This window comes from Juglans regia, chromosome 2 (assembly GCF_001411555.2).
Source record: "Juglans regia cultivar Chandler chromosome 2, Walnut 2.0, whole genome shotgun sequence".
NCBI classification, from domain to species: domain Eukaryota; kingdom Viridiplantae; phylum Streptophyta; class Magnoliopsida; order Fagales; family Juglandaceae; genus Juglans; species Juglans regia.
The window spans coordinates 10,341,119-10,413,207 of NC_049902.1; the positions used below are offsets into that span (position 1 = coordinate 10,341,119).

The 72,089-nt window shown below is 34.4% G+C and overlaps 3 protein-coding genes across 3 annotated transcripts; 1 reads left to right on the forward strand and 2 right to left on the reverse strand.

Annotated features, from left to right (window-relative positions):
- The first annotated feature begins 5,701 nt into the window (after nucleotides 1-5,701).
- On the forward strand, nucleotides 5,702-7,283 carry LOC109019270 (transcription factor FER-LIKE IRON DEFICIENCY-INDUCED TRANSCRIPTION FACTOR). Its single transcript, XM_019001541.2, has 4 exons — nucleotides 5,702-6,226; nucleotides 6,565-6,768; nucleotides 6,849-7,022; nucleotides 7,141-7,283. Exons 1-4 carry the CDS (start codon nucleotides 5,747-5,749, stop codon nucleotides 7,243-7,245), a joined length of 963 nt encoding a protein of 320 aa, XP_018857086.1. The 5' UTR covers nucleotides 5,702-5,746; the 3' UTR covers nucleotides 7,246-7,283.
- Nucleotides 7,284-20,333: 13,050 nt separating this feature from the next.
- Nucleotides 20,334-28,820, reverse strand: LOC109019266 (metal tolerance protein 10-like). The gene is made up of 6 exons (XM_035685734.1): nucleotides 28,369-28,820; nucleotides 24,045-24,157; nucleotides 22,879-23,124; nucleotides 21,822-21,902; nucleotides 21,299-21,529; nucleotides 20,334-20,995 (listed from the first exon to the last, which is right to left on the reverse strand). Exons 1-6 carry the CDS (start codon nucleotides 28,568-28,570, stop codon nucleotides 20,651-20,653), a joined length of 1,218 nt encoding a protein of 405 aa, XP_035541627.1. The 5' UTR covers nucleotides 28,571-28,820; the 3' UTR covers nucleotides 20,334-20,650.
- Nucleotides 28,821-56,250: 27,430 nt separating this feature from the next.
- LOC109019987 (metal tolerance protein 10-like) lies at nucleotides 56,251-62,807 on the reverse strand. Its single transcript, XM_019002369.2, has 6 exons — nucleotides 62,430-62,807; nucleotides 60,002-60,114; nucleotides 58,870-59,115; nucleotides 57,820-57,900; nucleotides 57,343-57,573; nucleotides 56,251-57,040 (listed from the first exon to the last, which is right to left on the reverse strand). Exons 1-6 carry the CDS (start codon nucleotides 62,629-62,631, stop codon nucleotides 56,696-56,698), a joined length of 1,218 nt encoding a protein of 405 aa, XP_018857914.2. The 5' UTR covers nucleotides 62,632-62,807; the 3' UTR covers nucleotides 56,251-56,695.
- Nucleotides 62,808-72,089: the final 9,282 nt, after the last annotated feature.

The window sequence follows — 72,089 nt, forward strand, 5'->3', positions numbered from 1 at the left end:
CAAACTCATGTCCCTCGATCATAACCCACCCCTGATTTTTGCTTGTCCTTCAATTTGTGCTTGTGTATTCCTTGTGTATTACTTATCAAAAATATGTTTTTCCCTCTGGTATTTTACATCCATCTAGAATGTGTTTTAACCTTGATGTTTCCTTGCCTGACCAGCAAACCCATTTTGCTCTTGCATTTGAACTTCCTAGTGGCTGGCATAAGGAGAAGGAAGCTATAATTTTGACTGTGCTTGAGGTCTGGATATTGAGTTTTTCTGGTAAATCCATGTGCTTATAAACTGAAATCTTCTATTGGTTTTTCTATTCATATTGTTCCTCAATATTTATTCACATTATTTTGCTCTATTCCATCTTGGCTTCAATGTTGGAAGCAATAATTAAATCTTTTACTGTAGGTGCTGTTAAGAGGTGGACCCTTTTCAGTTGGTGGACCTAGAAAGGGGATGTATTCACGCCTATGTAGCTTCTCAAATACTTGTGTGACTAAAACCTATAATACATTTAAGTTATTGGTTTTGAAACTTGTTCATAGATTAGCTTTTTTATTTTATTATGGTGTTGTTAATAGATTACAAAACATATGGTTTTTAGGTTTTCTCTATTTTATGTTTGTAACAAAACTGTTTTATGCGTCTAGATCCTTGACAAGAGGCTCCTTATAAATAATCCATACTATTTATCAGGATTTCCTTTACTTGTGTGGTATTTCCCTGCCTTCTTCTTGCTTACAAGGGCCAAGCTGCTTATCTGATGAAATACCCAAATTCTGTAGAAAGAATATTCTATGACTCTGTGCCAGGTAACACCTTTTATTCATGTGGCTGCTTACATGTGTCAAACAGATCCAATATTTCATGTTATACTCAGGAAAAATGTGTTTAGATTAAGCACTCATATTGACACTTGTTCCTGGATCTTGTGAACAAACATATGCTTTATTCTGGCTGGTTTTCGTGATAGCAACCCTTGCTGCCATGATTGCCAGCCAAGCAATGACATTTGCTACCTTTTCATGTGTGAAACAGTCTATGGCTCTTGGATGCTTCCTGAGGCTAAAGATAATTCACACCTCGAGGCACAAAATGGGTCGAATTTACGTCCCTGTAATGAATTGGTTTTTAATGATCATGTGTATAGCTGTAGTTGCCACCTTTTAGAGCACTACAGATATTGCCAATGTATATGGTTAAGTATCTTCGTCCTGTTCTTCTTCTTGGAATTGTCTTTTAGGAAAATACTATCTTAATGTTTTTCGGTTGATTATGATGTAAAAATAAGTCGTGTATTGTGTTCAGAATTCTGCTAATCAAATTAAGTTTGTTCTTGCAGGCATAGCTGAAGTTGGTGTCATGATTGTGGGCACCACCTTGGTGACACTTGAAATGCTTCTAATCTGGCAGACCAACTTGTTATTGGTTTTGTGCTTCCCAGTTGTGCAATTGCTTTTTTGAGCAAGATCTTGGATGTGTATTATATATATATATATATATATATATATATATATATTTATGTATTCTGTTTTTGTGCTTTTTTTTTTCTTAATTTTTTGAAAAACCTTTTTCGACGGGTAAAATTCGATGGAAATAGGCTTTTTTTTTTTCGTTGAGTAAACTTATTTACAGCGATCACAAATCGCCGCAAAGGCTCTCTTTCGGTGACAATTATCCATTGGAAATATATAATGGTGACGATAATTCAAAATTGTTGAAAAAAACATTTGACGATTTATTAACCTTTTGCAAAGATATATATCGCCGTAATTGACTTTTATCAACGATTTGATGGTAAACAGAAATGCCATTTTTGTTGATTTTTGGGACAGTTGCGATAGACAAAAATCGTAGGGAATAGTATCCTTTTGCGTCAATTTTTGTCTATCACTGAAATTGATTTGAAGTGAAGGCTTAATTTGGTCGAAAATACAGTAAATTAAAAATCGTCGAAATTGATCAAATGCAACGATTATGGGGGGGGGGGGGGGGGGGTATTTGCAACGATTTTGAACACTGAAAATGCCTGATTTCTTGTAGTAGATCAAAATTCAATAGAAATATTTGGAAAAAAAAAAAAAAAAAGGAGAATGTGAGAAATTGTATTTTGAAGACTACTTTATTATTCTCATAGAATTGAATGCATAGTTTAGATTTATATATATATATATATATATATATATATATATATAAGAAATTACATTAAGATGAGAAGTTTGAATTTATGTCTAACAAAGCATGTTAGTGGCAACTACGTGGATGTTTAATAAATCCAGCCACAAATATATTAAAAAAAAAGCTCTAATCTTCCAAATATGCAGGAAAAAAAAGTATAATAAAAATGTTGTAGTCAACGATATAATTGGAGGATTTCTACCGATTTTCTTTTATTATTATTTACTTATGATTAGGTAAAAGTCGATTTGAATTGAGAGATGAGTTGAAATCTCATTAATATTCACTAATTTCAACTCACAAATTTTATTATTATTTACAAATCAATTCAACTCATTTCATATCATCTCTCAATCCAAACGGGGCCTCAGTAATTTTTAATAATTTTTTAATTTTTTATTTTTTTAAAATGTTTGAGGGGTTTAAAAAAGAAAGAAAATTTACCTTCTCGTTAAGCATTGTGAGAATGTCGATGGCTGTAGCATTACTGTATTAACATGCATTCTAATGGCTAGAGTGCCTAGTCGCCATGAACTGCCTAATTTGGGCCACCACATTGCGGCCAGAGGCCTGGCCGTTCACGGGCAGCCCAATTTAATTCCTTCTTGGCAGCCAGACGGTCGCAGCTATGGTTTCCAGCTTCTAGATTTGGACATTTATTTTGTAAATATATAAATGATTTTTAGTAATTTAAAATTGTTTATTATTTTCAAGATTTTTTTTATTTGGGAAACATTCGAAAACCCATTCCTACAACTTTTCACAAGCATTTCTCATACATTTTCATCTCATACACATAAAATACTAACCAAAATATGCAGATCAAAGAAACTCCAACCGGATCTAAAAATATCAGTTTTAGCAGTGTGAAATCTCCACTTGCTCTAAAAGTTTAACTTGATAAGAAAATATAAATTTAATTATTTGTATTATATTCTTAATACTCTCCTTAACGTGCAGACCAAACTCTTTTTCAATGAACGGATCCAACACGTAGAATATTTAATTAAATGAATTAGAAGAGTGTAAAGTTAGAGTTCGAATTTAGGATCTCGATACCATTTAAAATCTCCACTTGTCTCAAAAACTTAAACTGATAAGAAAGAATATGTAGATTTAATTATTTTTATTATATTCTTAACAAGCTGACAAAACTTCTATTTCAGAAATTCAATTTCACTTCTGAATATATATTTTTCTGAATATAATACTTTTAATTAATGCAACGTCTCAACTCAATTAATCGAGTAGATAGAAAATTGTCTATAAGACACATGCAATAGCCGTGGAAGGCTGTGGCCACACACCCTTGAAATAAAATAATGTGGAGGGTGGAAGCCGTGGAGGTCGCGTCGTCGCCTGTCCCGCATGCGTGTAGCATTGCTTGTCACGCTTCCATTTTAAAAAAGCAACAACAGTACGGTACCATTCACATAATCGCATTAACCTTGCCTCCATGTCTCTATCTATGCAAGTATTTAATTTTTAAGAGAGAACTTATGCCAATTGGAGTTTTTTAAGTGTCGTCACCCATCAAGGATACCCACATAACCAAGACTGAAGCAAATCTTGTTTAGAGTATTCAGAATTCTAGTTGAATCCAGAAGAAGAAGAAGAAGAAGAAGAAGGGAAATTAAAAAAACAGAGGATTTGATGAACTGATCATGACATCATTTTATGTCATGATGTGTTCAAGATACAAAATATGATAAACCATATGATTAGGTATCTGTTTATGTCAAGATGCAAAAAATTTGGATACATTAATCCGACCAATATTTGTGTTCAATATATACAAAGGGAATAAAAAGAAAAAGAAAATAGGAAGTAGACCCTACAGTTGATCAAAAACTGCTAGATAGTTAACAGTTAGGTATCTCTTTAAGTCTCGTTTGTTGAGATTAAAGTTAAAAGTTAAATAAAATATTATTAGAATATATTTTTTAATATTATTTTTGTTTTGAGATATGAAAAAGTTGAATTGTTTATTTTATTTTGTGTGAAAATTTAAGAAAATTATAATAATTAGATGAGATGAAATGAAATGAGTTGTGAAAATAAATGAGTTGAGAGGAGTTGTAATCTAATTATCATAATTATTTAGTTTGAATTCTAATTGTTAGGTCTACTGTAAACGTCTAACACTTGAATACACTAGGTTTTTCTCTCTAAAATGTTATTTTAAGTTTCAAGTTTTTTAATATATATATATATATATATATATATATATATATATATAAGTAATGCTAGATAGAGTTTTAGTATGCACAAATCCCGTACGCTATCTTTAGAAAAAAAAATGAGATCCATTGTTAAAAGTAGATTTTTTCATATTGATTTTATATTTGTCTATTTTTTCAAATGGAGTGCACGATATTTATACACCTTTAAACTGTACAAATAATTTCTATATATAATGATAGTGATTTCCCCTAGTACTACTCTAAGTTCCTATCCGTGAGTCCTGTGAGGTTGAACCTAAATAAATTGTTAAAAAGTAGAAAGAGAAGAGAGAACACATAATTTCTCTTATTTCTTTAATTAGATTGTTGAAATCAAACTGATGAGGACTCTCAACAAGTATTAACAATTGGAGCGTTGAAATTTACGCCTGCTATTTTATAATTAGGTGATGAATTGATCAAATGGTACTACTAATTTGCTAGCTTTATCCATTCAACTTGAACAATTATATATTAATTGTTGTTCTATATATAGATATATAGATGAAAAGCTTGAGTTAATTTGCTTAGAAGCAACTTATCATACGTATAGATGTTCCTTGGTGCTCAAATTTTAGAGTTTAGACGCATAATTAAGTATATTTATTTCTTGTATTGTAACCTCTAGTATTGAGAACCATGTTTGGATATAGAGATGATCTCATCTCATCTTATAATCATCACAAATTTTTTAAATTTTTATATAAAATATAATAAATAATTTAATTTTTTCAAATTTTAAAACAATAATAATATTAAAAACTAATATTTTAATAATATTTTATTAAACTTATTTAAAATTATTTTATTTCATCCCATTTTAATATCCACACCAACCCTCGAGAATAAATTAAGAGTCTAAACGGAATCAATTAGTAATTAATTAGTAAAACAAACGCATGCGCAATATCGTAAATTGTCACATCATGACTTTCTGATCTCCATGTATTCTTCTATTTTCTGAACACTGCACAAAGAATCTAGACAACAGAAAGCAATTATCGGGTCCAAAAGAAAACAAAAAAATTTAATTTTCTGTACAGTTTCTTCTTGGTCGGAAGCATCATTATAAACAACGCTAATTAAATACTAGTACGAGAAACATGATTACACCGAGTGATTCCCTTAATCCCAGTATTAAAATCCTAAGATTTGTCAACCCCCTATATTTTAATGGTATTAAACCGTAGAATAGAAAACGTCCGATTTGATTCCGTTCACACCAAAAATTATATATATATATATATATATATATATATATATAAACCATTTCAAGATTAATGTACGTTCTCGTAACAAATTAGTAGTAATAAACCCTTCTTCCCCCCGAGAAATTTGACAGGGATATCATGGATGCCTCTGCAGAAAACTCATTGATGCATCTCAATGACTTTGATCATGCGTTGCATGATTTCATCGAAGAGGCTAACTTCAATCACTGCATCGATTTGATTCGAGGAGAATGTCATGAAGACCCAGTTGTCGATTTTGATACTCATGACCTTATCAATGGTTGTTTTATGGATAACCAGTTTGGAGTATCGACCCCGCCGGGGGACATGTATGATTACAATGCAACAATGGTGTCCGACGTCCCAGATCATTCGATTTTTCATAAGTTGCCATGTTTTGAAGGGGATGCGATGGACCATGAAGAGGATATTGATGACGAGGATTCTTCTGCTACCACCACCACGACAACTACAACGCCGACAAAGAGATCAGGAAAGGTTGATAGGTCAAGAACTTTGATCTCAGAGCGTAGGAGAAGGGGAAGGATGAAGGAGAAGCTTTATGCATTGCGTTCCTTGGTCCCTAACATAACCAAAGTATGTCTGGCCCTTTTAGGTGAACATATATAATTTGTTTGTATCTCTGATTATGATGATTATCCAATTCATTATTAGGTTGCATATATAGTAATTAACCCATGTTGCGAAGAGCACTAAACTAGTAGCTAGATGATCAAGAAGTTTGGCTGAAATCAAAAGGGAAATAGAAAGTCCAGTTTTTTTATTTTATATATATATATATAATGGAAGTACTCCAGTTTACCTAGACATGAAGTTATTTCCATGTATAAAATGGCTGCATGCAAGGCACATTTCGTTGCAAATCTTGAGCATGACTATATAAACGATATTGGTTGGACATGCATGTACTGCAGATGGACAAGGCCTCCATTGTTGGAGATGCTGTGCTTTATGTGCAAGAACTGCAAATGAAGGCTAAGAAGCTGAAAGCTGAGATCGCGGGTCTTGAAGCATCTTTAGCAGGATCAAAAAGACATGATCAAGGACCAACTCATGAAAGCCCTAAGAAGACTCAAGTGCAACAAGGCAACCATCTGATTTGCAAGAAGATCATACAGGTTTATTTGGTAGAAATCATTCAGTCATTTCATATACTGCTGTGGGAAAGTACTTACGAAATGTTCATGTGTCAATGTAGATGGATGTGTTTCAAGTGGAGGAAAGAGAGTTTTATGTGAGATTGGCGAGCAGCAAGGGAAGAGGGGTGTCTTTATCACTTTACAAAGCTCTTGAATCCCTTACCGGCTTCATTGTTCAGAGTTCCAACTTGGCCACAGTTTCTGACAGATTTGTACTCACATTCACATTAAATGTATGGTTTTTTCTATTTCTATAATGCCATATATATTTCCTCTTCCTAAATCTTCTTTTTCCTGGTTCCTTCAAGTTTTCATAAGTCTAACTCGTTGGTTGCCATTTGATCAAAATAGGTGAGAGATTATGAAAAGGAGATGAACTTGCCAAATTTGAAGTTATGGGTTGCCGGGGCTCTCTTGAACCAAGGGTTTGAATTTATAATACCTTTATCTGCCTAATCTCTCGCCCTCCCTCTCTCTCTCTCTCTCTCTCTCTCTCTCTCTCTCTCTCTCTCTGCCAGGGCTCTCTTGAACCAAGGGTTTAAAGAATCATATATTTATGCAAGTTGCTTGTTAAAGATTAGTTGGTATGCTCTTTGACGTGGGACACCTCATTTTATAAGGTTTTGCCGATGTGACGATCTATCTACCTTATAGGCGCATGCAATTATCCTCTTTTTTCATGATTTATTGAAGTAACAGCAATTGGCGTCCCTAGCTACTGCTTCTATTTTCCATCAATTTGGAAGTACTTGAGTTGTTTTTTGAGTTATGTAAAATCATGATGATGATGATGATCAATTGAAGCATGCGCGCTGCTAAACTAGATACTGTACTCGATGACTTGTTTGGTGGGGGGGGGGTTGAGAAGTTATAAACTAAACTAAACAAATAAATGCTTAACCGACGTGCATCGACATATAAATCGTTGGGAATAGTTTTTAGAAACCAATTGCGGCGAAATTAAACGCTGGAAAAAAGTGATTTTCTTATAGTGACAGTACTAAGGAACAAACAAAATGCTATAGAACCCCAAGCAAAATATATATTAAGAGGTCATCAACTGGTTTAATTTATAGTTTAGTGCTTAATATTCTTCTAATTAATTCCCTCACTTAGCTGCTACTTTAATCCTGGATTAATTAATCTTGTACTAGTGTCAGCAGCCACGCGAGGTACAGATCACCCTCATATCGTACATTTCTTTTTATTTTTTTTTTCAACGATGTTATATCAATCATTGATGCTCCACCACCACACGGCAACATTAATAATTCATACTGTTCATCCGGGTATCTGGATGTACCCGTATGGTGCGGGTCACGGATGTGTAAAATTGGATTCGCACACAAGTTGTAACTGGATACCGAGATTTCAGTCAAAAGCTTGTTAAAGACCCGTCCATTAATCTAAAAGTCCTAAGACTTGTATTCTAATTTAGTTAAATCTTTAATCCTCAAGATCATAACATTCCATCAAATTTCTAAATCCGACATCCACTACGGCCCACTTTATCAATATTGATCCGGTGGTAGCCTTTTCTCTTTTAATGGCTTCACTCATCTATCAGTATTCAATGACTTAACATCATACCTATACATAATACCAAGATATTTTAATCCAGCATATAGGTCGTTCCCTTCGTGACTTGAACTTGTGACATGGTCCTTACGAATCTATTAGTACCAATTATTAAAGACCTAACTATTGATCCAAAAGTCTTATACTGTTGTATACTAATTTGTTTAAACTTTTAACTCTCATGATCATAACAAAGCTTTTGTTTTGAGAAACCTGCAATGATAATTTTTCATCCGGGTTGGAAATCTCCTTGCTAAAATGTTCTCTTTGTTTGTCAGATTACGATCATGTATAACTTGAACTGAACAATACTCACGTAGATATTCCAGTCCGTGGGCAAAATCTATAGCTATTAGCTATATAAATTCCCAGCGCGTGGTGCTTTTGAAAAAAGAAAAGCAACAAGCCAAATTACTACAATATCATTAAAAAAAAAAAAAAAAAAAAGAAGCAAAGCAGTAAACCTGCAAAGATACATATACAATTAACTAGACACCAGATTACAGCATCAAAACAGTGTATACAAATTACTCCCAATTATTTCCCACAACTACAGCCTAAATTATTCACAATAGTTGAAAATTACTTGATAATAGCTTAAGGAAGATTACAAATCGACTCCAAAGTTCCATGAGAAGGTAAGGTACAATCAAAGGGACACTAGTACTCCATGTATCCCAATATTAAAAGGTAGTGCCAAAGGCAAAGGCAAGGCTCTCTTTTCATCACATGAAACATTAAAAAAAAAAAACATTTTAGATGTTGGTGCTTTTGACAAGTTTTGTATCAGTACTATTAACTTCGACACTCAATTCCTCTTCAGCAATAATGAGACCGATCGAACAAGTTTTTCATTTTTCGATTGGTTCAAAAAACCAAATCGAACTAGCTAGTCATGATTTGTGACTCACTGATCTAGAGAGTTTACAAAAGAGAGAAAAAAAAAATCAAATTTAAATTTTCTATTTTCTGCCAAGTATAAGAAGTAGCAGTGCTTCATAGATATACTGCTAAATTAAATGAATTTGGTGCTATGCAATTAACAGTTTAAGTTACTGCTAAAGATTATATTTATGTTTACACCTCCAAGACCAAGACCAACTCTGCCAACATCATATTACTATTCCTGCAACTCTCTTCAGAGACTTTTATATATATATATATATATATATATATATATATATATATATATTGGGATGAACCAAAAGATTTTCAATTTTGAAAATAGGATTTGAAGTAAAAATAGGTTTTTCAACATTTTCTTCAATCATATCTAACTGTTGTCCGATTGTATGAAGAGCAAGGTTTACAAAATTATTCTCATTAATAATCTTTTTTGTTTCTTTTATAACATATATATATATATAAGAAAACAAACTTTCATTAATAAAAGAAGATTACAGGCATTAATTATCAAGCCAAAAGACTTGAGAAAGAAAGTCTGAAATACAATCCCACCACATATCAATGTTATCCACATTTTTTGCATTGCCAACAAGCCTATGTGCTGCCATATACCTTCTTTATGAATATAAACAAAACTACATTCAACAAAACATGAAGAGAGAGATTTACTCTCTATATAACAGTCCTAACATCGATCACTCCATACTATTTTGCTATAAAGCCTCCACAACCAACAAGTAGTCAGATTCTACTAGAAGTTTTGTAATGCCCATGCTAACACACAACTGAAGACTTCGGAAAATTGCAGTTAATTCAATTGCTTCATCTTCCTCAACCTCGTTCTCAATCTTACTAGCAGCCATAATCACATTTCCTTCTTCATCTCTAAGTATTGCACCAATACTTGATTTACATAGCTCTCCAAAAATGGCCCCATCAACATTGAGCTTTAGCATACCTACTGGAGGAGGCTTCCATTGAAAATGACGCTTCAACTGAATGCTTAATTTAAATCTAGCCTCTTTAAAACTTTTGAATAAGATAATAGCATTTTCAGCAACCTTTTTTGGATTCAACATCACCTGATCATGCACCATCTTGTTTCTTCTATACCAAAAGCTCCAAGCCAAACTAAAGAAAAGTGGCATCTTATCTTTTAATAATCCTTCACATACATTCAAAGCAACTTCATAAATTTTCATTCTAGCATCAATGGACATTTCTAGTATCAACTATTTCCACACACTGTTAATACTATCACAACTGACCAAAGCATGGTGAAGATCTTCACACTGGAAACCACAAAACAGCATGGCCCCTCAGTTAGTACATGTCTTTTCATTAAATTTTCTTTTGTAGGAAGCCCTTCTTTACAAGCACGCCAAGCAAAGATTTTAATTTTACTTGGCACTAGCATCTTCCAAATCTGCTTTCATAGAATTTGATGAGAACCAGTTGTTGAGGCTTCTACACTATGTGAGCCCAATCTTGCTTTGATAAACCTATAGCAACTTTTCACACTAAATGATCCACTTATCTCATGTGCCCAAATTCTTATATCAATAGTGTAACGCCCCAATAGAAAGCCCAAACCACATGGCCTATACTCCAAAAGGACTAGTCAATGATACAGTTAGAGCCCCATTGGAACCTTATAAAGAGCAAGAACTTCTCCTTCCCAAGCAATGTGGGATTCCATACACCACCCACCCTTATCCATATCATATGGGGTATCACAATCTACCCCCCTTAAATTCCCGACGTCCTCGTCGGGCTTGTCCATTATAGGTGGCACGGGTCAAGTCCCACATTTCTGGTTGAGATAGGCTCTGATACCATTTGTAACGCCCCAATGGAAGGCCCAAACGACATGGCCTATACTCCAAAAGGACTAGTCAATGATACAATTGGAGCCCCATTAGAACCTTATAAAGAGCAATAACTTCTCCTTCCCAAGCAATGTGGGATCCCATACACCACCCACCCTTATCCATATCATATGGGGTATCACATGAGACGTGCCACCTATAATGGACAGGCCCGATGAGGACGTCGGGAATTTAAGGGGGGTAGATTGTGATACCCCATATGATATGGATAAGGGTGGGTGGTGTATGGAATCCCACATTGCTTGGGAAGGAGAAGTTCTTGCTCTTTATAAGGTTCTAATGGGGCTCCAATTGTATCATTGACTAGTCCTTTTGGAGTATAGGCCATGTGGTTTGGGCCTTCCATTGGGGTGTTACAAATGGTATCAGAACCTATCTCAACCAGAAATGTGGGATTTGACCCGTGCCACCTATAATGGACAGGCCCGACGAGGACGTCGGGAATTTAAGGGGGGTAGATTGTGATACCCCATATGATATGGATAAGGGTGGGTGGTGTATGGGATCCCACATTGCTTGGGAAGGAGAAGTTCTTGCTCTTTATAAGGTTCCAATGGGGCTCTAATTATATCATTGACTAGTCCTTTTGGAGTATAGGCCATGTGGTTTGGGCCTTCCATTGGGGCGTTACAAATGGTATCAGAGCCTATCCCAACCAGAAATGTGGGATTTGAGCCGTGCCACCTACAATGCACAGGCCCGACGAGGACGTCAGAAATTTAAGGGGGGTAGATTGTGATACCCCATATGATATGGATAAGGGTAGGTGGTGTATGAGATCTCACATTGCTTGGGAAGGAAAAGTTCTTGCTCTTTATAAAGTTCCAATGGGGCTCTAATTGTATCATTGACTAGTCCTTTTGGAGTATAGGCCATGTGGTTTGGGCCTTCTATTGGGACGTTACAAATAGTAACCTCTGGACAGATAACTACCTTTAGGATATCAGCCACCACACTTGGATTGAAGAGAGATCTAAGTTTCTTAACACTTCACATTCTTGTATCATCATCAATAATAGTAGCCACTGAGTCTTCTTGTGTACCTTCTATTCTGAGAATTCCTTCTGAAGCTAAAGCAGCATGCCTGATATCCATTGATCAGACCAAATTCTGGCAATTCTTCCATCTCCAATTCTCCATCTACAACCATTAAGTAGCCATTTCTTTGCTTCCCATATGCCCCGCTAAGTGTATGCTGGACAATTTCCCAAACCAGCTTGCTCAAAACTCAAGTGAGAGAAATATCCTGCTTTAAACAATCTGAATATTAGAGAGTTTTCATCTTGCATCAGCCTCCATCCTTGTTTAGCCAAGAGAGTTAGATTAAAGACCCTAAGATCTTTAAACCCCATCCCTCCACATGACTTTGCCTCACACATTCTAGACCAACTTAGCCAATGAATCTTTCTCTCATCTCCTTTTTGTCCCCACTATAATTTTGACATTAAACCCTTCAAATCAGAACACAAACTTGATGGTAAAAGAAAATAACTTATAGAATAAGTTGGAATAGAAAGTGCCACTGCTTTTAATAGCACTTCCTTCCCCTTTGTGAAAATAGATTTTCTTTCCAACATTGATGCTTTTGCCAAAATTTTTGTTTAATAGAATGAAAAAGCTCGATGTCTTGACCTACCCACAATTGGAGGGAGACCTAAATATCTTTCATACTATTGAATCTCACTGTTTCCCCCACAACAGTTTTATCTATTCTCTAACCTCCCTACTAACATTGCCACTAAAAACCATAGTAGTATTTTCCTTATTAATCCTTTGACTAGAAACAACTTCTTATGTTTTCAAAATAGCCTGCACTCTTCTATTTTCCCCCACCCCAGCATTACAAAAAATAACACTATCATCTGCAACTAGCAGATGAGTAATGTTTGGAGCACCCCTACAAATCTTAAGACTAGAAATCTCCCTCCTCAGCCATGCTTCCTTTAGTAAAGTAGTCAAGCCTTTAGTATAGATAAGAAAGAGATAAGGGGACAATGGCTCCCCTTGTCTCAACCCTCTACTTGGTAAAACATGCACTTTGGGATCACCATTTACCAGCACAGAAAATGAAATTCAAATGACACAATACATGATCATGTGGATAAATTTTGATTGAAACCCATGATCTCCATCATTGATTTTATAAAACTACATTCAACTCTGTCATATGCCCTACTCATGTATAATTTTAGAGACATAACCCCATTTTTGCTCTCTTCTTTTGTTTAAGATAATGAACTAACTCATAGGCAATTAGAACATTATCTGTGATTAACTGACCAGGGAAAAAAGCACTTTGACTCTTCCCAATGACAAAAGACAAGACAGTTTTCAATCTATTGGATATCACCTTAGCAATCAATTTATAGACCACATTACAAAGACTAATGAGCTTATAATCATAAACTTTTGAAGGTGACTTCTTTTTTGGAATAAGAGTAATATATGTATGATTTAAGGAAGCTGGAAAATAACCTGAATTCAAAGCATCCAAGATTGTAGAAGTCACTGACTCTCCCACCACAAGCCAATATTTTTGGAAAAAAAATTGGAGACATGCCATTTAGACTAGGAGCTTTTGTAGGGTTCATTTGTTGAAATGCAACCTTTACCTCATCTTCAGAATAGGCCTTGCTAAAATCCTCATTCATTTGACTAGTCACTCTACTAGCTAAAGGCTCCAAAAATTCCAAAGAGCCCTTCAGGTTTGAAGAAGTAAACAAATTTATGAAGTAATCAATAATCACCCTATCCCTTCCTTCAGATTCATGCCAAAACCCATTATCATCTTGTAGCTTTACAAGCTTATTCTTCCAACTTCTCTGAGAAGCCTTCATATGAAAATACTTTGAGTTTTGATTACCTTCTTTGAGCCACAGAGCCTTTGATCTTTATCTCCACATAATTTCATCCCTTTCAAGCCATTTTTGAACCTCATCTCTTGTCAATTCATGTTCATCTCTATTAGCACCCAAATAACCCCTTTCATGAAGCATTACCATATGTTGTTTTCCTTAATGAAGCTGTTTTTGCACATGTCCAAAAGAGTGCCTATTCCAAACATCCAACTGATATCCATAAGTTTTAATTAAATCCACCAACTCACTCATGAGAAGCACACATACCCCAAGTTTCTTTAATAATATCCTCACAAGCTTGCTCACCCACCCACATTGCCTTAAACTTAATTAGTTTCCTTGTTTTTGAAGACTCAACTACCCCCTCCAGATCCACCCATAAAGGAACATGATCCGAATATGTCATCAAACCATGAGTGATAGTAGCATTAGGAAATATATGCCACCAAGAAGTGTTAGCCAAACACCTATCTAGCCTCTCAATTATACATTGTGCCCCTTCTCTACTATTACAACATGTAAAAGGATACCCTTTAAAACCCAAATCCCTCAAATCACACTTTCCTACCACATCCCTAAAAGATGCAATTTGCCTCTTAGGACGAGGCCTCTCACCCCTCTTCTCATGATGGTGCAATACTTCATTAAAGTCCCCCAAAACCAACCAAGGATTCTCATTATTATGGCACAGACCTAATCAAATCCCAAGTCCTCTATCCTAGATTCGCATCTGGGTTTCCATATATTCTAGTTAAAAACAAATAACCTTTCCTCAAATTATCACACTTGACAACAACATCAATATGGGAATTAGAAAAATTAATAATAGAAAAATCCACCTCCTTCCCTCATAACATTGTTAAACCCCCCTTTCTTCCACAAGAACCAATCGGTAAACAATTAGAAAAATCTAATTTGTACTTACATTGCTCAAACTCACGGACAGTGAGTCTAGTTTCCTCCAAGAACAACACATCGGGCCCTTCCCTCTTGATCATATCATAGAGGGTTCGAATGCCTCGTGCGTTCCCAAGCCCATAGGCATTCCAACTCATTATCTTCATAGCTCCCGGCGGCACTAGACACCGCCGATCTTTCTGCTGTTGAAACCATATCCTCGCCCGCAGCAGATGTGGTGAGATTTTGCCTCTTTGCCAACCCGCCATCAGTCTCCTCACCCACGTCCTCATCATAACAAAACACTTTCCTTTTCCTCAAACCACCTAAAGACCGTTTTGCTATTATCATCGGATCTATCGCTTCATTTAGAAACGACACTCATTTCCACTTTCTGCTAGTAATACCATCAGGTTTCCCACATTTAGCAAGGTCCCTCTCAGTCAGCCTTTGAACCCCAACTGACCCATCACTTGATACAATAGCCATGGACTTCTCATGCACATGAGCAGATATAACAGACGTTCTCGACTAGGCAAGCCCATCCTTATCTGGCCCATCATTACTAGGTAATTGTTCTTCACTCCCATTATCATAACAGTTAGCAACTGCATTAAACTCAAAACCACCTTCCGAAGCCTAAACATCTATCTTCTCAGAAGTCTTCTCCACCAAACTCTCCAATTGCTTATCCTTATTCAATGTGGCTATTACCTCCGTTGCTGTTACATTTTGAAATTCATCATGATAATCACTTCCGCAATTCACGCCACCTGCACCTCCTGTCGAAGACTCTCTAGCTGTCTCCATTGAAACCTCCCACCGTTCTTTGCCGGAGCTGAGATCCCCACAGAAGGTGATCTTTGTCACACTAGAACATTCTCCCTCATCTTCCAACCATTTCTATGATCTCCAAAACCAGTAGCTCTCAACCATGCACCATATGGAAGATCAACATCTTCAGATTGCACCTTCAGATTGCATAGACATTTGTTTCCATAAGAGGCAATCCTTATCAACATAGCCAAGACAACACAACTCATAACAGAAGTTGGGAAGTTTTTCATAAGAAAATCTAACCCAAAAGGATTTACCTACACCAATGGAAATTTTGGTATCTCGTAACAGAGGATGTAGGACATTAATAGCAACTCAAACTCTCATATACTCCCCCCAAGCCATTTTACCCTCATCCAGATCCACCTCCTCTACCTTGCCACTTTTGTTTCCTACCAGACATCCCACATATTTGTTCCTAGCCATAAGAGGAAGATCATGGAGTCAAATCCAAAACAAAGCCTCTGTGAGTTGAATTTGTTGAACCTATTGACAACCATCTACCTCCTTCACCAATACAAGCTGCTTATCAAACGACCATGGGCCCTCTCTGATCACACGTTCTTTATCTTGGCGGTCATCGAAATCCACAAAAAACAAAGCTGCACTTAGATCATGGAAACATACTTGCATCTCAGTCCTCCAAGTTTTCCTCATCGTAGCTTTAAAGATTTCCTTGTTATAATACTTTTTTGTTAATAGTTTCAATATCAAACACTTGCCCCCGCTTAAGATTTTATCTTCTAACTTTTCTGGCTCCACCACAACCTCATCAGTCTCCTACTCAGTCAAAGAAAGTTGCATATACAAATCATTCAGATTTTCCTCCATAGATCTTGACCATAACAATCCAAATCTAAGCAAGAAAGAAAACTGCAACACAAACAGTAGAATCGCCTCTATGTAGGAGACCTAGAGAGGTTTATTCTCTTATCTTCTCTTCAGAGACTTTAAATAACTACACTTGTATAAAGAATTAGGATACCAAATATATATACATATATGGTTTTACCACATTAATTAATTGCACTCACAACAATTGCCTTGTCTTCATCATGAACAAGCTTTTAGGAATTAAATGCTTATACATTGAAAATATATGAATGTGGATGATCTTCTAAAAAAATCTCTAGCTCACTGTACGTGACCTCAAATATACCATTCCAGCAACTTTGTACAATTGAGCACGCTTTGTACAAAATGTGTCAGGGTGAAGATGGTGTGTTGATGAGCATGGTGTCTAATATGAAGCTTAAGTTTGATAAATATTGAGAGAACACGGATAAGATGACATGATTGTTTATGTAGCTTTTGTCCTTAACCCTCGATTTAAGATCATGTCCTTGACATAATGGTTAAAACAGAATATCCGACCAGATTGTAACTGGTTTTACCCGGATAGGTATCCGCCCGTTTTTAAAAATCCGGATGTGGATCCAAATGTGCACTATTTCAATTTTAATAGTTTAGAGTTTAAACTATGAAAATCTCATCATAATTTAATGGTCCGAACTATACTTTTCCCTTACACAAAGGATATATAGATAATTATCTCACTGTTGTTAGCTTTCAAAGTTGCAATTAGCAGGGGTATAGCCAGTCTGGTCCGGTTCGGTTTTGGACAAAATCTAGGACCGAACCAGTATGTACTGGTTTTGTATTTTTCAAAATCGATTACACACCGGTTACCCTCATAAACCGGTACTTCCGGTTTTACCAGTTTTCGATCCAGTCCGGTCCTATTTTCCGGATTTTTTTAAATGTAAGTTTCACAATTTGTCATTAAAAATGTTTATAAAAAAAAAACTGATTTAAAAAAATCTATTTTATACTTTTATTAAAAAAATCTGTTTTAACTTTTACTAAAAAAATCTGCTTTACTACAAAAAATCTGATTAACTAAAATCTGTTTTAGTAAAAACTGCTTTCCAAAAAACTGCTTTACTAAAAACAATCTGCAACAAACTTATATATATAACTACTACAAAAACTGAAAAAAAAAATCTGCAATAAACTGCTTCATCCGCTATGAGTCTATGACTAATGGTCCAATGGATATAACTTACAGAATTTACACATCATACATTAAACAAAGCACTGCAAGTCTATAACAAGTCCTTGCATGTTATTAGACTATTAGTTTATATTAGACTATTAGTATTAGTTAAATAGTTAAATAGTCTATAACTATTAGTTATATATATTAGTATAGCTAAATAATATATTAGACTATATAATAGTATTAATATTAGACTATTGATATAGTTATAAGTTATAAGTTATAAGTTATATATTAGTATTAGTTATAAACTATATATTTAATATTAGTATTAGTTATACACTTTTAGAAAAAAATTTGTAGTATTAATTATAACTATAGTCATTAGTCTATATTAGACTATTAGTATTAGTTATAAATTTTTAGTGATTTAGTATTAACATTTTATGTAATAATTTATAATTTATAATAAGAAATTATTTCATAGATGATATTATGGATATATATAAATTAGAGAAATGATACTTGCAGTCATGAGTGTGCAAGGGTCGTGCAATCGCTTTGAAAAAAGTGAATAAATATGGAACACATATGAAAAGAAATTAATTTTTTAATAGTAGATCCAACTCTTTTTCAAAACAACTGTACGGCATTTACGCATTCCAAGACTATATGTAGCATTACTCTATTGATAAATAAATAGACGTTTCATAAATGATAAGGAGGTTGAGGTTCCTCAAATCATCATATAATGAAATGATTCTATTTGTTGTTTACTTCTTTTTCTATTCTAATCTGTCTTTGAATTGCTACGTACATAAGTGCTGCAAATTTACTCTGATTGATATCATCATATAGGCATTTTTTATTCTATTTTTGTATTCTCCAGTACAATAGGCAGTAATAATTGATAGTTGATGGATGCTAAGGGAAAAAAACTGATAGTTGATGATTTGCATGGCAGGACAACGGGGAATTAAACAAGAAAAATGATATTTACAGTCGTGAAATTTACAAACGTCACATAATCTTTTTGAAAAAGTGAGTAAATATAGTACCTACATAAAAAATTTTTTTAATAATGGACAACACTATTTTTCAAAATGATTGTGTTGCGCTTGCACACTCTACGACTATATGTAACATTACTTAGTGGAGCTCCAATGGACTAGTGTAAGGTGTCTATGATATCATGTTTGTTATTTAATTATTTAAAAAAAGGTATTGAGAGAGAAAATAAACAAGGTCATTACCCAAACAAATGTGTTATGAAACTTTACATAGGTAGCACGTTACACAAAAAAGGCAAAGAAGAGCAGAAGATCAAATGCTTTGGACAAGACAATATATTAACACTAATTCAAAACCAACTTGAGCATAGTCTGATCCCAATTCTAAAACAAGGCCAATATATAGCGCCAAGAAGATGGGCAGGAATAATTTATTCCTTCTAAAACTATAATAAAGACATATTTAGCTTCTAGCAATAGATAAGATGTATGTATTTTTTTTCTAAACAAGCATGTTATAGATATATAAAACAGTTACAGGATGCAAGAGATAATAAGGTGGGAGGCCCCATCATTCATCCCAAACCAAATGGTACAACACAGGAAAAAAAAAAAAAAAAAAAAAAAAGGAAATCTGGTGCCAAGGACTTGACCCCCACCCATTTCTCACAAAGGAAAGCCGCTTGAAGCGTTTTTGATACAGTCCGATAAACAGACTATAATACAGAAATCTGTGCTGCATGTCATTGGTCTGGATTGATTGAAGAAGACTTTCACTACCTCTTTCCCGTGATTCTTGATTAGGATGAGCAATAACATAGGAAGATAGCAAGTTGGAGAAGCATCAAATCGCTCGCAGGAGATTGCTAAGAACTGCGGTGGCCACACTAGAAGACTAGACGTTGGTTGAATCTAAGAGATCTTAGGTCCCTGACCCCAAAAATGCCACGCCTGAGGACCACCCGCTACTCTTTTAGACGTTTTTCTTTTGCCATCCCAAGGATCGGTGGCTGGCAAGTCTTGTGGTCTGGTTTTGGATGGCCAGAAAGCAATAGATCGGCACTTCTCTGTGCTATGGTAGGAAAATTTAGAAAAAACCGAGAAAAACATAGAGAACCTAAGATTTTTTAACCTCTCTAGAGAGTGTTTTCGCTAGAGAGAAAACGAGCTGGCGTACTTGTTTTAGGAAAAGTAGATAAGATGTATGTACTTACAAAAGCCAGGATTCTTCCATCAAACTTTATTGTCAAATTAGATTTTTTGAATTGGGATGAGATCTCAATACCACCCCGAGAAATGGCCAAAACAGTGACAAGAGTTTTTGAAACTTCATATTTTGGGGTTTAAGTAATAATCCTATGTGGTCTACTTTATTTTAAAATTTTAAACTTATGCTTGGAGGGTGTAAAACTTAGACTTTACACCGCATCCAAAAGTCATACCTTCCCATATAAATTTTGCATTACTCATCTAACTGATTACATCATATAGCAACGTGTGATTTCTCATGTATTTGCCCAGCGTACCTGCAATATGGTTTCATATGTTGCTGCTATAATTAAAGTGAAAAGGAACAGAGAATTAGGCTTCCTGCATTTGTTTGACTATTGACAGGATTTCAAAGTTTTATCTTGGAGCTCAACTCACAAATCATCCAAATTCATTCAATAAAAGGGCTTGCATATCAGAACCTGGCATAAGAGACTGTCTAGTGATGCTCAATCTATTAAGTATACGAGCTGGAAAACTCAAGACAAATGATGTTCCGGCATCAGATGGTAAACTGCAGCAGAAGTAGAACGTACCAGATCTTGAATAAGATACTTATTGGTGCGTGGAAAGGTTGAGATCTGATCATTACTACCACCGTCGTCGTCGTCATTCCCATTAGATTGCGATCTTGTGTTCGGGCCTGTGACTATACTCGAAATCTATATGTACAAAGGCTCTCTCTACTTCAGGGAGCTGCTCAAGCTTCTCTTGCAATGTCTCACCAATATTATGTGCTTTGTTCAGAAACATGTCTTGTGGCAAAACTATGTCAACCTCCACAAAATAATGAGAACCGAAAGTGTATGCTCTAACCGTATCAATGTGCTTGATGTCTTCATTGTGATTCCATATTAGATATGTTAACTTTGCCAAAAATTCAGGTGGTGCTGTCCTTCCAATTAGTGACCATACATTCTCAATCACTGTCCTTGTCCAAGTATTCATTGTATATAAAGCGATCTGCATCACAGGTTCAAGAAATCATCATAAATAGACAAACTTTTGAGTACAAGTAGCAAACCAAAAACCCATCCTCATGCCACTTATACGGCGCCATGTAAAGGGAAGGATTGATAATCTACTTTATTAACAAAAGAGATAAAAATGGAAGTACAAATCTTTCATTATGCAGGATAGGTTATACTGATGATTGTGATGATTTAAGAAAGGAAAATAGAAACTTTCAAAGTCGCTGAACCTCATTATCTACAGTAAAGGAAAAGAAGGAAAGAAGCCAAATAAATGAGCTGTGTATGAACTCACTATAATAGCTCCAGCAGGATCAATCCACCAGTAAAAACGGATAGCCAAAACAGCTGCTGCCAAACCAACTGAATTAGTAACAACGTCGAATAAATGATCTTGTGCATAGGCTCTAACAATTTCGTTCTTAAATCTTCGACAATAGACCATGAGAACAAACTTCACTACAGTTACGCAGACCATTATTCCAATCATCCATTTCTCCTTCTCGGGATTCCTTTCAGGCTGGGCCTGTAATCAAAACAAATGGAGATTATATTAAAACTATCAATAAATAAGTTTTAGATCATTCACAAAATTCCATCAACAATTTCAGACTGGTCTTTCTAGAAACTCATACATTTGGTTACCTTGAACCTATGCCATAACTCATTCTTTATGCAAAAACCAATAACTGACACATTAGACCACTGAGATGACAGAAAGAGTGCTAATTCTCAAAACTAACTTTGGTTAATGTGTCCGTGTCCACTGTCATCTACAACCTTTAACTTATTGGAGCAGTGGCATCAAAATCACATACCTTTGAAATGAGTTGTCGAACAGACTCTATCAGTATTTGTAATCCAAGGGTTGCCATTACTGAAGCAAAAACAATGATGCCCTGCAAACTCAAACTAAATTAGTATAGATTTCTTGCAATATGGTGTAAGTTTAGTAAAATCCAGTGCTGGCTGTATCTGCTGTAATTATTAGAATAACTTGGGTGCACAAACCCATAATTCATAGTTGGAACCAACATATTCTCAGCATTGATGCTATTTATTCCCAAGACTATATTGTTTTACTGGTTCTCCATTTTATTCCCAACACTCCATTGTTCCTATTTCATAGATTGATGTACTGAAGCAAGCCGTGTATACGAACTTCACCAATATCAAAACAAGAAATTTCTTGTTCAATGCATTTTCCCATTAAACCACTTCTGCCAATAGGAGCTAGTTACTAGTATACTCAATATTCTCTAAGCCCAATATTTAGATAAGAAATGAGGAGTCTACAGCATGAGCCGAAAAAATCTCCACACCTGTTACAGTAATTTCAAACACAAATACATGTCTATTGCTTTTTACCCCTACGATTTGTACTAGTAAAAGTTGAAATAGCCACAAGGTTTTATTTGCCCCATTGATTACAAGAAGGATCAAGGAAATAAAAAACAAATACATTAGTCTTGAAAGTATTTGGGGTTAACACCTTAATTCTACCTAAAAAAAAGTATTTGGGATTAACATGCTAATTAGTTTAAGATGAATAATTTTCTTCATGAATTTCTGAGAAACCACATGAGGCACAAATGCAACACTAACCAAGCCCACATGAATTCTCACTATCAACATCCACAACTCAAATCTACTGAAATACGCAATTGAAAAGAACTTTGGAAAAGAAAATACAGGAAGCTAAAAGAGTAGGTCTTCTCTTTAGAAGTAAGGTGATCGGCATAAGGTAGATGCCTCTCAGCCATGGGGCTTGAATTTGCACTATTGGCCAGATAGAAAACATTTCGGTTGTGGCGCTAAAATTATCCAAAGAATTGACAGAAGCACAGAAGCCAATTATAGGATCGGAGAACTTACAACTGGCTGCATCCGTTTCTTTCCAATTGGATAGTGATACTGGTTTGGTTTTCTCATGGCATGTGCAGTGAACCACAATATAAACCCAGACAAGAGATCTAAGAGTGAATCCATGGTTGAGGCGATAACTGCCAATGATCTGCTCTCAATAGAAGCATATAGCTTTGCAGCAAAGAGTACAACATTAGCTATGTTTGATGCATGGATTGCCATCCTCTCACTTTTTGCAAGCTGCTTCATCTCATCCTGAGAATAACATGTTTGCAGATTAACAATAAATTAAAAAAATAAAAAAAAATAAAAAAACATAATGGTTTCTATTTACTGGGGGTATTGGGTGGTATCTGATGCAACCTTGAACTTTCATGAACCAGGTTCATGGAAACAAATTGTGAATAGAAACAGTTGTCATATAGAATTATTTTTTTTTCTGCAATTAAACTCAGCTGCCCTCCTTTATTTATAAGAAATGCATTCAAAATACTCAAGTTGAACAAAAAAGAATATTCAATTGAAAAGAAGAATATTAACAATAAAATCCCTTAAAAAATCGCAAGACTTATATAAAGGGAGTTCAGTTAAAAAAAAGCAAGCAGAACAACCAACCTCTGATCTTTAGGAAAGATACTAACCATGGCTAACCTAAGAAGGCGTGGACTCATAATTATAGACTCGTGCTGTATGTGCAGGAATAGTAGGGAAACGGTAGATCATTTACTCTTACATTGTGATTTTGCAAGAGACATATATGGAATTATTTTTTCAGCAGAATGAGATTAGCATGGGTAATGCCGGGAAGAGTGGTGGAACTACTAGCTAGGTGGAGAGGGATCACAGGGACACCACAGATTGCAGCTGTGTAGAAGATGGCTCCTATTTGTATTTTCTGGTGTATTTGGAGAGAAAGAAATGATACACTTTTTGAGAATCATGAAGGATCCTCCGAGGAGTTTAGGAGTTTTTTTTTTTTTTTGGAAGACTATATTTATGTGGGCCATTGCTTTAGAGTTAATTGGTCTTAGCTTCCATGATTTTCTTGTAACAGTTTCTAGTTCTAAACTTGGTGTACTCTTATGTATACCTCATGTGTACTTGGACTATGCCTATCTTTCTCAATACAATTACTTCTTACTTATCAAAAGATAAAAAATAAAAAAATAACCAACCTCTGTTAGACTATCAGGCAAACAACCATTTTCAGTCATGGTCTCCATCTCGTTGAACCCTTCAAGGAGCCTTTCTTGCTTCTTATAATAATCAGCAACCTTGTTTCGTTTCCCTGTGGTCGAGTTTCATGTCAAGTCATAACTATAGGGGATAAAAGGTGAATGGAAGCATCCAAATTCATCATTTGATGATGTTTCATTTTCCAAAATAGTTCTTAGTAACTATGGTAATGGATAAGACGACATCAAATGATTCAAATATTATAACTACAACCATAAAAACCAATAAGCATAATAACCTAAGGGAAACTTCCAAGTTGTCAGGTCTACTAGAGTCGCTTTCTATATGATCCCAAAACAATGTGCAAGGAGTTATTCCACAAAGCTTCTGACTCCATCATTCAGATATCTTAAGTCTAAAACACATAGAATGCCTGAGTTGGTAAATGGAAGAGCACAATAGACATCTAACAAGAATAATTCTCTTCATACTGCAAGGGCAAAAGATCTTTTTTCCTTTTATTTATCTATTCATACAAGAGTAGCTGTTGTAGAACAAGTAAAGAATATGGGAAGACCCCACATTTGGCCAACCTTAAATAATCAATTTGTAACCGTCAATGATTTCAGGATCATATTTGCAGGAAATGCCTTGTTCAAAGCATCACATTTGATAGAATCCTGCTCCAGTCCAGCCATACTGGAGGACGTAAACTAGCCAAAAGTTGCTGCATTGAACTATGCTAGCTATGTTAATTACTTTCAGAAGAAATGGGATGGAATACCAATCATGGACTGTTTTCCAGGTTGTAGAACAGCTGAAGATCAGAACAGGATAGAGTCCGTATAAATGCTTCTTTTACACCACCAAATATTTTTTATCCTAAGCAATATTTCATGCCATCATCAGAAAGGTCATTAAAATGTCTTCATACAAACAGCTGTCTGCTTTCATAACCAATCTCTAGTCCTTACAATTTCCATCCCCTTATCTCTAGCTTCCTTCTTAAACTTGGAAAGTCATGTGCAGCCATCACTCAGAATTGATAAAACATCACTAATGCAACCACTCAACTTTTGATGGCAACTACAGAAGATGATCAAAGCAGTTGACAAGATAACTACTACCTGACAGCAAAATACACGTCATTTGCAACACGAATAGGGACTTCCTGTAACATCAAAGAAGCATTGTACCAGCTGAAAACTTATGCTTTAGAAAATGGGGTTTCTTAGTGCCTCAACTTTAATATATAAATGTATCAGTTAAAGGCCCCCAATGTAATGAGACTGCATTTTTTTTCCCTTGTTGATCCTGGAAATCAGAAGCACAAGGCATTCATGTGGAATCTTACAACTACCCATTAGATAAAACTGGAAAAGAAAAGGTTACACAAAGTTTCAACCAATCAAGTCATCAAAAGAACTGAGAATTATTATTATTATTATTATTGTTGTTGTTGTTGTTGTTTAAAAATGAAATGAATCTCCCACCTTACCTAGGCCTAGTCAAGTTGTGGAGGGAGGGGAACTAGGCCAAAAGAATAGAAAAGGGACCCTCCCTCCCTCATGGTGACACCACATGTACAGCAAAGCAAAATAAATCTAGTAAATTTTACCGGGAAGACTACAGTTAGAATCCCTTTTTTTCTTTCCAGCTAAAAGATACAAAATAATTTTATGTATTAACAATAGGAAAATTTACCTTTCGTCTTTTCTTTTTATTAGTCAAATGTCCACAATGGACCAACGTGTTAAAGGAGTTTAGTTTTTAATCTCTTTTGTGAGGAGACGCTGCTAAGTTACATTAAAAAGGCACAGGTGTTTTTCCTTGTTTCCTTAATATATACATATATATATATATATATAGCATCATTTCTCCAACCTAGAGAAAGACATGGATCTTCAATTGAAACGCAATCAAAAGATATTCCCCTTCCAAAAATTCTTTGTTCTCAACTTTCTTTTTTATATATCTGAAAGTGCATTTGGTTCAAGTCTTCTTTGGCTAAAACCCCTCCTCTCATTAATAGGGGCTGAGGTAGGAATGGCAACAGAGGACCACCCCAATTTTATTATATTTTCCTAATATCTTTAATCAAATTTGAAGCTTGTCTCATTTCTTTCTCGCATTTCGCGTTGCTTAATTTTCTTAGGCAACAGAGGAGTTATATTTTCCTAATATCTTCAATCAAATTTGAAGCTTGTCTAATTTTTTTCTCGCATTTCACATTTTTCTTAATTGGTGCATCATCATGCTTTGGTGAAAGTAGGGGAGCATCTTGGGGTTTTTGCAACAAATAATGCTGACTGGGGTCGTATATTACTTTGAGATATTAACTAAATTTAAATGTAGAAGAACAAACCACACATGACACAACTCATGCAATAATGGAAAGTGAATTTGCTGAATGAGTAAAATAATATTCATATAGCACCAAGGGTGGTGGCTCAATGGTTCTTGGGTTACTTTCAAGTGGTTTGGCTGTACTAGGTCATGGGTTACACCCAAGTGGACTCTCAATTAGCTGCCTAAGGATCATTGAATTCCCTAATAGGGTTGGAGTCTAAATTGTGGCTCAAACCTGATTGAGGGAGCATTTGTGGCTTCTTACCATCTAGGCCACTCCTATCAGGTTCCCAGTAGGTAGGGTGCTACTATGGTCACGCCCAGGAAAGGAAACCACCTCCTACCTGTTTTATTATAAACAAGTATATCCATACAATTATTTGATCCGAAGGAGCTCTCACAAATAGAATTTCAGTACCACTGAGAAAAGCTAGTTGGATAAACAACCAACCAATGTGATAGTGTCACTTCACCAAAAATACTAAAACTTTTTATTTTTTAATTTGAAATATTATATAACCATCCTCCATTTAATCCAGAGTTCTAAAAAAAAAAAAGCTGTGTATATCCTTACTCTTGCTGAATAATAAAAGTTGAATGGTGGATGGCATTTTTGTAAGAAGGTGCAGCCAAAGTGAAAGCAACTTCTTTAGTAGTACCAACGTTTGACATGATATTCTAACAAGTAACAACTGCATTTAACATTCTTAAAATTCTTTTCAGCCAGTATAATTACAGAACATATTTCAAAGCAAGAACCACCAGAACACTAGGCTTAAAATTTTACCACCCTTCCATGACTTGTCAAAGGGAGCAAGACCTAAGTAAAGAGGCAACCTAGAATTCTCTCTCGATATACTTATAAAAAAAAGGAGCTCTCTCTTGATATGTATGAACGCTTACTTTCATGGCATTTCTAGATGAGTACAAGATTAGACCTTTTTAAATGCTTTTTATAGTTACGGAAAATAACTAAATAGATATACGTGTGGTACATAATGGGAAACTTGCGTGCACGCATCTTGTTTCTTACATGATATGATCCTTATTGTATTCTATTATATTCCAATATGGGTTCCTCTGTCATCAACAACTTTTCACAAAAGTTGCATTCTTTTTTCTTTTCCGGTCACCAAGTTGCATTTTAGAGATTGCAACAATGAGCCAATACGCATCATGTTCAGAGTAAAATTGGTCGGATTATGGGACATGCCCTCAATGGGAAAAACAATTCTTTTGTCTTGATAAAGTATACAAAGTTTACGATATCCAAACCTCAGGATAAGCACCAAAGCTCCTCCCACTAGTGCTGGGAAAAAAAAACAATATATCTCTACCCATTATGCAAAACGTGTCACAGGGCCAACAGTACACTGACAGATGCTAGACGCAAACAACCGAGTCACATGGATCAGTAACTCGTTTGAGTCAGCTGATCAGTCTTCAAGAAAAACCAAATTGTATCAAATAAAGAAATAAGAAAAACATTTTTAATCAAACCAGCTGAGCGGCCGGATTTGGATTCAAGAATCACTCCAACTCATTTTATCTCGTCTCATTTCACAATCACAACTTTTTCAAATTTTTATATAAAATATAATAAATAATTTAAAATTTCCAAATACCAAAATAATAATAATATTAAAAATAATATTATAATAATATTTTATTCAATTTTCAACTTTTATCTAATACCATTTCTTCTCGTCTAACTGTCCGAACCTTCCCCTAAATCTTGCAAAGAAAGAACAAAAGAAACAATCAAACAAAATCAAAAACTCTATTTCAATTCTAAATTGACATGTCCAGTCCCAGGCCCTACGAATATTCGTACCTACATACATACATATTTATATGTATAGGTATTAAAGATTGCCTTTTGAAGCAGATGTGTTTTTTTAAATCAAATTTACATAGATAATGCTCAAACAAACGAGGAACCATCGTGATTCTTGATTCGTGAAGGAGTCTTACTTGGGGTACGAAGAAGGCGGTGGAGAATGAAGGAATCTCGATCGCCATCTCGGCTCTCTGGCAGCGCCGGGAACTCCTGCAGATTGAGTTTCCACGACGATGAATCGCTTCTCGACGCCAACTCAACATCTGGAGACAGAAGAGGCTCCCTTTTGTTAGTCCCATGCGTTGCATCAATGGCTTCGTTCCTGCTCTCTTCCATGATGCTCTGTCTCTGTCTCTGTCTCTGTCTGTCTCTGTCTCTCGCTAGCAAGTAGCAACAAACGAAGGGCAGGGTTTCCCTTTCTACGTTTATAAGGATTTGTGGAATCACATGTATCGCTCCTCAGAAAGTAGATTGCCTGTCGTATAATGCAAAGTTTGTAACAACCGCACGTATAAATATGGACGGACTCCAGAATGTATCCTACGTAAATTCCGGATCTCTTATTTTCCCCCTATATTCTGGAATACCTCGGTGTCTTACGTACAAGGAATTCTGTCAACTTTCTTCTAACTATATAGTCGAGTTCTCGAAAAATAAAGAGAAGGTTAAAGTTGTCTATTCCTTTCAAATTTCATTTGGAAGTTATCTCATCTTTTAAAAAATTAGAAAAAGAAAATATATACATATATATTTATACACTAGAGACGGCTCCGGGTGCGTTAATCTCAAGATGCACCTGATATAATGATTTAAATAAATAAATTAAAAATTTAATAGTTTATTTATTTGAGAAAATAAAATATAAGATTAAAAAAAATTTAAATTTTAGTAAAGTATGAGCATTAGTCTGTATGTATATTAGATTATCTATTTACTCTCAATATAATAATAAAATATCATTAATTTTTATTTAAAAAAATTGCTACAAAAAAGAAAAGAAAATGAGTACACAGTCAGAACAAAAAGGACATAAAAAATAACGTCAATTCATGTGTGCCGTGGAAATATTAAGAGCCTTTTGATAAAACATGATACTTTATTAAATTCTAAAAGGGAACTACACATCAAATGATCAAGGGTCTTAATGATCTTTTGGTAAAACATAATTTTTCATTAAATTCTACAATAGAGATACACGTCAAATGGTTAAGGATTTTAAGAATTTTTTAATGAAACAGAACTTAACAGAAAAATAAAAAAAGTTAACAAAAAAATAACAAAAATTATTATTCATAATTAAATAATCACTTATTATAATAGAGTAGATATATTAAATTGTATCGTCTCATATAGTATAAGCAGTCCGCATCTCAATTAAAAAATTATAATAAATATGACATCATATAAAAAAAATCCTACTTATTCAAAACGAAAAATCTGACTCATTTATAATATGGGAATTAAACTCAACTTTAAGTTTTTATATAACATCTCCGTTTGGATAATAAAATGAAATGATTTTAAATAAAAATTAAAAATTAAAAAAAAAATTATTTGAATATTATTTTTTAATATTATTATTATTTTAAAATTTAAAAAATTTGAATTGAAATTTAAAAAAATTGAATTATTTATTATATTTTATATAAAAATTTAAAAAATTATAATAATAAAATAAAATTAATTGAGATGATTTATTAATCCAAACGGACATAATCTCAACCTTTCCATAGTTATTTTATAAGTACTTGACTTTTATTAATTTATCTTTTTTTTAAAAGTTGCTGATATACTGACATTTGAACCTATTTAATTTATAACTAAAACATTGGAAATTTGTAAATGTACATGTGCGTGTGAGAGAGAGATATCTATGCACGTGACACTGTTTGGATTTTAACTTCAATATTAAAGTATCTCTTTGTCCTTATTTTATTTATTAACCCTGCTACAGTTATATTTCTTTTTTTTAATACATTTTTTTTATATTTTTATACATTTAAAAATATCACAACATCATTAAAAAATATTTTTTTATTATTAAATAAAAATAAAACAAGACAAAATAATCGGTAGTTTGTTCTTATAGCTATCCTCGAATATAATTAATGAGACAGAATATTTATAGCTATTTCTCGAATATAATTAAATACTCAACAAATACTTGAAAATCTACTTCATGTTCTTATCTCTCCTACACCCTAAACCTTAAAATTACTTAATTCGTAAAGTGATATAAGTTATAAGTTAAAACCAGTTATATAATGGAAAACCCAAATAACTCAAACCAAAGAATAAAAAAAAAAAAAAAAAAAACTTTAAAAGGGATTTGAAACATTAATCTTGCCTTCATGTAATACTTATGAATAATTATATTTGAAAATCTTTACACCATACATAGGAGTGAGTTCAGTCCGATCCGGTCTGGTCTCAGGAGGTTTTGTAGACTAGACCGAACCTATTCAATCTAGGTTTTCTCACCCTGGACTGGACCGAACAGCCTAAGGATCGGTCCGGTCCAGTCCCATTCAGGACAGTCTAATCTAGTCGGTCTAACCTTTTTTTTTTAATCGTTTAATAAAAAATTTATTTAAAATATTAAATTAAAATTAAGTGACTTATTAAATGAAAATTACATAATAAATTGTACAATTATTAATATATACTAGTATTATATATATTGTAGTTATACATTAAAGAATATAATAATACATTGATCTAAATATATATAGTTATAGACTTAGTACCAATAATATAACTAATAACTATACTAGTAGTATTACTAATATACTATATGTTAGTGATAAATTGGTAATACACTACTAATACTATATTAAATAATAGTCTGAGTAGTTATAGTGATTTAATACTAACATATTAAGTTAACTATACTAATACTATTATAAATTTATACATATACTATAATTTATACTATAACTCTTATAATATGTTAATATATTAATATATATTTGTACTATATATTATAGTTATACATTAAAGAATGTAATACTTATGTAATATTGTGATATATTAATAATTATTTATATACAATTATTTATATAAATAATATATATAAATAATAAAATATATTTGTATTTGTATTTCTTTTAATTTTTATTCGTCCAATCTAGTCCGGTCTGGGGTGAAAAACCCTTGGACCGGGGAACAAAGTGAGTGGAACAAGACCTAGAACCTATTGATCTAACAGGGTCCACTCAGCATCATCCATACTCTCCGGCTTCTTTCCCAACAGTGGAAGGTGAAACCTCTTCCCACTAAGATAATCTTCGATCTGCATCTTCTAGTACCTAAAATCAGTGTCGTCGAACTTCTAGATCCCGGGTGCGATCACTTTATCTCTGGTCTTCATTCTCCTTCATATCTGACTTTAGCTCTTAATACCAATTGTTGTGAAATATTATGCAAAACACATACAACAACGATGACAAATAAAGTAAAAGCAACACAATCAAGCACACGATGCACAATATACGTGATTCGGCAAATTGCCTATGTCCACAGAGCTGCAGAAATTTTATTATCCAGAAGAGATTACAATCACTCAATCTCAACTCACACTCTCTTGAGCTTTTTACTTTTCCACACTACATGCACTCATTAGACAATTAATCTTTCTCAAAATATGCTTAAGGTCGTTCAAGACATGTCAAAATATGACATATATATAGCATACGGCGTGGAAACCCTAATCTGACAAAATTGGGTACTTCGCTCGAGCGGCATGTCGAGCGCACCTCAAGCGAACAACCAAATGAATATTGGCTCAAGCAGGCTGTCGAGCGGGACTCAAGCAAACACTAGGGTTTGTGTCTCGCTTGAGTGAAGTGTCGAGCGAGACTCGAGCGAACTCTCGGACTTGAGCTTCGTTTGAGCGATATGTCGAGCGATGTCGAGTGAACTTTGGCTCAAGCCAACTGTCAAGCCAACTTTCAACAAACACATTTTTCAGCTCCAAAACCAATCTCCACATATACCCCAACAGGGTGGAGGTGTCTTCTTTCCATACTCTGCTTGATTTGTTTTTCTCCCCTTTGAAAGATGAAGAATTAGTTGAGGTTGCAGTAACCTCTTACCTAATTTGGAAGAGGAGGAATTGTTTTGTGTTTAATGGGAAGTTAACTCTCCTAAAGAGATGGCTATTCAGTCTAGACACATAGTAGAGGAATTTTCAGCTGCAAGACAAGAGTCTGACACCAGATCAGTTGCTATTGCATAATCAGATCAAGCTTGGGAATGTCCTCCTCTTCATACTCTTAAGCTCAATTGGGATGTTGCCATTGATAGTGTCAACTGTTTGGTAGGAATAAGGGTGATTGTAAGAGACCATGAGGGTCATGTGGTTGCTACTCTTAGGTCCTCAAGGGTGTCCTTTCTAGATGTAAAGTTGGGTGAATGTTTGGCATTGCTCAAAGCTATTCTGCTGTGTAAGGAGCTTGGGCTGCAACAGATTATATTGGAGGGTGATGTACTTTCAATTGTAAATGATACTAAAAGCAATGTGGAAAAGTTGTCGACTGAAGGTTTGATTATCAAAGATATGAAGGATCTGTTGCAAGGTATGCAGAGTTGGTCTATCAGATATGTTCCTAGGAAGTCAAACAATGTAGCTCATGTTTTAGCCAAAGATGCTTTACTCCTTTCAAATGAGTGTATTGATTTGGCGGTAGTACCTCCTTGCATCTATTCTTTAGTTGTTTGATCATTAATAAGATCAGGTTTTCCTCAAAAAAAAAAAAAAAACATATATTTCTTTTCTATTTTTAATTAATGGTGGTTGCAATGACTAGACTCTGATGACTAGTCGCCAAATTCTGGCCAACTTCGGCGAACTCCATGGGTAATGTCTGTAATAGTGACTACAAAAGCTCTTAAAAATTAATCAGCATTACGGTTTCGAAGAGCTTATCATTCATATTTTAGGATTTTATATTTTTCTCTTAAAGAATCTTAATTTTGTATGGTTTACCATAGAATTGGTGGAATCAATACGTGCGAGTAAAGAGTGCAAAAATCACTTTTACACTCCATCCTAATTCCTAATCAAAGATGTACCCATAAAAAATTATATTCATGGTTCTTTTATATGAAATCAAATTATTTACAAATTAATAAATTAAAATAATAAAAAGATGATAATTGGAGGAATAATCAATAAAATTTTATAGATTTATTTTCTGGAAGAAAAAAACTGCAAGGACGGGATAAATGATACACAATTAGTTTCGGATACAGAAATGGTCTCATCTCATCTCATCATTACAATTTTCTCAAATTCTCACAAAAAATATAATAAATAATTTATTTTTTTTAAATCTCAAAATAATAATAATGTTAAAAATAATATTTTATTTAACTTTTAAATTTTATCTAAAATCTTCTCAACTTTTTCTAGTATCTAAACATGGCTGGGCTTCTAGAAGAAAGCTAGCTGTGCCACTCAAGATTCCTGTGCAAAAGCAAAATACTTGAGACAAAAAGTGAGTCTTACTTAAGAGCATTCTCATCCGCTTCCCTAAATTTTTTCCTAAATTTTAGTTAAAAATGACTCCCTATAATTTTATCCTAAATTTTACTCATATTCAAAAAACATTCTACATCTCATTCCCTATCATTTCTCTATTCTATTAAAATAATATTCTTCTATTCTTTTTTTATTACTTTTTTCTCTCACTTCCATTTCCATTCTTAACCACTAACTCTTTTGTCTTATTCTCTTCTTTTCAAATATCACATTTTATAAATACTTATACGATTTTTTTTTCTCAGATACAATATTATTTCTCAATTTAACATCAGTATTAAAAATAATAATTTTTTTTAATATATGTATTTTCCAACGCGATGATATTTTTTAATATGATTTTGTCCGTATATACTTGAGTAATATTTGATTTGCATTTGTCTAACGATAACATTTTTTTCATTTTCATATAACGGTAATATTTTTTTCAGTTTCTCTAACGGTAATACCTACCCGCGTATTAATGATAAATTTTTTTACAAAATAGTACAACGGTAACATTTTGAATTCTTACCTCCAATAGTAACTTTTTTTATCTTTTCTTCAATGGTAATATTTTATGTCTTATATGTAACGGTAACCCTCCTTAGCATGTCTACAAGAACCAGTTGCTACTATTTATTTGCCATCCGGGTTACCATGTCATGGAGGTGTGTGCCAAAGTGTTACTTCACCATTTTCAAATCTTCTCATAATCACAGTCGAGGGGTTAAGACAACTCAAATCCAAACAAGTAAAAAATTTGCAAAATGCTAGAATTAAGAGCATTCTCATCGGCTTTCCTAAGCAGTTGTGTGTTTTAAATGTGGCTTAGAATGGTATATAGAATTGACATCGTGTGTGAGACATGAGCTCAAATAAGATAATGACTGCAAATCACCAAAACCCTGGTTGCCTTTTGCAAAAACGATCACAAAATAGTTGGTGGCCATCTAGATTTGGATTACCCTGCCATATCGATGGAGCTCCATTAAAAACACTTGTCTCATAGCCCCCTCCTATAGAGTCCTACATCCTATCATCATAACCTTACACTAGACATATAACACCGAAGAATAGGTCTAAATCAGCATTAAACAGTAAATGAATGCATACAAAGATATTGGGTAGAATTCAATATAACAACAACTTATTTAGTCCAAACTAGGTGATTGACACCAACAACAAGTCAGTCCATGGTAACAAGACAAGAGATACCACCACTAAATATGCCAATGATAATTAATAATTAGTAACGATAATTAAGGATACCAGAAAAAGTGATGCACAAACTGATAATAGTCCATGCCCAAAGAAGTAAGTCCAGCTCACAAATGTCATGATAATTAATAATTATGCACAAACTGAATAGTTGCAAAACAAACCATGAATACTCAAACACATTATAATTTATTTGAAACATTTCCAATATTGATCAAAAGAAAATTAATTGACTAAGCCAATAAAAAAACCATCTTTCTAATTCCACTCGGAAGATTTAAATAAGTAGAATTAGAATCATTCAATTAGTTTAGTAAGAAGGCTATGTATAGGTTAATATGGGTTGATAAATGTCTCAGATCACCAAGGACAAATGGGAAGTCCAAACTCAGCACATTTTTTGTCAAAAAACAAAGAACCTAGAGTTGGTTTTCGAAATTGTTCATTAGTAACTCAAGAACAAACAATTTCCTCAAACATCACCTCTCAGAAAAATGTCTCAAACCACTAAATCCAATATGGGATTCCTTAAGCCAACATAGAAAGAACAAAGCATGAATAATAAAATGTCCAAAAATCCATTAACATGGTTTGACATTGCTCAAGGCAGCTCAAGAACAAATGGGAAGTCCAAACTCAGCATAGGTCCACACACAAACTGAATACTAAGAGTTGTTTTTCGAAATTGCATATTAATAGCTCAAGAACAAAAAATTTCCTCAAACATCATCTCTAAGAAAATCGTCTCAAACCACCAAATCAAACATGAGATTCCTTAAGCCAATATAGAAAGAACAAAGCATGAATAACAAAATGCCCAAAAATCCATTAACATGGTTTGAAATTAATCACGGTAGCTCAAGAACAAACAAGAAGTCCAAACTCAACACAGGTCCAAAGACAAAGAATTAAGCCCTTGTTCGAAATTGCTCACACCAGTTCAAGAACAAACAATTTTCTCAAACATCACCTAGAAGAAAAATGTCTCAGACCACCATATCAAATATGAGATTCCTTAAGCCAACGTAGAAACCCTAGAGCAGTGAATTAAAAAATGCCCAAACAACAAACAAATAAATCAATGCCAACCACACTGATGAAAAAGAAAAGCAGATCGAGATGCATAACTCCAAGAAGTCAAAAAGGTAACACAAAGCATCAAATACAATCAATTTTGAGGACAAATCCAATCGAAATGCCAAACCCAGAAAAGCACTGTCGTAAGGAATCCAGGATCGCAAACATATTTCAGTGGCCAAAGTTAGATCCAAAGGTAAGGAAAAATTATATTGCCCACAACATGCATCAGATTCAGACATGGGAGAGAGATTTTGTGTAAAATCGCGCGCTGGAGAGAATAGAGTCCAGCCATGGGTGGGGGGCTTCAGATCCTAAAATCGTGTGAGAGATGAGTACAATTTACATATACTTGGGCCGATGAAGAGAAACCACCGTCATTAATGGTGGCAACAGGTGCGACAGAGGGCAACGTCGAAGAGGGTAACTGAAAGTGAAGAGAGAGGAACACGCAGGACTAACAACCCAAAATGGATGAGAGAAAGAGTTGGAGATGTACAATCATTCCCCATATTTGAGGAACGACTATAGCTCCCCTAAAATCAAAGCGTAAAATAGGAAATGGGATGGGAATGAATTTTTCATCCCATCCCTAAATTTTCTCTCAAAATTTAGCTACAACAATATTTTAGTCCACCGGATGGAAATGCTCTAGCATAGCTTTTCTGCCCCATCTCTCTATATATCTATCTATAAAACTTTCATTGGAATTCTTTCCAAAAAAAAAAAAAAACTTTCATTGGAATCTATGCTTTAATGTCTATGCCATGATAGATATATGGGATTCCCTCAACAACAATACCATGGAAATCACCACAAAGTTTCCGAGGAGTGCGCATGCAACAACACCAATCTGCCTTCTCCGCAATTTACCAAACTTTTACTCTTAATACCTCGTTTGGTAACAAATTTATAAATAATAGTGATTTAATTTATAATTAATAGTAAAATGATTTGAATTAAAATGTTTTATAAGATTTTAAGAAAGAATAGAAAAAAAATTGAATAAAAATATTATGAAGTTAAAATATTATTAGAGTATAATTTTTTAATATAATTTTTTTGAAGGTAATTTTTTTTTTTTTTTGAAAGTTTGAAAAGGTTGTAATGATTAATAAATGACTAGATGAAAAATTTTAAATATTTAATAGTTAAAATTGAAAAGCGTTAGTCTTTAAATGGTATTTAAATGTTGAAATAAAATGAGATTGGATGAGATGAGTTAAGATCATTTATGAAATTAAACAGGGCCTTACCGTCTGCCTCCGTGCTTATATATTTCTACCATCCTTTTCCCAATTAATTTGTGAAGTTGTAACCACTAAGGTGGTAGCCCAGTTGGTATGAACTGATATTTCATGGTTTCGAGATTGGGAGTTTAAGTTGGGACATAAGTTGAAACCGCTTGTGGTAGTAAAACCTGATCTTTGGGTCATGAGATCGGCTTTGGACCAGCTGGATACTTTGGTGGTACTTGAGGAAGTATGTACGTAGTAGCTATGGCTCAAATTGATTCTGCAGTGGGGATGAGCACCTATTGTCACACCCAGGAAGGATTGCTACGCTGATCGTCCCTGTCTACCCTTTTGCTTAGGAAAAAAAAAATTTGTGAAGTTGTAAATAGATAATTATAATATGTGGATTTTACAGTGTTAATTAATATTCTTCACAATCGAATAACTTCAAATAATCACACAGTAGATTTCACATATATATTAATGTGTACATCTCTTACAGCGCCTTGTCATCAGAACAAAACTTTATTTCACTAATTAATATAAAGCAAATTCAGCGATTGAATCCTTTTATAAACTAGCCAGTACTAAATAATGTTTTGTTGGGTGAGAAATTCAATGATTAGGCATCCCACGATACCATCTTCGATCTCCTTTTTTATGGTGGGGTGGTTGGGATTAGGTACCTTCATTTAAACATGATAATTATGTCTTAAATCTTGAGTACTGTATTCGAACATTAATCCTCGTATACTAATATATTGTCGATACCATCCAATATATTATTATGATATATCCCAAATGGTGATTACTGACATCAACTGCATGCATTATATGTCTTGGGTTTAACACCCATGATATGTCCCAAAACCTCAAAGGCCACTCAATCCGGTCCCACCTTATATCTAATTAACTTTGTAGACATCATATATAGAAAAACTCAATCTAAGTATAAATTTAAAGAAATGTTTTAGTCATAAAGAGATCTTATAAAAATTAATTCATAAATTAACTTGAATTGATGTGGTACATTAGATTATAAAACTACTTTTATTATAAAGTAAATCTAACGTATCATATGAAACTACGTCACTTTGTGGATTTACCTTTGTGTAATTTTTTTGTAGCTGTAACATTTCTCATAAATTTATATCTGAAGATGAGTTTTGTTTTGTCCCAATCCCAAAATACTAATTAATAACTTATATTTCCTAAATAATACAGGATCAAGTTATTTATCGTTGGTATTAAACTCAATTTGGTTGACCAAGAAGTGGTTTTGCTATCAATTGATGTAATCATGAGGTCTCAAAAGAAGTCCAAACCATGGAGGCCTATATTCTAATATGAATCATATATAATTATAACTAGAATTCTTGAAATTATTGTAAATCATGGGAATTTTTCCATTCCAAACAATATATGATTTCAACCAAGTAACATGACATCCTGCTTTTCTTTGTTATGACACTGTTTGTATTTGCTCATTAGTAAATATCCATACTTCTGATGGTTGAGTTTCCTGTATTATCTCTAATTTTTTTACCTTATTTTTTAGAAAACTTGGTTTTATTTTTTGTTGAACTTTTGTTTGTCTTTTGGCAATATATTCTTGAACTATACAAAGTATACTTGTTTATTATGGCAATGCCTTCCGCTTTCCTTTTTAGCAGATGTGCTCCCTCCCTCATCCTCTCTTTCTCAGCTTCCTCCCAGTGCAGTTGCATCTATTATTCTTCAACAAGCTGTGGTTTACTCTCATATTTCTTTCTAATAGTATCTACATCTGGGATGCTTTCTGATAGTTTCTATAGCTATTTCTTAATGAGAGTGATATGATGGAGTCATGACTATTTGGAGTTTTTTGGCAGGTCTTTTCTGCTTGTTTTGATTTGATGTTTTCTTCTAGTATGAGTTGATGTTAGATGCTTTCATTCTTTTAAGCTACTGAATGTTCTTTTAATATGGAGTTGACTTAGGTGCTGTCGTCGTACTTTAAAATTCTGCAGCTAGTATTTTTAACATTTATAATTCACATTTGGTTCTATAGTTCATACCGATTACCGATTAAGGCCTCTTGCATATAGTCACTAAGAACCAAATGACTTTTCACTTGGTTCCTAGCGCTCCCATTAAAGAATAATGCCTCACTCACTAGTATAATCACATCTGACAAACAGAGATGATGCAGATCAAGAACTTCCACACAATTTTTACAAATTTTTTTTTATATCTTACAATGCATTTGAGGATACATATACAGGGATCCTGATAATCAATTAGCACCAAATACAACCTATACATTGATGGCCATCAAATGTTAGATGCAATGATATTGACCATTGCTGCAAGGAATGTTGGGAAAGTGTATGACAAGCCTGCCTTGCACATGTTCAGAGTCAAACCTGGTGTGTACTTTTACTTTTGATTGTTGGACTTTACTGAAAGCACTGCAATAGGAAGATGCTAGGATTAAGTTTTTGAGACTCCTTTCTGAAAGCACCGCACTGGAAGCCTGAATTTTTGGCTTATAAAAACAGGGGCTGCTTTAGGTGCTGGTTTTGCTTCTCTATCTTTGAAAGAAATCAGAGTGTGCTTGAATTTTGTTATCAGAAGGGAGTATTTTACTTTAGAATCAGCTTAAAGTAAATAATTTTTCCTTAAGAGTGAGCCAATGCTTGTAGAAGTTGTTGGTAATGTGACTATTTTGCAGTCTACTTTCATTAGTCGGGACTTAAAACTTTTTTCACTGATAGATGATGCAGTTTGAGTGAAGGCCTTGTGGTACATTCCTATGGAATATGAAAATATCAATACCATTGTTGTGACCCCTGGAGAGCTGCCCATTTCACATTGTACTAACCAAGACCCCAAGTCTTCAACCTTTTACTGGGTCATCGTCTTTTCCAGGCATGTGCCTTCAATTTCATACTTGTCTTATTAGAATGCCTTTAATTATCTGCACACTAAACATTCTTCTTACTCTTATCATGTTGCTGTGTTGAAGCAATGAGAGAGATTAATTACAATATCATATGTGGAGTAATCATCCATTAAATTCCAATGCTATTTGCTGTTATGGGAAATAATGGTGTATACTGATGCATTTTATATACAATTGGATAATTTGATGTTTGCATGTCTATGGCAGTGGTATTAAATGGATCAGATGGTTGCAATGGTATTAAATGGAGTTCCACCCACCCTTGCCAGCTTGTGGTCGATTTATAGTTGCCTATCATCTGTCTACTTAATAGAGGTATTGTTATTTGACTCTATGAGGGGTGCAAAAATCTGTTAGGCTATGACGTGATGGAAAAACTTGATATATGTGAATCTTCAAAAATTTAGATGAATGAATGAATGTCCTTTATTAAATTGGAAGGTACCAAAGATGATTGCACATAATTGTTTTGGTGTGGATCCTACATGCATGCTCATAATAGTAGATAAGTTATCAAATTCAGAATGAATGAATGTCCTTGGTGACACTTGCTATTGATTTTTAGATCATTTGTAAATCTGGTTTTGTGCTTCCCACTTGTGCAATTGCTTTTTTGAGCAACAACATATAAGTTGGATGTGTAATACAATTTTTTTTTTTTTTATGTATTCTATTTTTGTGCTTTTTTTTTTTTGGAAAACATTCGCCGGAAATCATCTTTTTCGACGAGAATTACCTGCTGGAAATATATAATGGCGGCGAGAATTTAAAATGCTGGAAAAATATCGAGATAATTGCGGTGATTTTACAACCTTTTGTGACGATATATATTGCCGCAATTGGCTTTTCTCAATTTAATGGTAAATGGAAAGGCTTTTTATGTCGATTTTTGGGACAGCTGCGATGCACAAAAATCACCGAAAATAGTAGTTTTTTGCGACGATTTTTGCCTATCACTAAAATTGATCAAAACAGACACTTTAAGTTAGTTGAAGATGCAGCGAATTAAAAATCGTCAAAAATGTTCAAATGCAACGATTAATAGAGGTATTTGTTATGATTTTGAGCGATGAAAAAGACCTAATTTCTTGTATAATTAGCTTGCCAACGCAACGAAGAGGGCTCTCTCCTTGGTTCCCCTCTTCTTAGGCACGTACATAGTATCCCATTATTGCATAATTTTATTGATAAAGGGTTGCTCAGGCACCCACTACAAAAGAAACAAGGATTGCCGGCATTCGATAAATGCTAGCACTTGTCCAAAAAACCGCTGCTAAATGATTAGCGGCGATTTTTTGCCCGCGTAATCATCTATCGGTACTGGATGGTCGTTATTTTCACATACGTCAAACACCGGTACTTGATAATCTCATTAGCGGCATTTGTATACAATTTAGCTGCCTTTCTTAAAACGCCGTTAGCTTTTTCAATTTAACGGCATTTATCAAAACACCGCCATTAATTCATTGCCATCTCATTGCATACAATAGCAGCATTACAATAAACGTCGTTGCTAGTTTGTTGCCGACGCATCATATAAATTGACGGCATTTTTTTAAATGGCACTAATAGTACGTTGGCGACACATTGAATAAATTAACCGTATTTATCTAAATGCCGCCACGAGCACGTTGCCACCGCATTGCATAAATTTAACGGTATAACGTAAACGCCACCAATAGTTCTTCGACTTGTATATCTTTCATATGCATCTCATCTTCAACAGATATCAATATATTTTTCGATAGTGTGAATAATATCAATATATTGTTTGGTTACATAAATAAGATGAGATAAGATGAAAAATATGTAAAAAGTAGTGAGATAGTTTATGAATAGTAGTGAAATAGTTTGACTTAAGATGTTTTATGGAATTTTAAAAAATAAAAGAGAAAAAGTTGAATAAAAATATTATAATAAAGTTAAAATATTGTTATAATATAATTTTTATTTTGAAATTTGAAAAAGTTAAATTGTATTTTGTGTTTTGTTTGAAAGTTTAGAAAAGTTCTAATGATTAGATAATAATTAGATGAAAAAGTTAAAAATTTGAAATTAAAAAGTGTTTGTGTTTAAATGATGTTTGGATATTGAGATGAGATGAAATGAGATGAGATGAGATGGTCTATAAAATCAATTTCCGACCACCATGGCTAGCTAAGTACTTTTCGCGTGCTAATATATATATATATATATATATAGTGAAACAAAAAATACAATATAAAATTGATTCACGTGATTTTTTTAAACATAAATTATCACTAAAGGGTGCTTAACTATATGAGTTGAGAATTTTGTAATTAATAGTAATATGGTTTGTAAATAGTAGTATTCAAATAGTTTGAGTTAAGTACTTGTTGGGTTTTAGAAAATGAAAGAGAAAAAATTGAATAAAAAAATTATAAAGTTAAAATATTATTAAAATATAACTTTTTAATATTATTTTAATTTTGGATTTGAAAAAATTGAATTATTTTTTTGTATTTTGTTTGCAAGTTTGAAAAAGTTGCAACGATTAGTTTTGAAAAGTTACAATTATTAGTTTGAAAGTCATGTTTGTGTTTGAGTAATGTTTGTGAAAGAAATGATATGAGATGAAATGAGATGAAAATTATTTTCAAAACAATCCAACCCCTACTTGTTCTTTTTAATTTAATATTTTATGCTAATTTAGTTCAATTTGTTTAGATAAATAAGATGAAATGAAAGTTAAACAAAATATTATTAAAATATATATAATAGAATGTCATCTGGCGTATCACATGTCAGAAAATGTTTAAAAAAGCTAAAATCTTAAGGCACATATATACCATATATATATATATATATATATTATTTAAATATAAAATAGAAACTTTGGAGTCAGCTTTACATAATGGATGGGATCTGGGGATTGAACAAGTGCTTGCGCGGAAACATGTGGAGTTAGTTGATTGGAGGCACCGAGAAGAGACTAGATTGGCTCAAATGGTGAAAGTACAATGGCATGTTGATGGAGACCAAAATTCAAAATTCTTCCGTGCTTATTTATCTTATAAAAAGAAAAAAAGAGTCATGGATATGAGACTTCAAGATGGTACTTATTTGAGTTCTCCAGAGGAAATCCATTTAGCGGCTGTTAATTACTTTTCAAACTTTCTGCAAAAGGAGACATGTGGGAGTTTGCCAGATTTATCTCATCTTATTTCGCACGTTATATCCATGGCTAAGAGTGAAGCAATTTGTGTTATTCCATCGGTTGGAGAAGTGAAAAGTGCCTTGGATTCTATTCCTTCTAATAGTGCACTGGGTTCAGATGGATTTGGGTTGGGATTCTTTAAAAGTGTTTGGGATATCATTAAGCTGGATGTTATGGCAGCAACTTCAAAATTTTTCAGAGGAGGTAAATGGCCTAGATTATATACCTCTTCTTATGTGGTGTTAATTCCAAAGATGGATATGCCAATTGGGTTCGATAAATTTAGACCCATAAGTCTTTGTTCGGTGTTTTATAAAATTTACTCGAAGGTGATTGTGAATCGTTTGACAACTCTCCTACCAAAAATTATATCTCTTGAACAAGGTGCATTTATTCCTGGCAGAAGCATATTTGAGAATATTAGTCTTACACAGGAAATAATTCACTCTATTAATAAGAAGATACATGGTGAGAATATGGTGTTAAAATTGGACATGGCAAAAGCATATGACCGAGTTGATTGTGATTTCCTTCTGGAGGTGCTTCACTATTTCGGTTTTTCTAACAAAGTTTGTGGTTTGGTTGGAGAGTGTATTTCTACACCTTGGTATTCTATTCTGATGAATGGTACTACTAAATGTTTATTTCAGGGTGACCGTGGATTGAGACAAGGGGACCTTTGCCCCCTTATTTGTTCATTATTCTGTAGGAAATTTTCTCAAGACTTGTAAAGCAAAGTGTGGAGGAGAAGAGATTTGGCCAGTTCTCACAAGCCCAAGGTACCAGTTTGATCTCTCATCTAATGTATGCGGATGATGTGGTTATTTTCACTAATGGTGGTTAGAATTCTATTCGTTGCATTTTGAATATATTGTCTACATATAAGGCTTGGTATGGTCAATTGATTAACAAAGAGAAAACTGCATGTTTTTCTCTAATAAAATTCCCATGGCTAGAAGACTTAATCTCAAAATACTAACGGGTTTCTCTAAAGGTAAATTCTCATTTAAATATTTCGGGGTTCCCATTGTTTTGGGAAGACTTAAAATTTCGGATTTGGAGGAGTTGGTGAGTAAGGTTCGTAAAAAAATAAGCGGTTGGAAAATGAGACTGCTATCTGTGGGTGGGATAGTGATTTTATTGAGGCATGTCCTTGCTAGTATGACCTTGCATCTCCTTGCAGTTTTGCAGGTTCCTAAAGTTATTATTTCTTCATTAAATTGCTTAATGAGCTCTTTCTTTTAGGGAGAAAGTGAAGGAAAAGGAAAGAAAAAATGGGTTGCTTGGAGGAAAATATGTCGGCCAATTGAAGAAGGTGGTTTGGGACTTAGACATTTTGATGATATGCAAAGAGCCCTCCATTTAAAATTTGCATGGAAACTAATGCATGAGAACTCTCTTTGGGCTATTTTTATTTTTAAAGATATATGTTGGGAATAAACCTTTGATGCTATTAGGCCCTCGAAAGGGTACAAGGTTTTGGAGTATGATTGTTAAAAGTATTCCTATTGTTTTGATTAACTCTAAATGGAAACTTAAAGATGGAAATGTATTCTTTTGGTATGATAAGTGGATGGAATAGGGGATTCTTGCTGAAACCTTACCAGTGGTCAAGCAACCTCTTTTAAAAGTTAAGAAATGCAACCTTGAAAGTGGCAGGGATGTGGCATTATTAGAAAGGCTGGTAGTCATTGAAATAGCTGATGTTGCTCTCAATGTGCTTGCAAAATGTAAAGAGGGAGGAGATATGTTAATTTGGACCAAAGCTGATAGTGGTATTTTTACCACTAAATCAGCTTGGGAGTGCATTCAGGTAAGAGGTCCTACTTTGGAGGGGCATAAGTGGATATGGAATAATATGCTCCCTAAAAAATTATATCTGTTAATCTGGAAGGCATGGCATGGTGCTTTGGCAGTGGATGACGTAATTAGACGAATAGGAATTCCTCTAGTTTCGAAATGTGACGGTTGTAGGCAAGGTATGTATGAAGATTAGAATCATGTTTTACTTTACATAGGGAGATTGCAGCTGAGGTATGGTAGAAATGCGGTTCCCTTCTTGGTTTGCCGATTGGTAGAACATGACATGAAACATGTAACGCCCGTCCTTGTAGTGAGACTTTTTATAAAATATTTTAGAAAGGACGATGGGAATTACTGTTCGATCTAAAACTTTTTACTTGCATACCCAAGGTGCAAGACTCTATGTTTATAAAATAAAATGTGCTTTGGCAATAAAAGAGGTTTACAGCGGAAAACATCAATTTTAAATAATAAAAGGCCTCTCGTACATTAACACTCATGCCTAGACTTCCGTACTCTTCCCCATGGGCCGTGTTCGTCCTAACGCGTACTTCATTCGATTCCTATGGGGGGTAGGGGCATACATAAAAACTAAAATGAGTCGAAAACTCGTAAACATTACTTCATACAGTTAAAATATAACAACATAGGTTTTCATTCATGCATTCATCATTCGTACATACTATACATGCATGCATACGTGTCATATGTGCATTCATTTGAAAACGTCACTGGACGGAATTTTGCTTTAAAAGGCTTTCTTGTCGTAAAACGTTTCTCCCTTTAGTGACTTCATTTCTAAAAGAGTCGTGCTTTCATGCATTCATGCATACATCCATTCATTCTGATCACTTTCATACGCTAGTGCACATTGTTATGCCCAGTGTGCTAGGGTTAGCGGCCCTATGGCCAATGGATTCGCTCGTGGCTGCGGGTTGGAATCTCATTCCGTTAGGGTATAGCACTGGGTGCACTACCAGTACTACTGCCCGGCATTGCAATCTGCCCATTCATTCATTGGGTACCCCTTTTAATTCATTCACGTGGTCGTTACGTATTTTCATACATTTCATGCTTTTCATTCATTCTTTCATTCATGTCAGCTCGAAAGAGCTGGAGCTCTCATTCTTTTCTTATCTTTTCATTTAACGGTCCTTTCATGAGAAGACATTCATTTTCGTGAGAAAACATCGTTTTATGACAAAATCATCGTTTGGGGTGCGAGCCCAAAAATCTTCTTTCATGCCATGCTTTTTTCGTGGAAAATACATACAATAGATACGGCGTATACTCATCCATTCACATGCGTACAATTAATACTTTGGGTGCGTAAACAGGGGCTGCCAAGGAGGGGCCGTACATATTTATACATTTGAACACTTAGCATTTTCTTTCGTAAAGCGTCTTAAAGGAAAAGCTTTTCATTTTTGTTTTCTTGTATCTTAGAAAACTCTAGAAGAGTGTGAACGTAACACTTACTTGGACTCCATGCTACTTGCATATCATGCAGTCCATTCATGTGCGTGTCAGATGACAACCTATATTCATACACATACCTTAGAGTCATTCTCTATCTAATGCATAAGCAACTTAAACTTAGAAAACATAAGCTACACTTCACTTGGAACACTCTCCTTCTATACCAAACTCTTACGTACCCTTTACTATGCTAAGACCTTTGGGGTCTACTTACAGTCACTACATCTTCCAAACTTGACGTTCTACTTCGAAAGCTCATTCACTAAGGCGAACACATGATTCACCTTAGGATTAAGACACTAGGACCTTCGTCTTACTCTCCTTATTGAACTCATCTCGATGCATGACTCAGACCGACTAAGTCACGCATCCCAATCCTAGACAATACACAAGTCACTATCTTCATGCACCTTAGCCCATACTAATCCTCATTCCCATCCATACAAGTCACACGGCTCTAAGCCAACTCTGAGTTTTAAGCACCATGCAACTATGCTTAGGACAGATTACCCATTACATACGGTGAATCTATCCGGCACATGTGTCTCACCAAATTACACATATACCTTACCCCTTTATCACCTGAGACCAACATATAACACGTTGATCACCTACTCGTAGGGACAAGGGCCATATTCCAATACCAATCTTCTTTTAACCCGGCTAGCATGACTCTTCATGCTACCTATCCCTTTTTGCAATTCATCCCAACACTTGACATGACAAAACTCCATTCATCACTATGCCTTATGTCCTGTTATATAGCTCGAGACTACTCCCAAGCTACACCGTGACCTTGTCGTTCACCCAACATCCTACTACGTAAACTCCTAACTCATCGTGAGTACGGTCACGTACTCCCGACACATCGTGACATCTCGTCACGTTCCCGTTTCCCCATTCTTACACTAACTCTTCATCCATCACAAGCACGACTATCAATAGTCATGTCACTTCGTGACATTTCTCAATCATGTTTCCGCTGTGCACTCTTACACTTGTTCCGCTACTTCACCCATACTCCCAACCATGAGTCAACTTCATGGTGACACCCGTCACCTTAGACTACAGGTGACAGGCTACACCATAACTACTTCGGGACACTGTTCCACAGTTCCCGACACTACTCACCATGCCCTACACCCATCAACCACTCAACCATCCTTATCCCTGCGACACGCCATACGGTGTATCGCTGTACCTCATGGAGTACACTCCACGTATACTCCCTTCACATATGCCACATCACCATTATGGCGTACACACCATATGGTGCATCAATCCACCACATGGAGTACATTCCGCATGTACTCCCCTCATACACACCATACCACATCACCATTATGGCATATCCGCCATATGGTGCATCACTCCACCACATGGAGTACACATGGAGTGTACTCCCTTCACATACGCCACATCACCACTATGGCGTACACGCCATATGGTGCATCAATCCACCACATGGAGTATATTCCCCATGTACTCCCCTCATACACACCATGCCACATCACCATTATGGCATATCCGACATATGGTGCATCACTCCACCACATGGAGTACACTCCACGTATACTCTCTTCACACACGCTACGTCACACAAAGTACACTTAGCGCGTACTCTTCCCATTCAACATGCCACATCACCCATACAGTACATGCTCCACAACCACACAACTCAGTACAGTCAACAACACTACACAGCACACTTTCCAACTACGTCCAACACTTCATAGCGCACTACACAACACAACACAACACATCTCCATCCTACACAATGAACCCCACAATACTAACAGCACAGTCCACAACCTAACTAATCAATATCTAACATAAATAACAAGGGATAGAGGGTTATACCATCGACGGGATAACTCGTGCGTTGCTCGCTGAACATCACGGTTGATGATGCCAGAAGGGTCATACGTGGCGGCTAGCCCACATACAGTGACTGTTTGGACGTTTGGATAGCTAGGTGTGGTCTTGGAAGGGCTCGTGGTAGCCTTGTGATAGTGGCAATGAGCATAACTCGACGGATATAGCCGTGTACAGTGGTGGTCAGCCATGTGCAATGGTTGTCCATCACGTGCAGTGGCTACCCACCATATAAAGTGGTGGTTTGGACCTAGGGTTCAGCTAAGGGAGGTCAATGGAGGCTACTGGTGGACCGTGGGGGCTCGGTGGTGGTGACACGACGGTCCACGGTGGTGGAGGGAGGAATGGCTGTGTGAGAGGGGGGAGAAGCCCTTGAGAGAGTGGAAGAGAGTGTGGATGCATGGGTGGTAGATTAGGGCTATAGATGGTTGTGATGTGTCGGTGGTGGCTGAAGGAGGCTAGAGATGGTGGTCACACGCCGTGGGTGGCGGCGTACGGTGGTGGAGGGAGGAGAACCCGTGGAAAGAGGCTATGGGCTAGGGTCAGGTGGAGGAGGAAGGGGGAGGCTAGGAGGTGCCTGTGGTGGTGTCCAGTGGCCAGGGTGGCAGCGCACAGCGGTGCTAGGGACGTGCACAGTGAACCTGTGCATGGAGGAGGCCACATACGTGCATGGGAGGAAGGTGGCCGCATGGAAGGGGGCCATGCTCGTTGGAGGGTGATGGCCGGTGGGAGGGAAGCTACGGTGGAAGTGGTGGGGCCGTTGGGCGGCACATGGCGGTGCAGTGAGCACCAAGCCCATTTGGGCTATGCACTACCAAGAGAGAGGAAGAGAGAGCGTGGGAGAGAGATACCGAGATGGGGAAGCTTGCCGGAGGGAGGTGGAGCTGATGGTGGCGACGGTGAGGTCTGTCGACGCACGGCGGCGCCGGGCTGAGGGTTGGAGCAATTCGGCGAGAGAGGGAACTGCGCACGACGTACGCTTGAGGGAGAGGGAAGAGAGAGAGAGAGCTGAGGGAAAAGTGAGGGAGAAGGAGGAAGGGGTCTGGGTATTTAACCCAGTCCCTTCGTCTGGGGATCCTCAAAATGATCTAACGATAGGGGATTAAAACACTGATTTGAAAATGCGTAAACATTAACTTAATTAAAAACACTTAGAGGAATTAAGATAGAATATTATTTAAATTAACTTCGTTTATCAAATAATATTTCTTCATCATTAATAAAATGATGAAGTCTTACTTAACATATTTAAGAGAATAAAACTATTAAATTAATTAAAACTTTCAACATAATTTAAATCTCATAATATCTTAAATAGTTGAAATCATTTTAATAATGATATTAAAATGATTTCTGACAATTATAATATTTTTGGAGCTCTTCAAGAATATTATAATTGTCGTATTAAAAATTAAATTTAATTTAATAACATTAGAAATACTCCTTATAAATATTTCTAGCACGTTTAAAACACTGGGCGTGCCCTAGAAGTCACAAGATATCTTTTGAAACACGCCTTTGAGGTTCGGCATGCCTAACGAGTCTCGCAGTTGCTAGACAGAAAGGGCAGACAATTCACATAATCTCTGCCCTCAGAAAGACGGAACGTATGTCAGAAAGAAGAAGCATATGTAAGAAGGAATGAGCGGGGTGTTACAAAACATGCCTTAGTTGGTTTCAGAGAGCTTCTAACTCCTCTTAAATAGGTGTCATTCTAGGTTTGTTGCCTACTATTATTTCTTCGAGATTATGGGGTAGAAGATGTTCTACACGCATGGAAGGCAAAGTGGATTCAGTACAGGTTGTGTGGCATTCTATCAAGCACTACATAGGCGTGCTTTGTCAAGGTATATCAAAGATAAAGAAGTTTACTCAAGCTGACTCTTACATCCTTAACAGTTTAAACATATCTCTGATTCCTATTCAACAGCAGCAAACTCAACTAATATCATGGTCCAAGCCATCACTGGGCAAAGTGAAGCTAAACATAGACGGGAGTAGTCTAGGCAATCCAGGATCTTCGGGGCAGGTGGAGTTATTTGGGACATGGTTCATTGATGTTTGCGTTTTCAATTAATCTTGGCTATGGTGACAGTACAAGAGCAAAACTGATGGCATTGGTGGAGGGTGTTAAACATTGCAAGAGGCTAAACTTCTTATCGATTGACATTGAAATGGACTCAAAGGTGATTTTGTCTTGATTGTAGAGAGCTCGTTGCAACACCTGGTATTTGGAGGACTACTGGGAGGAACTTCATGAGCTTCTTTCTATGCTGGACTACACGACATCTCACACTTATAGAGAAGGAAACGCTATTGCAGATTGGTTAGCAAGATTTGGTGCAAGGGAAGGAGATGAGGAATGGCATTACATGCGTGATCCGCCTCCTTTGTTGCGGGGTTTGATCAAAGTAGATAAATGGGGAGTTCTTACTATTCGGTGCAAGGGTCATGTTTAATGTTTTTAATGCTGAGGTGCTTTGATCTATTTTCTTTACTAGTTTGCATTGATCAGTTAGTTTATTGTATAGGTTTTTTTTTTTTTTTTTTTTAATTGGTTTTGATACTTGGGATGGTTTTTTTAATTATTTTGTAAATCCCAAGTGTCCTGATTGTTACCACAGTATTCTTCCACCATAAGCGAGGACAATCAATAAAATTGGGTACCGTCTTCTTCAATATATATGTGTGTGTGTGTGTGTGTGTTGTGGCTCGATTCTAAACAACTCGAGGTGACCAACTACAATATAATGAATGACTTTTTTTTATAAGCAAAATAAAATTTATTTCACTAATTGAAGGTTGATATTATTTGCTTACACGAAATAAAGTAGCATTTTTTACCTCCAAATGGACCTTATTTGAAATTGGTATTTCTTACCCTTTAAAGGGACCTTGAGTGGAGTGGTGATTGTGTGGGATAAGTATTAACATAGAAGACAATTTAGAAGGAAACTTACCTTGTGAAGAACCAAACGGCTACCTCCCATATAAAGAACCAATGGCTACAAGCAGATTACATCCATGAATTGTGCAACAGCTAGCCCATCTCCATGAATCATGCAACGACTAACACTATTATTGTATTGTAATTGCTTTCCATTTCTTCAGCGTTACCTTATGTATCCTAGGTCTCCAATCGGTATAAACACTCATGTATTGATGTAATATGCATGCTTAGTATATAAATAATACAGACTCTCAAAGGCTCGAGACACTTTATCAAACAATTTGTTATCACTGTTTTCATGGTACCGGAGCCCTTGTGAGAGAATAGAGTCTTTCACCCATGGCCACCATCGCACTTAACGTCGGTAACTTTGTTACCGTGTGATTAAACACCACCAACTATCCCCTCTGGCGGGAACAAATACTAGCCTTGGCTGAGAGCCGAGACCTTGTAGAGCATCTCACTGATGCATCCCCGCCCCTCGAAATCATCACTACCAGTGAGTTAGCCCCTGGTTCGAGCAAACCCGAACCTAGTCCCGGCTTCCTTCAATGGTGCAAATCGAATCGATTGCTCCTAGGATGAATTATCGGGACACTATTTGAGGAAGCCCTTGGCCTCGTTGTAGGGCTTGATTTAGCCCATCACTTTTGGGTGGCTCTCAAAGTGGCGTACACCCATGATTCCCAAGAACGGGAATTCCACCTTACACAGCAGTTAACATACTTGCACATGGAACAATCGACGCCTTTGGATGATCATCTTTGCACATTCAAAGGCTTGTGAGACAGCCTCGCTTCAATCAGACGCCTTGTGCAAGACAAAATGAAGGTTTTCTCGTTGCTGAACAACCTCGGAGCCAAGTACGAGCCCTTCACAAAGGCGATGTTGAAACCACCCATGCCATCCTACACCGAACTAATTCCTTTGCTCCAAGGGTATGAAATCCGATCAACCCTTCATGATTCCACTAACAATTTTGCTTCTATGGACAGAGAAACTCAAACTCCACCAAGGATCATCGTCGCCCACCTCACTCTGATCACTGGAACAATAGCCGACCTTAGAACAAGTCCTACTCCTCAAAAGGTCGAGGGTTTCAACCCTTTAACCAGTCAGTGAGGACCTATTCTGGAGATGGCCCTCAAAACGTGCATTTTGCACAAAGCAACAGTGGGCCAAACCCACGTGATGCTGAAGACTAGCCCACTAACAAAGGCCACGATCCTATCTGCAATGAAAGCTATTTGTAGAAAAAGAGGTCATGTTACTCTTAAATGTTGGAACTGGTTCAATCACTCTTATCAGCCTGAGGATATTCCTCAAGCCCTTGTTGCGATGACCCTTGAGAATTTTTCTCATGATGCTAAATGGACGGCTAACACTGGTGCATCTGCTCATTTGACTGGCAACCCAGGTACACTCGAAAATTTACGTCGCTATTTTGGTAATGATGATGTTATTAATGGAGATAGTAGTTCTCATGCTATTACTCATACTGGTGATACTTATCTTGATAATGGTACTACTAAGATTAAATAATGTGATGTTTTATTAGTACCTACATTGGTAAAAAATCTTTTATCTATTGGGCAACTTACCATTAATTATCCTTATAACTGTGAATTTTATGGTGTTGGTTTTGTTGTTGAGGAACGGGAGACCAACCATGTCCTGTTGATCGGACGACGAAAGGGTAGCCTCTATGTCGTTTCTCCTCCTTACAAAACTCATTTTTCCACTCGATTCTGGCGTGTCCCTTGAAGACATTTGGTACAAACTCCTTACAAAATTGTCGTTTCTCCTTCTTTACAAGTCCTAAAATCTAAAGGGCTTATTCAAATTTCTGGTTCTAATAAAAATTATTCCTTTTGTGGCAGTTGCCAATTAGGCAAACCTTGATAACTTTCTTTTTTACCTTCTAGCAATATTACTCATAATGCATTGGATAAAATTTATTGTGATTTATGGAGTCCAGCTCCTGTAGTTTATGTTGGTAAATTTAATTATTATGCATGCTTAGTTGATGCATTCTCTAAATTTATGTGGCTTATTCCTTTAAGCAAAAAGTCAGATTTTTTCTTGCCTTCTTACTTTTTGAAAAATATGTTGAGCGACAATTTGCAAAAAAAATTAAAATTTTTCAAACTAATGGGGGCGATGAATTTGCTAATATCCAATTTACATCCCATTTACAAAAGCAATGCATTATTCATCGGTATTCTTGTCCTCATACTCATGAACAGAATGGTATGGTTGAAAGACATCATCGTACCATTCGTGAACTTGGGATGACCATGCTTTTCCACAGTGGCGTTCCAAAACGCTTTTGGGTTGAAGCCTTTGCCACTGCCACTTTTCTTATTAATCGGCTCCCTTCTACTGCCATTGACTTACAAATCACCCTTCTCCGTCCTTCAAGGCACCTATCCTGACTATAGTTCCTTACATGTGTTTGGCTCAAAATGTTTTCCCTACACTTGGAATACAAAAAATAATAAATTTGATAATAAAACCTTACCTTGTGTTTTTATGGGTTACAATGATAAACATCAAGGTTACAAATGTTATCACCCTCCCTCAGGTCATACTTTCATCTCATGTCATGTTGTGTTTGATGAGCCCACTTTTTTGTTTAAATAGCCTGGTAACCTTCACCTACCTTCACTTATCGAGCCGGTCCTTTCCACCTTTAATATGTGGATTACCCCTCCAACCCCTTGATGGGAACCATGGTGGGCCTCCCTTGCAAGATCCCGATAGGTCAATTACAAGATCAAGAGCTAAAAAGATCAAGAAAACAATGCAAGGATTGGTGCAATCCACTTGGGACAAGTCTAGCAAGAGTCAAATATTCAAGATGGACTTTAGAGAAAGAGATCCAGTGATCATCCACATGATACAAGCTATGTAAGAGTGCAACATAAATTAGGACATATTAGGTTTTTAATCTTTACACTTTTGTTTTTTCGATATTTGTTTTTTTTGTTTTTAGTTTTTTAAAGAGTTTTTAGGTATCTATTTTTTTATTATTTTTTTTAGATTTTTTTTAAAGATGTTTTAGGTATCTACTTTTTTATTCTGTTTTTAGATTTTTTAGATTTTTAAGGTATCTATTCATACTTATTTTAGCACTTCAAGTTTCAGACTTTCAGTGTGCCATTTTTCTTTTCATTTAAATTTTGTTGCATATAAAATAATAAGGGAAAAAAAAGGTTAAGACCCGGTTAACCCGGTTACAATCCAGGTAACCGATCTTTGCTTATAATCTAAAACTGGATATCCAACCTGGTTGTAATTAGTTTTACCTGGATAGGTATCTGCCCGTTTTTTAAAATTCAGATTCGGATCCAGATATTCCTGGATATCCGAATCCAAATGTGCAATAGTTCAATTTTAATAGTTTAGAGTTTAAACGGTAAAAATCTCTTATCATAATTTAATAATATGGACTATACGCTAAAAATCTCTTATCAAAGAAGAGCAGAAGATCAAATGCTCTGGACAAGACAATATTAACACTCATTCAAAACCAACTTGAGCATAGTCTGATCCCAATTCTAAAACAAGGCCAATATATAGCGCACCAAGAAGATGGGCAGGAATAATTTATTCCTTCTAAATTGTAATAAAGACATATTTAGCTTCAAGCAGAAGATAAGATGTATATCTTTTTTTTTTAATCAAACATATTATAGATATATAAAATAGTTACTGGATACAGGAGATAACAAAAAACCGGTACAATAGAAAATGGAAAGAAAAAAAAAAAGAAAATGATCTGGGGCCAAGGACTTGACCCCTACCTATTTCCCACAAGGGGAAGTTGCATGAAGTGGTATTGATACAGTCCGATAAACGGACTATAATACAAGGATTTGTGCTACATGTCGCTAGTCTGGACTGACTGAAGAAGATTTTCACTACCTTCTTTTCACGATCCTTAGTTAGGATGGAGAAGCGTCGAATCGCCGGCAGGAGACCGCCAAAAACTATGGTGGCGTGTGAGGACCACGTATCACATTAGAAGACTAAACATTAGTCGTATCTAAGAAATCCGAAGCCGCTGACCCCAAAAATGTTGTGCATTAGGACCACACGCCACTCTTTTTGACGTTTTTCTTCTGCCATCCGAAGGATCGGCGGCTGGCGAGTCTTTTGGTGTGGCATATGGCGATCTTGGGTGGCCAGAAAACAATAGATCGGCACTTCTCCGTGCTATAATCAGAAAATTTAGAATAAATAAATAAACACAATAGAATATTGTCTAGATTATACAGATGGGAGGAGGGAGGAAGGTAGGTGGAGCCGAAGCTCCAGCCACCCTCTGGACAGAGAAGGTAAGATTTTCTTTTACCACTCTGGAGAGCCTTTTCGGTGGAGAGAAAAAATGAGACGGCATGCTTGTTTTAAAAAAAGTAGATAAGATGTATATACTTACAAAAGCCAGGATTCTTCCATCAAACTTTTAATGTTAAATTAGAGTTTTTGAATTGGGATGACTCCTCAATACCACTCCGAGAAATGACCGAAACAGTGACAAGAGGTGATTTGAAAATTAATTAACATTAGCAGTTTTTGATACTTCATATTTTGGGATTTTATTAATAATCCTATGTGGTCTACTTTATTTTAAAATTTGTATAATCATTAGGTGGCAACTTATGCTTGGAGGGTGTAAAACTTGGACTTTACACCGCATCCTAGCACTAGGTGCTTCCAAAAGTCATACCTTCCCATATAAATTTTGCATTACTCATCTAACTGATTACATCATATAGCAACGTGTGATTTCTCATGTATTTGCCCAGAGTACCTGCAATATGGTTTTTCATATGTTGCTGCTATAATTGAAGTGAAAAGGAACAGGGAATAAGGCTTCCTGCATTTGTTTGACTATTGACAGGATTTCAAAGTTTTATCTTTGAAGTTCAACTCACAAATCATCCAAATTCTTTCAATAAAAGGGCTTGCATATCAGGGACTGGCATAAGAGACTTTCCAGTGATGCTCGATCTTAAATATATGAGCTGGAAAACTTAAGATAAAAGATGTTCCGGCATCAGATGGTTAACTGCAGCAGAACTAGAACGTACCAGATCTTGAATAAGATACTTATTGGTGCGTGGAAAGGTTGAGATCTGATCATTACAAATACCATCATCGTCGTCATTCCCATTAGATCGCAATCTTGTGTTCTGGCCTGTGACTATACTCGAAATCTATATGTACAAAGGCTCTTTCAACTTCAGGGAGCTGCTCAAGCTTCTCTTGCAATGTCTCGCCAATATTATGTGCTTTGTTCAGAAGCATGTCTTGTGCCAAAACTATGTCAACCTCCACAAAATAATGAGAACCGAAAGTGTACGCTCTAACTGTATCAATGTGCTTGATGTCTTCATTGTGATTCCATATTAGATATGTTAACTTTGCCAAAAATTCAGGTGGTGCTGTTCTTCCGATTAGTGACCATACATTCTCAATCACTGTCCTTGTCCAAGTAGTCATTGTATACAAAGCAATCTGCATCACAGGTTCAGGAAATCATCATAAATAGACAAAGTTTTGAGTACAAGTAGCAAACCAAAAACCCATCCTCATGCCACATATACAGCGCCATGTAAAGGGAAGGATTGGTAATCTACTTATTAACAAAAGAGATAAAAATGGAAGTACAAATCTTTCATTATGCAGAATAGGTTACACTGATGATTGTGATGATTTAAGAAAGGAAAATAGAAACTTTGAAAGTAGCTGAACCTCATTATCTACAGTAAAGGAAAAGAAGGAAAGAAGCCAAATAAATGAGCTGTGTATGAACTCACTATAATAGCTCCAGCAGGATCAATCCACCAGTAAAAATGGATAGCCAGAACAGCTGCTGCCAAACCAACTGAATTAGTAACAACGTCGAATAAATGATCTTGTGCATAGGCTCTAACAATTTTGTTCTTAAATCTTCGACAATAGAGCATGAGCACAAACTTCACTACAGTTACGCAGACCATTATTCCAATCATCCATTTCTCCTTCTCGGGATCCCTTTCAGGCTGGGCCTGTAATCAAAACATTAAATGGAGATTATATTAAAACTATCAATAAATAAGTTTTAGATCATTCACAAAATTCCATCAACAATTTCAGACTGGTCTTTCTAGAAACTCGGTACATTTGGTTACCTTGAACCTATGCCATAACTCATTCTTTATGCAAAAACCAATAACTGACACATTATACGTGTCCATGTTCACTGTCATCTACAACCTTTAACTTATTGGAGCAGTGGCATCAAAATCACATACCTTTGAAATGAGTTGTCGACCAGACTCTATCAGTATTTGAAATCCAAGAGTTGCCATTACTGATGCAAAAACAATGATACCCTGCAAACTCAAAATTAGTATAGATTTCTTGCAATATGGTGTAAGTTTAGTAAAATCCAGTGCTGGCTGCATCTGCTGTAATTAGTAGAATAACTTGGGTGCACAAACCCATAATTCATAGTTGAAACCCACATATTCTCAAGCATTGATGCTATTTATTCCCAAGACTAGATTGTTTTACTGGTTCTCCATTTTATTCCCAACACTCCATTGTTTCTATTTCATAGCTTGATGTACTGAAGCAAGCCGTGTATAGGAACTTCACCAATATCAATACAAGAAATTTCTTGTTCAATGCATTTTCTCATTAAACCACTTCTGCCAATAGGAGCTAGTTATTAATATACTCAATATTCTCTAAGCCAGATAAGAAATGAGGAGTCTACAGCATGAGCCTGAAAAACTCTCCACACTTGTTACAGTAATTTCAAACACAAATACATGTCTCTTCATTGCTTTCTACCCCTAGGATTTGTACTAGTAAAAGTTGAAATAGCCACAAGGTGTTATTTGCCTCATTGATTACAAGAAGGATCAATGAAATAAAAAACACATACATTAATCTTGAAAGTATTTGGGTTTAACACCTTAATTCTACCTACAAAAAAGTATTTGGGGTTAACATGCTAATTAGTTTAAGATGAATAATTTTCCTCGTGACTTTCTGAGAAACCACATGAGGCACAAATGCAACACTAACCAAGCCCACATGAATTCTCATTATCAGAATCCACAACTCAAATCTACTGAAATACGCAATTGAAAAGAACTTTGGAAAAGAAAATACAGGAAGCTAAAAGGGTAGTCTTCTCTTTAGAAGTAAGGTGATCGGCATAAGGTTGATGCCTCTCAGCCAGGGGTCTTGAATTTGCACTAATGGCCAGATAGAAAACATTTCGGTTGTGGCGCTAAAATTATCCAAAGAATTGACAGAAGCACAGAAACCAATTATAGGATCGAAGAACTTACAACTGGCTGCATCCGTTTCTTTCCAATTGGATAGTTATACTGGTTTTGTTTTCTCATGGCATGTGCAGTGAACCACAATATAAACCCAGACAAGAGATCTAAGAGTGAATCCATGGTTGAGGCAATAACCGCCAATGATCTGCTCTCAATAGAAGCATATAGCTTTGCCGCAAAGAGTACAACATTAGCTATGTTTGATGCATGGATTGCCATCCGCTCACTTTTTACAAGCTGCTTCATCTCATCCTGAGAATAACATGTTTGCAGATTAACAATAAAATAAAAACATAATGGTTTCTGTTTACTAGGGGTATTGGGTGGTATCTGATGCAACCTTGAACTTTCATGAACCAGGTTCATGGAAACAAATTGTGAATAGAAATAGTTGTCATATAGAATTATTTTTTTTCTGCAATTAAACTCAGCTGCCCTCCTTTATTTATAAGAAATGCATTCAAAATACTCAAGTTGAACAAAAAAGAATATTCAATTGAAAAGAAGAATACTAACAATAAAATCCCTTAAACAATCGCAAGACTTGTATAAAGGGAGTTCAGTTAAAAAAAAGCAAGCAGAACAACCGACCTTTAAGCTTTAGGGAAGATACTAACCATGGATAACCTAAGAAGGCGTGGACTCATAATTATAGACTAGTGTTGTATGTGCAGGAATAGTGGGGAAACGGTAAATCATTTACTCTTACATAGTGATTTTGAAAGGGACATATGGAATTATTTTTTCAGCAGAATGAGATTAGCATGGGTAATGCCGAGAAGGGTGGTGGAACTACTAGCTAGCTGGAGAGGGATCACAGGGACACCTCAGATTACAGCTGTGTGGAAGATGGCTCCTATTTGTATTTTCTGGTTTATTTGAATAGAAAGAAATGATAGACTTTTTGAGGATCATGATAGATCCTCCGAGGAGTTTAGGAGTTTTTTTTGGAAGACTTTATTTCTGTGGGCCATTGCTTTAGAGTTAAATGGTCTCAACTTGCATGATTTTCTTGTAACAATTTCTAGTTCTTAACTTGGTGTACTCTTATGTATACCTCCGGTATATTTGGGCTATACCTATCTTTATCAATACAATTACTTCTTACTTTTCAAAAAAAAAAAAAAAACCAACCAACCTCTGTTAGACCATCAGGCAAACAACCATTTTCAGTCATGGTCTCCATCTCGTTGAACCCTTCAAGGAGCCTTTCTTGCTTCTTATAATAATCAGCAACCTTGTTTCGTTTCCCTGTGATCAAGTGTACAAGTTTCATGTCAAGACATCACTATAGGGGATAAAAGGTGAATGGAAGCATCCAAATTCATCATTTGATGACGTTTCATTTTCCAAAATAGTTCTTAGTAACTATGGTAATGGATAAGAAGACATCAAATGATTCTAATATTAGAACTACAAGCATAACAACCTAACAGAAATAGGCAATATGTGAAGTGCCTTTGCCAGAGCACCTAAGGGAAACTTCAAAGTTGTCAGGTTTACTAGTCGCTTTCTATATGATCCCAAAAAAATGTGCAAGGAGTTATTCCACAAAGCTTTTGACTCCATCATTCAGATATCTTAAGTCTAATACACTTAGAATGCCTGAGTTGGTAAATGGAAGAGCACAATAGACATCTAAAAAGAATAATTCTCTTCATACTGCAAGGGCAAAAGATCTTTTTTCTTTTTATTTATTTATTCATACAAGAGTAGCTGTTGTAGAACTAGTAACGAATATTGGAAGACCCCACATTTGGCCAACCTTAAACAATCAATTTGTAACCGTCAATGATTTCAGGATCATATTTGCAGGAAATGCCTTGTTGAAAGCATCACATTTGATAGAAATCCTGGTCCATTCCAGCCATACTGGAGGACGTAAACTAGCCAAAAGTTGCTGCATTGAACTATGCTAGCTATGTTAATTTCTTTCAGAAGAAATGGGATGGAATACCAATCATGGACTGTTTTCCAGGTGGTAGAACAGCTGAAGATCAGAACAGGATAGAATTGGTATTAATGCTACTTTTACACTACCTAATGTTTTTTATCCTAAGCAATATTTCATGCCATCATCAGAAGGGTCATTAAATTGTCTTCATACAAACAGCTGTCTGCTTTCATATGAATGATTTGAAGTTCTATATGCTGCCATAAACGAAGGTCAGTAATACCCAAAGGCTTCATCCATAACCAAACTCTAGTCCTTACAATTTCCATCCCCTTATCTCTAGCTTCCTTCTTAAACTTGAAAAGTCATGTGCAGCCATCACTCAGAATTGATAAAACATCACTAATGCAACGACTCAACTTTGATGGCAACTGCAGAAGATGATCAAAGCAGTTGACAAGATAACTACTGCCTGACAACAAAATACACGTTATTTGCAACACGAATAGGGACTTCCTGTAACATCAAAGAAGCATTGTACCAGCTGAAAACTTATGCTTTAGAAAATGGGGTTTCTTGGAATCTTGACTTTAATATATAAATGTATCGGTTAAAGGCACCCAATGTAATGAGACTGCATTTTTTTTCCTTGTTGATCCTGGAAATCAGAAGCACAAGGAATTCTTGTGGAATCTTACAACTACCCATTAGATAAAACTGGAAAAGAAAAGGTTGCACGAAGTTTCAACCAATCAAGTCATCAAAAGAACTGAGGATTATTATTATTATTGTTGTCGTCGTTGTTGTGTTGCTGTTGTTGTTGTTTAAAAATGAAATGAATCTCCCACCGTACCTAGGCCTAGTCAAGTGGTGGAGGGAGGGGAACTGGGCCAAAAGTAGGTACATAATGGGTAACTTGCGTGCACGCATCTTGTTGATGTGGTCCTTATTGTATTCTATTATTCCAATATTCAACAACTTTTCACAAAAGTTGCATTCTTTTTTCTTTTCCGGTCATAAAGTTGCATTTTAGAGATTCCATGAGCCAATACGTATCATGGTCAGAGTAAAATTGATCGGATTATGGGACATTCCCTGAATGGGAAAAACAATTCTTTTGTCTTGATAAAGGATACAAAGTTTACGATATCTCCACCACAGGCTAAGCACCAAAGCTCCTCCCACTAGTGCTGTAAAAAACAAATATATATATAAATATATATATATATATATATATATATAATATATAGCTACCCATTATGCGAAACATGTCACGGGGCCAACAGAACACTGACAGATGCCAGACGCAAACAACCGAGTCACATGGATCAGTAACTCGCTTGAGTCAGCTCAGTCGTCAAGAAAAACCAAATTGTATCAAATAAAGAAATAAGAAAACCATTTTTAATCAAACCAGCTGAGCGGGAGTAAATCTTGCAAAGAGAGAATAAAAGAAACAAACAAACAAAATCAAAAACTCTATTTCAATTCTAAATTGACATGCTCAGTCCCAGGCCCTTCGAATATTCGCATAGATACATTCATACGTACATATTTATATGTATAGGAATTAAAGATTGCCTTTTGAAGCATGTTTTTTTTTTTAAATCAAATTTACATAGATAATGCTCAAACAAATGAGAAACCATCGTGATTCATGAAGGAGTCTTACTTGGGGTACGAAGAAGGCGGTGGAGAATGAAGGAATTTCGATCGCCATCTCTTCTCTCTGGCAGCGATGGGAACTCTTGCAGATTGAGTCTCCACGACGATAAATCGCTTCTCGACACCAACTCAACGTCTGGAGACAGAAGAGGCTCCCTTTTGATAGTCCCATGCGTTGCATCGATGGCTTCGTTCCTGCTCTCATCCATGACACTCCTCTCTCTCTCTCTCTCTCTCTCTCTCTCTCGCTCGCTCGCTAGCAACAAACGAAGGGCAGGCTTTCTCTTTCTACGTAAATTCCCGCTTATTTTCCCCCTATATATTTATTTATTATGATAAACGTGAAAATTTCTGGAATACCTCAGTGTGTAACGTACAATCAATTCTGTCAACTTTCTTATAAGTTTCTAACTATATAGTCGAGTTCTCGAAAAATGAAACAGAAGGTTAAAGTTGTCCATTCCATTGAAATTTTATTTAAAAATATCTCATCTTTTTAAAAGTTTAAAAAATATATATATATATTTACAATTTAGATTAAATGTGTATACGTCACGTAATTTTTAATTTTAAAAAATAAATTTGAAATTAGAGGGAAAGATGCGTAAAAAAAAAAGGAAGACCGTTTAGAAAAGAAGACATCTTTATTGTATGAGTTACTTTTTATTGTTTGATGTCGGAGAGTAATAAGATCCGTTTGAAATAGATAAAATATGAAAAATATTTATACATAATATTTTTTATAATATTTTACATAATAATATTTTAAATAAAATATCTTATAAAAATAATATTATTTTATAAAAATACTCTTATTTTATAATAAAATATATTATAAAAATATGTTGTGTACATAATATTACTTATAAAATATAACTCACCGTTTGAAGAGATATTTATCTCATCCGTACAGACCATCTGAATAGATATTTAGATCATCCAAACCAAGCCATACATCTTCAAGTTGTACATCTTTCATATCTATCTCATCTTCAACAGATATCATTTTTGTCTATAATGGCGAACAGTAAACGTAGCATTATATCTTCCCTTTTGTCTGTAGATATTTAGGAAAATGGGTAGGGTCATTTCTTGAGCTATGTGCATCTGTCTCTCATTCAGTCTCCGAATATAATTATTTCCGACCACCATGCCTCCTACTTGTCGCGTGCTGTATAGCAAAACAAAAGATATATAGAATGAAAAAATTTAATTATAACCGATTTTATATATTAATATGTACGTTCATTCAATATGATTAGTTAGAAAGTAAATTTTATTAAAAATAATATTAATTTAAATTTAGAATATGAAGACAACAATATTAATACACAGATTGATACGCAAATTTATTTATATATAATAAAACTTATATAGAATATAAAATCTCTGAATCTGTTATCGGTCATGTATATAAATTTTTCTATATTTTCATTCTAAATAAAAAGACTAGTTTAAATATTGATACTTATCCATTTTAACTAGCGGTTGGGCAATGTGCAAGGCACATTTGTCCGGTTGAAAAATAATTTATTTTGTAAAATATAAATATGTTTTGGGTTAAAAAAAAAAACATAATCATAAGTAAAATGAGTAGTATATAAAGAATTTTTTATGAACTCAATTTCTGCACCTAACAAGTGAAAAGAGATGTGGAGAATTTTTGTAATAGTGATAGTACTTCATTGCATAAATCGAAGCAATCCAACCGAAGAAAAAAAAATGAGAAGTGGTAAAATGAAAGGTTGGATTTAAATATTAAAAATTTTAATGTACCAGCAGCAGCCTCATCCTTCAAAAAACAACACACGTAGACATCATATCCTTATATATGATTTGGATCGATGTATTAATAGTAGTGACATGGTTTGTGAATAGTAATATATAAAATTATTTGGATTAAGATGTTTTATTTTATTTTAGAAAATGAGAGAAAAAAGTTAAAATAAAAATATTATAAAAGTTAAAATATTATTTGAATATAATTTTTTAATGTAGTTTTTGTTTTAAAATTTAAAAAATTTATATTTAAGTAAATTGTAATGATTAGATTAATAAATTAAAAAATATTTTAATGTCAATTCCCTCCTGACCCAATGATGTTGTAAATTTTTTATTTTTTTAAAAATATTTATGATGATTAAAAAAATACATGAAAAAAAGAAAATAAAAATAAAAAAATGAAATACACATTCATAACATATTTTCAGGTTACTTTTTTATTAGTTGTAGCAGTTCTATTTAGTTAATTAAAAATATTATCATATTTAAATTATGTTAAAACTCTAATTATTTATATAGTTATACTTTTTTTAAAATATTTAACAAACTTTTATTATTTATTTAATGATGAAATATTAGTATTTTATAAATGGCTTAGTTATTTTGAAATTAGTGGTACTTGTGTAAAATCCTGTATGGCGTAAGATTTTCTAATTGATAAAAAAAAAGCACATTTGCCACATCTGTCAAATTAAAGAAAAAAAATAAAGTATAATTTCAAATATTAAAGTAGTCTAATGTATAAAAATAAAATTATTATTTATTTATGTTCATCATTTATTATGAAATTTAAATTATATTAAAAATTTAAATTAATTAGATAGTTTTTTTCTCTTAAAAATGTACAGTAAAATTTCATCATTTATTTAATGATAAAAAATTATTATTTTATAAATTAAAGTTGATTTTCAGTGTATGATATAATAAACAGTAATAGGATATGCGAAAAAAACATGCGAAGAAAAAAAAAACAGCTTCTTTATTGATCATTTAAAATTCAAAAATCAATATTTTTTTCGCTTTTTCTTTCTTCCTCTCTCTCATTCCCTAAGCATGATTGCGGTATTACGTCGCACATTGGCATTCACACGAAAAAAAAAAGGCTAATTTAGATTTACTGTTCACAATGAACAGTAATGAATAGTAATGTTATAACGGCTTTTAAGTATAGGTAGATATATATATACTAGCAGTAGGCAACGTCCGAGGGACGTTTGCCTAATTTATTTTTTATTTTTTTTTTATCTAGTGATTGAGGAAGTATTTTTTTAATGATATTGTAAATTTTTTATTTTTTTAAAAATATTTATGATGATTAAAAAAATATATGAAAATAAAGAAAATAAAAATAAAAAAATGAAATATACATTCATGACATATTTTCAGATTACTTTTTCGTTAGTTGTAGCAGTTCTCTTTAGTTAATTAAGAATATTATCATATTTAAATTATGTTAAAACTCTAATTATTTATATAGTTATACTTTTTTAAAAATATTTAACAAAATTTGATCATTTATTTAATGATGAAATATTAGTATTTTATAAATTAAATTTGATAATTTATTTATGATATAATATTTATATGTTAATTATCTATTTTAAATTAATTTAAATCAGTATTTTAATTTTTACCATTTGATCAAACTTGGTTACTTTGAAATTAGTGGTACTTGTGTAAAATCCTGTATGGCGTAAGATTTTCTAGTTGATAAAAAAAAGCACGTTTGCCACATCTGTCAAATTGAAGAAAAAAATAAAGTGTAATTTCGAATATTAAAATAGTCTAATGTATAAGAATAAAATTATTATTTATTTATGTTCATCATTTATTATGAAATTTAAATTATATTAAAAATTCAAATTAATTAGATAGTTTTTTCTTTTAAAAATGTACAATAAAATTTCATCATTTATTTAATGATGAAAAATTAGTATTTTATAAATTAAAGTTGATTTTTAGTGTATGATATAATAAACAGTAATAAGATATGCGAAAAAAACATGCGAAAAAAAACAAAACAGCTTCTTTATTGTTCATTTAAAACTCAAAAATTAACATTTTTTTCACTTTTTCTTTCTTCATCTCTCTCATTCCCTACGCACAATTGCTGTATTACGTTGCACATTGGCATTCAAACGGAAAAAAAAAACTTTACGATTTATTACTGTTCATCATATTATTGATGAATAGTAATAGGATATGCGAAAAAAAAAAAAACTGATTTACTATTTATTATTGTTGATGAACAGAAATAAACAGTATACTTATAAATGCTTTTAAATAATAGCAGATATATATAGAAAAACTAATGATAGTGCTATTACATAAGCCTACATTGATGTCTACCACCTCTGTTCGGGTCATGTCCGACATTTTTTTTTCCTATTTGCACCATAATAGCTTGATAACATATATTTTTTTTAAAAATTAATTACTATTCATTATCTTACACTTTATATCTTATAAAAATATATTTCTATATTTTATAAAAAAAAAACTATAAATGGGAGATGTAAAAATAAATAATAATCGATACATAAAATTTTTTATATTTCAAGAGGTATATATAGATATATATATATATATATATATATACTAGCGGTTGGGCAATGTGCGAGGCACATTTGCCCAGTTGAAAAATAACTTATTTTGTAAAATATAAATATGTTTTGGGTTAAAAAAAAATGTAATCATAAGTAAAATAAGTAGTATATAGAAAATTTTTTATGAACTCAATTTCTATACCTAACAAGTAAAAAGAGATGTGAAGAATTTTTGTGATAGTGATAGTACTTCATTGCATAAATCGAAGCAATCCAACCGAAGAAAAAAAAATGAGAAATGGTAAAATGAAGGGTTGGATTTAAATCTTAAAAATTTTAATGTACCAGCAGCAGCCTCATCCTTAAAAAAAAAACACCGTAGACATCATATCCTTAGATATGATTTGGATCGATGTATTAATAGTAGTGACATAGTTTGTGAATAGTAATATATAAAATTATTTGGATTAAGATGTTTTATTTGATTTTAGAAAATGAAAGAAAAAAAAGTTAAAATAAAAATATTATAAAAGTTAAAATATTATTGGAATATAATTTTTTAATGTAGTTTTTGTTTTAAAATTGAAAAAATTTATATTTAAGAAAAATGTAATGATTAGATTAACAAATTAAAAAATATTTATATTTAAATAATATTTTAAAAAATATATAAAAGTTTATGAAAACCTAAGAATCTATTAATCTCTTCCTCGAACTCAATAATTTTGTTTGGGAAGAGATAGATTGTCAATTCTCTCCTGACCCAATGATGTTGTAAATTTTTTATTTTTTTAAAAATGTTTATGATAATTAAAAAAATACATGAAAAAAGAAAAGAAAAATAAAAAAATGAAATACACATTCATGACGTATTTTCAAGTTACTTTTTTATTAGTTGTAGCAGTTCTCTTTAGTTAATTAAGAATATTATCATATTTAAATTATGTTAAAACTCTAATTATTTATATAGTTATACTTTTTTAAAAATATTTAACAAAATTTTATTATTTATTTAATGATGAAATATTAGTATTTTATAAATGACTTGGTTATTTTGAAATTAGTGATACTTGTGTAAAATCTTGTATAACGTAAGATTTTCTAATTGATAAAAAAATGCACGTTTTCCACATCTATCAAATTGAAGAAAAAAATAAAGTGTAATTTCAAATATTAAAATAGTCTAATGTATAAGAATAAAATTATTATTTATTTATGTTCATCATTTATTATGAAATTTAAATTATATTAAAAATTCAAATTAATTAGATAGTTTTTTTCTCTATAAAATGTACAGTAAAATTTTATCATTTATTTAATGATAAAAAATTAGTATTTTATAAATTAAAGTTAATTTTTAGTGTATGATATAATAAACAGTAATAAGATATGCGAAAAAAACATGCGAAGAAAAAAAAAACAACTTCTTTATTGATCATTTAAAACTCAAAAATCAATATTTTTTTCACTTTTTTTTCTTCTTCTCTCATTCCCTACGCACGATTGCGGTATTACGTCACACATTGGCATTCCAAAAAAAAAAAAAAAAATGATTTAGATTTACTGTTCATTACTGTTCACGATGAACAGTAATAAACAGTAACATTATAGCAGCTTTTAAGTATAGGCAGAGACATATAGAACTTGTCATATCATATATATATATATATATATATATATATTATATATATATATGTATATTGAACAGATAAGTTATATGGCCTCTCTAAGTTAATTGTCATCATAAATTATAACGTAATGACCTAAATAGTCATCAAAGAACCCACTTATTGCAAATCATAATTAACTTGCATCATAATGTCTGATTTTAAATTCGAATTTTAAAAGTATGTTAATTAAGAAGCAGTCCAACAGCTAGAACAGATGTAGACAACACTTACTGTTTTTAAAACTACGCGCCAAGATTTTATTGTTCTTCATGCTCACCCACAATTCAAGCGATCTGATTGCCTGACATGCATGTTGCTCGGGACAAACATCATTGCTTGCCTGAGACCATGCTATTTGCTAGGGACGACCTTCAATACTTGCTCGAGCTTCTCCATTAGTGGGCAGGTAAGTGTCTGGCTTGTTCATTCCTCAAAGCGACCTTCATTGCTTATTCCTTAGGATTCCTGTATACACTTTATTTTATCAATTTGTGACTAACTTTTTCTCCATATATCTCAAATGAACATCAATACATAAGATGCTATATATAAGGAAATAAGTATATTACGTATATTATATTATTATTTGAAATACTCAAAATAGTCTATCTTTTATTTATTTAATAAATTCTAATAGTACCTTTGGCACCCTCATCCCTCAATAAGGTGCTTGACGAGGATCCAAACTACCAAGGGTGCCAGCTAGTCGGCAACACTCCAAATCTTTACTCAGGACTAGGTGTGCAATCTTGAATAGAATACAAGTCAAGTAAAATATGTCTAATGCAATGGGAGTAAGTAAAGGGATTAGTCGGGGATTAATGCTAGATGTACCAGAGGTTTGTACTAGTAAAATTAATTTCCATTAATAATATTCATATGTCATTGCCACTTCTTCTCAGATAATATTGTACACTGTTACCAAGTCTTCGCATAAATCAAAATACCACGGACCATACATGGTTCGTTGCCTAACTACAATAAACATTTTAAACAAATACAATAAATCACTAAACAAAGGTAGGCCTCTATATCTATTCCTCGGGCTCGACTGGTCCTTCTTCTTTGGGAAACTCTGTTTGAACTACATCTGCATCAAGATCTATGGCTCCAAAAAATGAAACTACAAGTGGGACCACTACAGTGAGACTTCTAAGAAATCCAGTAGGTTAAAGCCCATTAAATGCTTAATGAGAGACAATGAAAATAAATATACAATGAATTATTTGATATAAATAAATCTGTGAACACATATATTTGTACATTGCAAGAAATCACCCATTAAGCAAAAATACATTTATTTATAGTCATGGCAAGAAACTCCCTCAAAATAAATCACAAGTATATAAGCATGGTTAGGAATCACCCTCTGAGTAAATCTCATATATGCATAGTCATTATCAAGGCGAGGAACCACCCTCTTTCAAATCACATAAAATCCATCATATTTTATCATATAAGTACCAACATGGAATTACTCCACCATTCGATGCAGAGAATCACTCTACCCAACCAACGTGCAAGATAATTCACCAAATCCAAAATATCTAACACGAGGAATCACTCAACCTAGTCAACACACACAAGGACATCATGCATGATCAACCTGGAGAGTCTATCTACCCGTGTTATTAATTGAGGCTAATACTAAAAGGTTTCACTCTAATCATCACAGGGAATCTCATTGCCCATATGAAACTTGTGGTAACGTGTTGTCGAAATAAAGTGGAGACTTCTCAACCCGTCCATGATGATAGACACATGGTAAGAGTCAATACTCAGAAACCACATCATCATCAATTCACATCATTTAAACTCATAATCTCAAATCACAACGTAAAGGTAACCGATAAATATATTGAAGAAAAATATATTTATGTTATGAGAGAAAGAGGTGAGATACAAAATAAAAAAGTCTACACTTACAACATACTCACTATCATTTATCCCACATTCCCAATATGGTCGTAAGACCTAATCTACCTGAACAGTATTACAAATATTACAGTCTCATTGGTGTCGATCTTTCCGTCGCAAGCTTTGAAGTCCCTTGCTTTCTTGAAAAACCTTACCAGAGAAAAAAGTAAACACATGGCAATCTCAAAAGTGATATTTTGACTTTTGTCCGATGCTTTCTTTTACTATGGCACACTTAGTCATTTTTCTGACGTCCGTCTAACTCTAGATATGCTTGAATAGTAGGAGATCTTTGATCTCTACGGTCCATTTTCCCTCTAGCAGAGACCGCTTGATCGATGGAACAAGGCACACACGTTCCTGCGGTTGCCTTGTCTCCAATCCTGTAGTCCTTCTTCTAATAAGGGTCTCCTATGTGGCATTGGACTATACCTCTGAGACCAGACGATGTAGCATGTAGGTTCATAATTTTTTTTTCATAGGCTCACTCCAGATGTGACATTTCTTACAGAGTGTGGGCCCTTGTGTATGACACATGTCGCCCTTTGAGCAACTCCAAGTTGCCTTGGGAGCTCATTCCTTTGTGTCGAGGTTATCCTTGCTTGTTGCTCACCTTTGTAAGAGCCATTATTTTCCATAACTATCAGCCTTTTCAGCTCTTCATTCTTGTCCTCATAAAAAGTCCTTTATCGCCCCATGCTTGACTTGTCTCTACCAAACTTTCTACAACGTGCTACTCGCCTTACTCTCAGTCTAGTCGCACGTTGCCAGCCCAATTACCTCTTCTTTGCCAGCCTTGTGTCCTCAAGAGTGGATCTCTTCCCTTGCTTCGACGCAATCATTACAGTACCAACCTTAAGATGGAAGGGTAATATATCTAGAAAATATGCATCAACGACTTCAAAATATCATAAAAAAATATAATTCTAACCATAATTTAGAATTTAGAATTCAATATTTCTAAAAATAATACCATGGTAATAATTATATCTAGTATTACTCTTAAAAAAATTATAAAATATGCGTATTAATAAAAATCTTCGTCATTTAATATGGCATACCCAACTTTGTTTTTAAATAAATGGCATACCAACTTTAGAATTTCTTATATGATCCAACCCCTTTCCATAGTTATATTATAAGTACTTAACTATATAGCAATTTTATTGATCTATCTTCTTAGAAAGTTGCCCATATACTGACATTTGAACCCATTTAATCTATATAATAAAAAATTGGAAATGTGGATGTGCGTGTGAGAGAGATATTTATGCATGTGACACTATTTGGATTTTAAATTTAATATTAAATATATTTTTGTCCTAATTATGTTTGTATCTTTGCATTCAAATGCCACAAGAAGGATTGTTTAGATTATCGACATTGAGATACACCATACACTTGTTCGAGTTTTTGACGAAATTGAGGAGACCTTGGAACCACAGAAACCCCCCCCCCCTCCATAAAAAACCAAGGGCTCAAATCTTATTTTTTTTTGCCAGAGAGGGAGGAGTACTCAGCTTCCTCCTCCTCCTCCTCCTCCTCCTCCTCCCTCTCCTTCCCTCCTTCCACCATTTCCCCACCTTGTCTATCAAAGTTTCTTTTGCTTAGTTTTATTTTACTTTTTCAAAGCAAAAAAAAATAAATCTATAGCTTTCCGATAACTCGAGAGATACACACAGCACAAGCAGATTCACATTTTTTGTTCAGAGGAAAGTGGTGGTTTTGTAAAAATCAACGTGAGTGGTTCTC

Coding starts and splice junctions, on each gene's coding strand:
- LOC109019270 (XM_019001541.2), top strand. CDS start 5,747: ATGGATGCCTCTGCAGAAAACTCATTGATGCATCTCAATGACTTTGAT. Junction 6,227..6,564: donor TGGTCCCTAACATAACCAAA/GTATGTCTGGCC, acceptor CATGTACTGCAG/ATGGACAAGGCCTCCATTGT. Junction 6,769..6,848: donor TTTGCAAGAAGATCATACAG/GTTTATTTGGTA, acceptor GTGTCAATGTAG/ATGGATGTGTTTCAAGTGGA.
- LOC109019987 (XM_019002369.2), bottom strand. CDS start 62,631: ATGGATGAGAGCAGGAACGAAGCCATCGATGCAACGCATGGGACTATC. Junction 59,116..60,001: donor TGCCTGATGGTCTAACAGAG/GTTGGTTGGTTT, acceptor TGTTATTCTCAG/GATGAGATGAAGCAGCTTGT. Junction 57,574..57,819: donor GTCGACAACTCATTTCAAAG/GTATGTGATTTT, acceptor TTTTGATTACAG/GCCCAGCCTGAAAGGGATCC.
- LOC109019266 (XM_035685734.1), bottom strand. CDS start 28,570: ATGGAAGAGAGCAGGAACGAAGCCATTGATGCAACGCATGGGACTAAC. Junction 24,158..28,368: donor CCGCCTTCTTCGTACCCCAA/GTAAGACTCCTT, acceptor ACTCGACCACAG/GGAAACGAAACAAGGTTGCT. Junction 21,530..21,821: donor TTCGACAACTCATTTCAAAG/GTATGTGATTTT, acceptor TTTTGATTACAG/GCCCAGCCTGAAAGGAATCC.